This window comes from Akebia trifoliata, chromosome 4 (assembly GCF_017979445.1).
Source record: "Akebia trifoliata isolate Shusen 1 chromosome 4, ASM1797944v1, whole genome shotgun sequence".
In the NCBI taxonomy this organism is placed as follows: Eukaryota; Viridiplantae; Streptophyta; class Magnoliopsida; order Ranunculales; family Lardizabalaceae; genus Akebia; species Akebia trifoliata.
Window position 1 is genome coordinate 6,902,685 of NC_141378.1, and position 69,466 is coordinate 6,972,150.

General features: G+C 34.3%; 7 protein-coding genes across 15 annotated transcripts; 4 read left to right on the forward strand and 3 right to left on the reverse strand.

Annotated features, from left to right (window-relative positions):
- Window positions 1-967: 967 nt before the first annotated feature.
- On the forward strand, window positions 968-9,465 carry LOC147403383 (Protein prenylyltransferase superfamily protein). 3 transcript variants are annotated; one of them, XM_086438952.1, is made up of 11 exons: window positions 968-1,237; window positions 1,362-1,482; window positions 1,819-1,945; window positions 4,282-4,701; window positions 5,508-5,618; window positions 5,976-6,066; window positions 7,259-7,327; window positions 7,619-7,696; window positions 8,002-8,094; window positions 8,633-8,683; window positions 8,885-9,465. In XM_086438952.1, exons 3-11 carry the CDS (start codon window positions 1,863-1,865, stop codon window positions 9,254-9,256), a joined length of 1,368 nt encoding a protein of 455 aa, XP_086295078.1. In that variant the 5' UTR covers window positions 968-1,237; window positions 1,362-1,482; window positions 1,819-1,862; the 3' UTR covers window positions 9,257-9,465. The 3 variants fall into 3 exon arrangements, with proteins under 3 accessions (XP_086295078.1, XP_086295076.1, XP_086295079.1); XM_086438950.1 differs by having other exon boundaries at window positions 968-1,482; XM_086438953.1 differs by lacking the exon at window positions 4,282-4,701 and having other exon boundaries at window positions 990-1,482.
- A 1,738-nt stretch (window positions 9,466-11,203) lies between these two features.
- Window positions 11,204-12,975, forward strand: NOP10 (nucleolar RNA-binding Nop10p family protein). Its single transcript, XM_086438954.1, has 3 exons — window positions 11,204-11,383; window positions 11,481-11,523; window positions 12,642-12,975. The coding sequence occupies exons 1-3, from the start codon at window positions 11,330-11,332 to the stop codon at window positions 12,737-12,739; spliced, it is 195 nt and encodes a 64-aa protein (XP_086295080.1). The 5' UTR covers window positions 11,204-11,329; the 3' UTR covers window positions 12,740-12,975.
- A 2,526-nt stretch (window positions 12,976-15,501) lies between these two features.
- Window positions 15,502-17,963, forward strand: LOC147403385 (Pentatricopeptide repeat (PPR-like) superfamily protein). Its single transcript, XM_086438955.1, has one exon. The coding sequence runs from the start codon at window positions 15,652-15,654 to the stop codon at window positions 17,401-17,403; it is 1,752 nt and encodes a 583-aa protein (XP_086295081.1). The 5' UTR covers window positions 15,502-15,651; the 3' UTR covers window positions 17,404-17,963.
- A 2,082-nt stretch (window positions 17,964-20,045) lies between these two features.
- Window positions 20,046-27,942, reverse strand: LOC147403386 (putative methyltransferase PMT8). 3 transcript variants are annotated; one of them, XM_086438957.1, is made up of 8 exons: window positions 27,787-27,942; window positions 25,956-26,460; window positions 25,686-25,850; window positions 25,407-25,589; window positions 24,173-24,767; window positions 21,451-21,563; window positions 21,155-21,375; window positions 20,046-20,605 (listed from the first exon to the last, which is right to left on the reverse strand). In XM_086438957.1, exons 2-8 carry the CDS (start codon window positions 26,217-26,219, stop codon window positions 20,299-20,301), a joined length of 1,848 nt encoding a protein of 615 aa, XP_086295083.1. In that variant the 5' UTR covers window positions 26,220-26,460; window positions 27,787-27,942; the 3' UTR covers window positions 20,046-20,298. The 3 variants fall into 3 exon arrangements, with proteins under 3 accessions (XP_086295083.1, XP_086295082.1, XP_086295084.1); XM_086438956.1 differs by having other exon boundaries at window positions 27,636-27,881; XM_086438958.1 differs by lacking the exon at window positions 27,787-27,942 and adding an exon at window positions 26,670-26,798.
- Window positions 27,943-29,931: 1,989 nt separating this feature from the next.
- Window positions 29,932-45,058, reverse strand: LOC147403387 (RNA-binding (RRM/RBD/RNP motifs) family protein). Of its 3 annotated transcripts, XM_086438959.1 has the most exons (7): window positions 44,613-45,053; window positions 40,095-40,272; window positions 38,953-39,050; window positions 34,726-34,822; window positions 30,874-30,959; window positions 30,688-30,770; window positions 29,932-30,184 (listed from the first exon to the last, which is right to left on the reverse strand). In XM_086438959.1, the coding sequence occupies exons 1-6, from the start codon at window positions 44,886-44,888 to the stop codon at window positions 30,717-30,719; spliced, it is 789 nt and encodes a 262-aa protein (XP_086295085.1). In that variant the 5' UTR covers window positions 44,889-45,053; the 3' UTR covers window positions 29,932-30,184; window positions 30,688-30,716. The 3 variants fall into 3 exon arrangements, with proteins under 3 accessions (XP_086295085.1, XP_086295087.1, XP_086295086.1); XM_086438961.1 differs by lacking the exons at window positions 29,932-30,184; window positions 30,688-30,770 and adding an exon at window positions 33,130-33,207 and having other exon boundaries at window positions 30,874-33,047; window positions 44,613-45,058; XM_086438960.1 differs by lacking the exons at window positions 29,932-30,184; window positions 30,688-30,770 and having other exon boundaries at window positions 30,874-33,207; window positions 44,613-45,058.
- A 7,510-nt stretch (window positions 45,059-52,568) lies between these two features.
- LOC147403388 (putative lysine-specific demethylase JMJ16) lies at window positions 52,569-60,647 on the forward strand. Of its 3 annotated transcripts, none has more exons than XM_086438964.1 (11): window positions 52,569-52,693; window positions 54,519-54,606; window positions 54,705-55,003; window positions 55,139-55,207; window positions 55,696-55,773; window positions 56,135-56,656; window positions 56,759-56,986; window positions 57,701-57,862; window positions 58,080-58,448; window positions 59,100-59,822; window positions 60,131-60,647. In XM_086438964.1, the coding sequence occupies exons 3-10, from the start codon at window positions 54,710-54,712 to the stop codon at window positions 59,760-59,762; spliced, it is 2,385 nt and encodes a 794-aa protein (XP_086295090.1). In that variant the 5' UTR covers window positions 52,569-52,693; window positions 54,519-54,606; window positions 54,705-54,709; the 3' UTR covers window positions 59,763-59,822; window positions 60,131-60,647. The 3 variants fall into 3 exon arrangements, with proteins under 3 accessions (XP_086295090.1, XP_086295089.1, XP_086295088.1); XM_086438963.1 differs by lacking the exon at window positions 52,569-52,693 and adding an exon at window positions 52,700-53,243 and having other exon boundaries at window positions 54,438-54,606; XM_086438962.1 differs by lacking the exon at window positions 52,569-52,693 and adding an exon at window positions 52,700-53,243.
- Window positions 60,648-61,620: 973 nt separating this feature from the next.
- On the reverse strand, window positions 61,621-64,534 carry LOC147403389 (putative arabinose 5-phosphate isomerase). The gene is made up of 3 exons (XM_086438966.1): window positions 63,775-64,534; window positions 62,577-62,800; window positions 61,621-61,987 (listed from the first exon to the last, which is right to left on the reverse strand). The coding sequence occupies exons 1-3, from the start codon at window positions 64,420-64,422 to the stop codon at window positions 61,831-61,833; spliced, it is 1,029 nt and encodes a 342-aa protein (XP_086295092.1). The 5' UTR covers window positions 64,423-64,534; the 3' UTR covers window positions 61,621-61,830.
- Between the last annotated feature and the right edge of the window lie 4,932 nt (window positions 64,535-69,466).

The following is a 69,466-nucleotide window of genomic DNA, read 5'->3' on the forward strand; positions in this document are numbered from 1 at the left end:
TAGTTTGTATGGGGTGGGGGTAAATGTCTCATTTTGCTACAGTTTTATCGGGGATAAACATCTGACTGGACTACAATTTTGTAGGATCCACCACCCTTCTCACTTTATTAGCTTTCCTATGATTTTTTCATATAATTGGAATTCATACTTAATCAAGAGTGATTCAAAATCATTGCTACACACCACTAAAATGACACATGGTACCCTGACAAACTTAGAATTCCACCGGATTGTAGAATACCATATAGGTTAATTGGGTGCCAATCCAATCAAAAAATCCAAGTTATAAAAGAATCAGAGAAGGAGATTATTTTTAATTGGGTGCCGATCTGATTCAAATGAGTTTTAAAACTCACATCTATTTTCAATACTTAAACATTTAAAAAAATAATAATAATAAATAAAAAAAATCAGCACTTTTATAATTTTAACGTGTTTGTTTGAGCAACTCCAACCCACGACACTATTTTTTGGCTCTATATCAGCATCTTCTCTGAATTTAGAGAAGATGCTCTCCTCCAAACCAAGTTGACCTCCAACCAATTCCCTCTCTAAATCAATATTCATCATCTACTTCACTGTTTATATAATTGTAAAATCAAATAAAAAACAATAGAGTTGCTATTGGCAACCCAGCTTTACTTGTTAAATCCTAATTAATTTTTTTATACTAATCATATAATTAAAAAATAAAACAAATAATAATAGAATTGCTATTTGCAGCCAAACTTTACTTGTTACACCCTATTTTAAATATAAAAAGTAAAAAAAAAAAAGTATTTATATAACTAATTTAAAATATTGAATGAAACTAACTACAAGTAAGCATGGGACAAAACTTATATTTAAAATAAATGATGAAAGTTAAGAATGACTATTATATAAAAAATGAGGATAAAATAAGGTAAGGTCTAACTTGGTACACTATTTGTAAATGATTTGTACCGCTGACAACTGAGAAAATCTTTTTTTTTGTGATTGATTGATCTTTGTAATAAAATATTTCAATGTGATTTTGCAAATGATTTATGGTATTTTTTTGTTCGTAAATTATTTCCTAAAATTTCTTAAGAATTTAAGTGATTCATGCAAATCTTTTGCAATTCAAATCATGATTTGCATTGTATAACAATCACCAGCAAAGTCGATTTCGAAATTGCATTTGCAGCATACAAAGGGGGGCCGAATAGTGAAATACAGGGGCAGTCAGAGATATTATAGTGAAATAGAGGGGCTGGTATACTTATGTTTTTCATAATTTTTGGATTCCAAAATTGCTGTTTTTCATGGTTTTTAGTTCAACTTGATCTATTTTTACTCCATGTTGGCAAGAGGCAACTGTTTTACTCTTTTTGATTCAGATTTAGAAATCAAAAAAGAAAATCTCGACATTTAGGGTTTCAGCTAAAGTCAACGTGAACGAAGCGTTTTCCACCAATCAAAGAGTCAAAATCGAACCAAGCTCGATTATTCTTTGAATCAGTAAGTAAAAATTTGATTTTGGAGGACAATTGTGGCAAAAAAATGTCGACAAATTGAGTTTTTTGGATACAAAAAACACTTGATTTGCGATCTACAATTAAAAACCTTTATTTTATTTTATTTTATTTCCTTTCCAAATTCTCAGGGAACCAATTGTTCGATTGATTTAACAATCGAACTATTGATTTTCAGAAAATTAATGACCTTGAAGTAAACCCGACTGAGAAGTTTGAATGGCTTAATAGGGTTCATGTTGCCAATCCCAAATAATTGAGATTTTAGGGATTTCAAACAACAACGTAGTAATAGTAGATTAGCCTCTATGTATCGTTTCAGGAAGCTATTGCGTCTTCCGTACAGTTGCAGGACAACTATAGAAGATGGCAGAAGAATCTTATTCTGAAGGGAATGCTTTTCATCTATTGAAGCAATTGGAGCTTATATTAGAAAATGATACTCTCATGTAAGTTCAATCTCTTTACGCACATTGTTTATGTTGTGGATTCCAAGTATATAGGCAAAGGTTGTTTAATTTTTAATTGTTTCCAAATTTTTTGTGTTGTGGGTTGTATGAGTTGTTGAATTTCAATTGCAGATTTTCAATTAAAATTAGAACTGAGGACGCATACACTTGAGTATTGGCATGGGTAGGATTTGTAAGCTTTGTGATAAGTTTTGGGATATCATGTAATCATGACATCATTAGAGACGAATACAAATGGGTCGCTGATATCTAGAGTCTTAATTTGCATTCATTCTCTCTTTCTCTCATGTGTATGTTAGATTTGAATTATGTTGATATATCGATTTCTGGATAAGGAGAATTTGGATGAGTATTATGAAAAAAAGTGAGGAGTCCCAAGAGAGTTATTGATGTTGTTAAGAACCTTTATGATGGAGCAGTAACTAATTTGAGGACAATTTAGAGAAGATGGTTTCCAGCTACAATGGTTTTGTGCCATGTGCCACCAAGTCGATATTTCTTTTAACTAATTATAAATGGATTGATTGCTCATAGTCTAGGAGAAGTCCCTTGGTGTAGTTTTTATTTTTATTTTTTATGACGGGTGCCTGGACCCGTAGGCCTGACTAGCAGAGGTGAGGCAACTGGTCTCTTAGAGCACCATATCTCACCCAAATCCCCCGGGTACATGCAATACCATACAAATCACACATATTAGGTAAGCCAGGATAAATCTCTATGGGTGGCCAATGAGGGGGCTTAAACTCAAGACTTCTCCCTTTTTTGGAGGGTGTCCCTGGTCACTACATCCCTTGGTATGGGTTATTTGCGAGTGATGTAGAGTTGGTTAATGAAATTAATGAGAGTGAATGCAAAACTAAAACTTTGGAGAGATACATCGAAACTAAGGGTTTTAAGTTAAATAGGACCAAAATGATGAATTGTGATTGGTGGGGAGTTGTTTATCCATAGACGAACAATTGATGCATTAGTTAATCTATGTCATCGACTATGATACTCAAATACGGCATGAATATGGTAATGATGCATATTCTTAAACCAAATATTAGTTGTTTGACACCGGTAGTATATGTATGTGACACTTATCATTAAGAATATGGGTATATCGATGACTTGGATATGCTTATGTTTCATTTAATACACAAGGTCATTTATTGTTTCTTCAATATTTATAGTGATAATAGATTAATCACGGCACTACTATATTTTTCTTCCTTAAAACCGGTTTCCTTGAGGTTCCGCCCTTCTGTAATTTTCATTTATATGTTGTTCACTGAATATCACCGATGAAGTTGGGTTATTTCTATGGGGGTGCTTAAGCCAGTAATGAATACATTAAGTATGATGCAAGACGATGAGGGAAGAAGATGAAATATGGGAGGCTAAGGAATATGGTTTGAGATTTTGGGTAAGGATTTGGGCTACAATAGGGTTACATCAAATGTTTAGGGTAAACCTCAAGGGTTTGGTTGTCAGGTTTAATTACAACATTTTGAAATTATGATTAGGATTTAGGTTTATATACGGTAAATGAAATTATTAAAGGTTTGTAGGTTAAGGATTAAGGGTTGTGAGAAAAGATTTTAAGAAGTCTAGACTCAAGAATTCAAGAATCAAGAAGTGTTTGGATGGGTTGATTTCTCATAATAAAAAATAAAAAAAAGAGTGAAAAAGATAGAGATAAAAAGAAGATTAAAGAGAAAAAGATGGTAGATTTACCTTGGAATCACCCCAAGGCATCGACCACATTGAATGCACCAGCATTCAAAACAAGAAAACAGAGACTTCTGTAAAAAAAATTCATTTCTCCCGTCAATAAACCCTAACACAATCTATAAATAAAGAAAATCTATAAGAATCCTACCAAAACTAAAATACCAAATAAAGAAACTAATAAAACTCTAATTTTCGTAATTAAATCTCTCCTAAATTTCCGATTCTTATAAACTTAAATAAAAAATATCCTAAAGTTACCATACTATCCCTAAGCATTATACTAAGATCATAGGCTAATAAAACATGAAAATAATCCCAAAAAACATCAAAATAAAGGCCCAAAACAGAAAATTAAAAAAACATAAAAAAAATCCACTCGTTAAGCTTTGATGCCCCCATTAAAGTATAGTATTTACATATAATCATGCATTTAGTCATGTTATTGCCTTGTTAGTGTATTCAAGTTTCCTGTTGTTTGCTCAACTCAGGCAAAAGAAGTTCGTGCATTTTGGGTGTATAAAGCTTGTTTCTGAAATGTAATATTCAAAATTTTCTTCTTTAACCTTCCTAATTATTTTATTTTTGGCTATTCCATCCAGCGATGAAGTAGGGTTTATTCACCCATCTCAGTTTGTGGCGCTAAATGAAGACAAGAGTGGTTCACTCCACCCATCTGTTAATATTGTACCACAATTGGTAGATGAGATCTTCTGCATGAATTTGTTGGATGTTAATGCTTTGCAAAATAACAGTACGATTTTTTGGAATAGGGATCATAAGTTAGCTATCTCTACCATGGCACTTTTTCCCCTATACAAAGCTGCTACACATGCTTTTATGACTGCACTCAAGGAATATAAGATGTTTATCAACTTACCAAAAAAGACAAATGGACTTTTGGATGAAACATCGTCAAATTCCTTTTCAGTTTCTGATGACTTTCTTGAAAGTGAAGTCATGAAGCATAGCAAGGCTCTTTTGTTGCTAAGCAGTGATTTTGGCAGTGCATGGAATTCCAGGTTTTTCCATGTCCCCTGCATTTGCCGCAATTGATTCTATTTCTTTGTTCAACATATTTTTGTACAATTTTTAATATCATTCGTTTAAAGATTGTTTGAATTAGGTAGTTTAGATGCTAGTTAGGTTGTGCTCTTCTCGTAAGGGCCACATTACTGTGTCTATCCCAGATATCCATGAAACTTTAGGTATGATTCGGGGATGCTCATTAATATTTAGTGATTGAGGCAGAACCAAGTAATTTTTTTGGTAAGCGTAGGACCAGGAAAACATATCATTTGTTTGAATAGTACACTTTATATGGCTTGGATCCATGTTTGACAGCCTCATTTGATATAATACCATATTGGTGCATGTTTTTTGTGTGTTAACACACCCAATATGCTCTTTGGACCTATTCCTGATCAATTTGGTCCTGTGAGTTTAAAGTAACCATACAAGGAATCAGGCTGTTTCACCTTATTGTAGATCTCACAAAGCTCAAACAGGACAATAAATTAATTGAAAAATAAGGGGCTTAACATAGTATAATGTGGAATTATTTGTAGATCAGTGAAAGCTTTGCCTTCAACAATATATTCCAGGCACAATTTAATATACACTAGAATATGAAGGTGCCAGCTTGTCAAGTTATTTAAAGTCTGGGTGTTGATACCACAACCAAAAACTTGTTGGAAAAGAGCATTCCTTCTTCTTTCTCATGAACCAAATGCAGCCTTACACATCAACATAGTTCCAGCCTTACTAAACAATTTTTATTTCCAGCATTGGGCATCATATATAATTATATTTTATCTGTGTTATGCAGGAAGCTTGTCATTTCAAACAAGAAAGATATCTCATTATTTATGGATGAACTCCTGCTATCCGCATTGATTCTTTCATATTCACCAAAAAGTGAACATGCTTGGAGCCATAGGTAATATGGTTTTCAAGAGAAAAGTACATATTTTATTTTTATCCGTAATATGTTGATGAATTTATATTTACTATCATTGGCATCACTAACAACCAAACCATATTGATTTCATTTGTATTTAAGATAGAATCCTGCCCTTCTTCTCAGTCCACTTCTTTTTATGGATATTTACTATAATGTATATTTTCCAATTCTTTTTTAATTTTTTAAGAGATTACTTCCATTTATTTTATTAAGTTTCTTTCGTGTGTGGTTTTTTAGTTCTTTGTAGGACCTTTTTAAAATATTTTATTTCTTCCATGGGTATGAATTCTAGTGTTGAAACATGTTTTTTACCCAAATATTAGTTACTGGCAGGCGTTGGGTGATCAAGACGATTACTGGAAAATATCCAAATGTGCAAGAGATAATAGAAAGAGAATCTGAGCTAGTGGAGAAAATGGCCGAGGTTTATTTCCAGTTTAGGATTTCGATACCACTAAATACTGAAGGTTTATTGACTCTTCATTTAATAGCATGTCATGTTACCTGGATAGCTTTCAGCTTTTCAATTTTTCTTCACTGCTGGTACCTAGTTCTTCTTTGTCCTGGAACTGACACTAACCCATTTGCTCAACTGGTTTCAACCTCACTTTGATACAGGTTGTTTCTCTAGTTTCACGTCAAAATTGGGGTTTCAGAATGATATAGATTGTGGACACTTTTAGGATTCTTTCCATGCTGGGCATTTATTGATGATTGTTTCCATGTCAGATGCATATTAGCACATATTGTGATATGTAATGAAGTCTTGCCTTTATTTTAAATATTTTCTCTTAAAAAATTGACATGATTGGTGTGTTCCACACCCAAATGCTAATTTGTTTAGTTTTGATCACAACTATAGTTGTTTGGCATTTATCGACACACGTTTCCATGTTGCTACATATTAGTACATTTTGCAACATGCAATGGAGTTTTGCTCTTTATTTTAAATAAGATGATTTGTAATAGATGCAAACTAAAAATTGTAGAACTCATTGAGGAACGTTTCCTTGAGAACCAATAATATCTTTTTTATGATATTTCTTCTTTGATCAAAATATTTCCACAATTATTTTTCTTCATTTTCAAGCTTACCCAAACATGCACTGAAATTGAAGTTAATAACCTTGGTCCTAATGGGGAACCTGCTTGGGTCGCAAAAGCACTAATAACTGACTCGGGGGAGAATTTCTTTAGTGTTTTTTTGTCTGTTTGTGTAGTGATTTTCTTTTCAGTTGGATATTTAATTTAATCAAAATGATGGAAACATGTAAGCATTCTAGTAAACATAATGGCCATTCTAAGATATGAAAGAAAGATCAAGAGCCTCCAATACCAATGATAGTGCAATGTAAGGAATTTATTCTATATATTGTTCTGTAGAAGAGTTATTGAATTGTATAGTATCATTGAATGCTTCAGATTTTAAAGTGTCCAAACCAGGTTGTAATTGAACTAATAAATTATTGACTTTTTTTGTGTCTTTGATAAGTAGCCCCCCTACAGTTTTTCACTGGCCACAGATAATTATGATAATTTTGAATGTATGATGACTAGGAAAAAAGGAATGGAAACTCCTTTACTAATTACATTCCTTTCTGTCTCTTTCTTTTCAGAAATCAAAAATGAACTACCGTGGATGGAATCATCGTTGTTGGCTCATCACCTACATGACAAGAGGACAGGTTAGACTATGAGAATAGCAAAAGTATATCTTTGGGCTACTGTTCAACTAAAATGTGAGACATACAAGGGAGCATCGATATTTGTAACAATATATTAATATGGTTGTAACATAAGTTAACAATCTACATAGAAATGCATATTTCCTTCAGTTGTTGAACAATTTTGTGGCTCTCTTTTTCTTTATCTCCTTCAATTCCATCAGTTCTCTTTGGTCCTGATGGACTAATCTTGGAAAATATTATAAATGTTTCTTACGCTGTGCATTAAATAGATCCAGTGCATGTCTTCAGGTACTAAATGAGTTGAACAAATCAAGAAGATGGGCTGAGTTGCATGTTGCAGATAACTGTTGCTTCCACTATCGTCGAGTGAGTTTCCCTTTTTTATTATTTTTAACTTAATAATGACAACTTATTGTCCATCATCACATTTTGATTACCTTACCCTTTTATAACACCCTACGCTAACTTGCATGCCTATAAAAAAATTGAATTATTATCTAAGCTTTGTTAGAATATGTTCGAGTTTTGACAAGGAAAACCTGCCACACCCTGATACATGTACCTTCCCTGCAATGACATAGACTGTGAAGTTGTTTAATGTGGGTGTTCCCTCCCTCAAAATAAAACGAGATATTTTGAAGACTTACTGTTTTCATTGCTATTGACTGCAGAGACTAATGCTTAGGATGCTAGAGTACAACTGCTCAAAACCAGGTCCAAGAGTGTGGCCAGATTACAAACCTGATGTCTATCATATGTGGAAGGTATGTTTTGTTGCCTGATGTATCATGTATGTGAGATTATTTCCTGTTATATTCTTTTCCTGCACTTAAAACATCGCTGGATTTAGTTGCATCTGTTGTATATATTTGCTCGAATCAACACTTTGATAGTGTTCAACTTCCAAGTTTGTTGCTCTTGGTTACTATGCTGAAGAATTTGGTTCCCAAGTTTGCACCCCAAAAATGTCCTCAGTATCTGTTCTGTGTTGTTGAAGACTTGATGTGCTTTTAATTTATCTTTCTTCGTTGGCTCCATTCTATTGAGATTTGGGGTGTCTTAGAATAAGCCAAAAAAAAAAAAAAAGGTTACTTCAAATAAATAAAATGATTATATCTTCAAATTGCATGTGGTATCATATTTGTATCCCATTTTCTGGATTTAAGGAAACAAAGAACAATATGCCCCTGCCCTAGACCAGTGTTCATACCCATATTCCTGTATGTTAAAGAGAGGGAAAGTAGAAGAAAGTTTGATTATTTCTTATTTTTATAATTACTTGTTTTGTGCTTTTTGTGGCAGGAGGAGCTTGACTGGAATGAAACCTTGATAAAGCGTTATATTGGACGAGAGGTAAAATATTTGTGATCATCAATTCATTCTCTATTTGAATCTCTAACACTAGGTTTATAAGAGCTCTTAAAACCCCCATCAGGTTTTAGCAAAAATTTCAAACTACATATCTCGGTATCAGCTTATATGGTAAAATACTCATTATTTCAATCTATATGGCAACCGTAGATCTTATTATGCCTTGGGGTTTATCCTTGTCAGGCTCTATGGGTTCATCGTCGGTTCCTCTCTCAATGTTGGATAAAGCATTTTGCCACTCATATTCAAGGTTCTGGAGATCATTCTCCCGTCGACGATGACATGGGTATGTTCATGGACAATGAGTTGCAACTGCTCCACTACTGCTTGACTAATGCAGATGACGACTTTGAGGATGGTCAAGCACAAGCTGTACTTGCTGCTTCATACATTGTGTGGGTGTCAAAGATACATCAGCAAATTTCTGGGTTTCAAGGGATCGAGCTTCACAAGAGACTAAGGGAATTAGGAGACCTCAAAACATTACTGAACAAGTTATGCCCAGAAAAAACTCTTCTTTGGGAAGGTTTAATGGGTGAAGTGGTGCAAACTTAACTACCATTCCTTACATCAAAAATTTGGGGGGGGGGGTTGAACTAATCCTGAAAAATTAGTGATAATGTGATCTTGAAAAAATTATGTACAACGTACATTTATCTGTGTAGTCGCGTTGTGATAGTTATATTAATGTGATTGCTACTGGAATGGTGAAATTATAGTTCAAACATTAAAAGAAAAAGGACCTCTGTATCCTCAAACAACAATTGATGCTCTCCATCGATCAAGGGTGAGTATGTCGGAGATATGGTCCTCAAGTATTTGACAAAACAAAGGGACCGTGAGATGTACTAATCACAATGTACTAATCACAATCCAACCAGCGCAAGCTGTAGTCTGGGTAAATCTACTACTATTTGGTATGAAGCTTCTATGTTTCTGATGGCACATGTATGAATGCAAGTTATGTTAAGGATTCCTCACAGTGTTCTTGAGCATAATTCAAGTGACAGGGGAACTCAAGGGGTGCCACATGACACATATCGAGCACTGGACGAGAAAAATATCATTCCATTTTTTTTCTTTTTTAAGAAAATAATTAAACCAATTAGATGCAAATAGAAAATCTTTGGCTTGCACTTACTCTCTATTTGAACTTTCCAGTTAAGGTGAGGGAAGGGGGCTTCTCATGAATCTAATGTTTAATGATCTAACTGCATGATAAACTACCATTAATAATCGTCACAAAAGATCAATCCATCATGATATTATTGTATAAAAAACTACCATCTAAAGTTATGACTTATTAAGTCATATTTTTCATATTTGAAACAATTTTTGTTTAATTCGGAAGTGATACAAGTGTTGTTTAAGTTGTCAAATTGTGGTAACACTTAAAAGAATGGTTTGTCAACATTATGTGACACCTCAGTCAACATATATAATTGACATTTTAGAGATCAATCAACAATATGTGATAGCTTTATCAACATATGTAACACCTTTGAAATTTTAAAAACTTCAATGACTATTTGCTAAATTTTTCAACAGTCATCCAACAGGATTTTACATAATATCTTTTCTTGTACAACTGGTGAAGTGGACCTAAGAGCAACTCCAACTCCTGTCTCTAAATTTTCCTTCAAATTGACATCTTCTCTAAATTTAGAGAAGATGCAGCCTCCCACAAATTTGAACTCCAACCAGGCCCTTCCCTAAAATACTAATCATTCTTTAAAGCACTACTCATTCTCTTGAAAAAAATTAAAAAGTAAAAGAACAAAAATAATATTTAAAATATATTCCATAAAAAGAGAAGGTCAAAAATGACATTTATGAAAAATAAGAGAGAGAATAAAATAAGTATTGAAAAAAGGGAATAATGATTTAGAGATGTGAATGGTGATCTCTATATTTAGAGAGATGAACAGTGTTTCATAGGGATTTTCTTTAATTTAGAGATCAATTGGAGTTAGGTTCGGATGTCTCTATCTCTAAATTTATAGACTAATTGAAGTTGCTCTAAAGGGGTGGATTTGGCTGTACATTTAACTAAATAATAATTTAAGGTAAGAGATTGTTAGTTGTTCCATTTCTGGCATGTGTGTCTATATATCTTGAGATAGTTTGAGCATATGAAAGCTAGGGCATAAAATGGGTCAGATTATATTTAAAATTAGAGTGACTTGAAATCCTAATTTGGCAGGTTTTGGATCCTTAGAGTATATCCTAATAAAAAAATGGGTCGAATATGGTTTGATGTCCCTTAATCTGAGTCAAATCTGATTCCATCACTATGTCTGCTTAGATTCGAATGATATAATGCTTTGAAAATTATATTTTCAAGTTTTTCAAAATATCATTTTTCTACTAGTTTAATATAATATTAACAAAGAAGTATAGCAGAACTATGTGAAATTATCCGACCCAACCTGATCCAAATCAAGCAATTCGGTCAGGTCAGATCCGGCCCGGCTCTCCATTTTAAAAGCATTTGCTTCGCTTTACAACTTACAAAGAGTCTTTGGGGTTAGGGTTACAGGAAGGTTATTGGCGGACAAGAATTCTGGCCTCGCTTGCTTCTTCTCTGATTTCGTTTGAAAAACCCTAAATCTTCTGGTTTTTGCTGCAATGTACCTTCAGTTCTACATTAACGAAAATGGCGATAAAGTCTACACCACTAAGGTGGTTCTAATTCAGTGCCCATGTTCATTATAAATTATATTTTCTCAAAGTAACTCTCTAGTCTCTATTGGTCTTGATTTTTTTTCTTTGTTCACAGAAAGAATCACCACTTGGGCTGGCAACGCAATCTGCTCATCCAGGTAATATTTTTATTTTTTTAATCCTTTAAATGGAGGATCTTAATTAGCTTTTTTATTTGGTGATTTTCCTTTATAGTTAATCCAGATTAGCACATTTGTGTATTAATTTATTCTTGTAGAGGTTTAGTTAATCAAAATATTTATATTGATTTAGTTGGTTTCTCAAGTTAATTTGAGTTGATAACAGTTGGTTGGTTGGGGGCTTAGAAAGCGTTCTCACTTAAAGATGATTGAGGTTATATGTTCTATTTGGTTCGGGTGTAGCATAGAGAGAGAGAGAGAGACTTTGAAGAAGTTTTCTTTGAGGATTTTGTGTTTTAAGTGGGATTCTTTGTGCAATTTGTAACGGGTTTGGGCATTAGTGGTTAACCTAATGTTTAGATTGCTCAGTTCTATACTTTCTATGAGATTGCTGAAGCCTCTCTGGTATCTGTTACCTCGCTTTCTGGGATATGTGACGTTGACATATTCATTCCCATATATTAGCAGTCACTTTGTAAGTCTCTGCAAGGATTTATGGGTCTTCTTTTTTATCCAGTTTCTTTTCCTGGTAGTTCTATTTGATGATGCAAAAATAGGAGAAAAATGATTATTATTAAGCTCTGGTAGGTATGTATGGAATGGAAGAGTGTTAGCCAGGGGAAACTATTCAAAATTTTCCTTTGTAAAATATGATCTACTACAATTACTATTGGTATCAAAATCGCCCAAGTAGATATTATTATAGATCATGATTCCAATTTGCCTATATTGTGTGTTTGATTGCCGAGAAAATATTCTTTGAAGAAAAAAGTGATTCTAGAGAAAATCAATCCCCCTTGACGGGAAAATTAACTTGTATGGGAAGGAAAATCAATTTTTTTTTCCGGTATCACACAAGCAAAAGTGCTGTATCAGTGATTTCTATGGAATAGATTATTTTTCAGTATGTTTCTAAGTGATATCTTCTGTCAAAATCACCTCAAGTGAATATTGAACCTTTTATCAAAGAAAATGTAGCAGTCAGTTTTGTGGACTGATTGGTTTCTTAGACATTGTCCTTAAATAATATGTATAAATTGTCAAATCATTTTGAAAAATCTTTGTTTTAACGGACATGGCATGTTTTGTGGGTGCAGCTCGCTTCTCCCCTGATGACAAGTACTCAAGGCAAAGAGTTCTTCTGAAGAAACGGTTCGGACTTCTGCCGACCCAAAAGCCACCACCAAAGTACTGATTTCTTCAATCTTGTTATCCTCCTCAGTATGTATGGGGGTAGCTTGAAATTTTTCATTCCGTAAGGTTGGAGTTGTTTGCTCTTTCTATGTCTAGGCAACTTTATAGGTATCTGCCATCAAGTATGTAATATGAAATCTTTTCTCTGCCAGTTGGTTATTGAAATTGAAACTCTATAATTATCAGAGTTGTAATCTTTGAAGGTGAAGAAAGTTGAAAGATAACTTCCAATGGCTATGTATTAGCAACTGTAAGAGAGGATGGTAATGTTTTTACATTGACACTGTTACACTCTGTGTTTGGGAAACATCAAAATTTCCTAACCTACTCCAGTAGAGTTCTGTGTTAGTTCTTCACTAACCCACCCTGATTTTTATTTTTATTTTTTATTCTTATCCTGCTCAAACGGGACCTATTCTAACATGTTTCAGAAAAGCAAGACTTTAACCAATTTTAGACAAAAATTTGGGGTTTAACATATTCGGACTCGAACCAATTCTAGGGCAAAAAATCAAGGAAAGACTTAGCATACTCTTTTAGGGGGGAACTGGTTGCCTAAGGATGGTGGGCACAGCCATGGGCATGTGTGTTTTTGAGAAATTTAATGTGTAGTATTCCTTCATGTATACTTTGTAAAAAAAAATGGGGTTGGAGCCGGCTAGTTCTAGAATGGGACTGACCTGTATTGTTTGCACTCTACTTAAAAACCCCTCTTGCACTTCACTGGTACTATTGCACTCCAAAAAATAAAGTCACTTGTTTTTTCTCATCTTGAAATTCAGATAGGAATCACAACACTAAAGCTTCTTGAAATTCTAGATGCAGTGCTCAAGGCTTCATGATCTGCAAGTAGGGTAAAAGCTGCAAGAGTCCTTGCTAATGATGGGGGTTTAGTTTAAAATTCAGAGTAGATCATGTTTATTGTGCAAATTTTTTATCCTTTTCCTTTAACCTTAAAATTCCATCACCTTAAACCTTCAAATCTCAAACAAGAGAGCTAACATTAATTCATTTACATTGGTTGGCTTTTGGTTTTTGAATCGAGTTTTTGAATCAAAGATAGAATTACCTGGTGCGTGTGATATGTGGGCGTTGCACATATGCTGTTGGACAAGACCATGATCTGTGGATTGGTAGGCAAAGTTCAGATACGGGCTTGGTCCCCTGTCTACAGAGATATCCCTGGTTATAAAAAAAATAAAGAATAAATAAGATGGAAATTTAAAGGGACAAACAAAAAACAAAAAAGAAGTTTTTATTACCATTTGTGTGCAATCGGTATCATGTGATCTACAATTAATCGAACCCATTTATGATTTAGAATTTTGGATCATTATATATGTACTTTTTTATTATTATTTAACTCTTACAATTTTATAACATTATAACCCCTAGAAAATAAGATGTATGTGATATGTGATACATTATAACATTATGTCAGGGTATCTCATCACAAATGGATGGCTGTGTTTGAGGATCTTCTATAATATTTATAATATATCAATTAAGATATTCTAGAATATTATATTAAATTAATTTCCATATATCTTGGTTGGTGTTATCTCTATAAATATCCTTTAGGCTTTATGTAAAAATCATTCAAGAATTCTCAATAAATTTAATTTTTGATAACAAATAACTTCTTTGAGTTGTATAATTGCACATGAATTGAGCTTTTAAATCTAAGGGAACCCAGATATGAATAATTTACCCCTACAAAACAGGTTCATTTTAGAAGGGTGAATCACATATTCGAATTCAAACTCAAAGAGGGTATTTAGCTCATCTTTTATTAATCTTTGAAAAGACGGGTCAAGGGGGGCATCTCATCTATTTGAGAACAAAGGGTTAAAATCGTGGAGGATATATCTTAATCATTCAAAAAATAATAGGCTATTATTAAAATTTATTAACCCCTTTATCAAAACTTAAAGAAAAAATTACTTAATAGATCTTGTAGGAGGTGCATCTTTCTAGGCGATATCTTTACTGCCTAGTTAGTAAAATCTTTCTATTTTAATTTTCCCTCCCTCTAATGGTTTTAATTCTCATCGGAGTATGAGACTTGTTCGATTCATCTCGGTATCGTCTACCGACAAGATAGATTGACAAGTCATCTCAAAGTTGATGTGTTTCTCAAAACTCGGCCCATTGTGTCATTGTTGAACGAGACAACTTGAATAAATCAGATGACTCGATCTTGTTCATGGACGAGATGAAACGTCAAAACTAATTTTAAAACCATGCTCACCCTATAAATCATTTATTTCGATGATTCCTGTTAAAACATTGAAATTGATGATTGTAACAAGTTTGATCTCCATGATTCATGTTCAAATATTGAGATAAATAATTTACGATCTTTTTGGTAAAGATCGATCTCTTTGGAATAAAAGTCGATCTCAATGATTTGAATTCGATCTCACCCCAATTGAAAGAGGGTCTGGGGCAGTAAGAAATAAGAAGTTTACTAATAAATGGGCCAGCAAGTTAACAAAAAATAGGGGAAATTGAAAAAGAAATTTCTCCCACATGGTGGATTAAGTAATTTTCTCAAATGTAAAACCTTTGATGGTTAAGATCATCTAATCAGACTGACCTGATTTCTTCCTCATCATGACGAAGGTCATGGATGGGTTCCAAATTGGTATGGTTGAAAAAAAGTGAGGACCAAATATTTTGTGGGCCATAATATTCAGCCACGTGGCCTTTGAGGGGGAGGATTTTATCTCCTTATCTCTAACTTTTTTTTAAATAAAATAAAATATTAGGAGAATATTTGTATTTCAAACGGCCAAAATCAGCGCACCTCATAGTTTCATGCATAGTTCAGGTACTTCTCCCTCTTTCTTTGATGATTTTTATCCAAAATTAATGAATTAAAATCACAGAAAAGCAAAATACAAGTAACCAATGGCCATATTTTCTTCTGAGTTCTTCCCTAAATGCATCCCCTTCAGTACCCACAAGAAACCCTCTTCACCTTCCCCCCAAAACTGCATCATTAGCTGTAGAAACCCTAATCCTTGTGACCCCCCCAACTCCAGAACCCAACCAATGCTTAGGTTTTCTGCTCAAACAAAATCAACCCATTTGCAATCACTCAATTTCAAAGATACCCATCTCATGAAACTCCTGAATAGATCCTGTAAAGCAGGCAATTACAGTGAATCTCTCTATTTTCTTGAGTGTATGGTGAATAAGGGTTACAAACCAGATGTAATTCTCTGTACAAAACTCGTAAAGGGTTTCTTCAACTCGAGAAATGTTGAAAAAGCACTTAGGGTCATGGAAATTTTGGAGTCTCATGGGGAACCTGATGTGTTCTCTTATAATGCGGTGATTAGTGGGTTTTGCAAGTTGAATCAGATCGATTCTGCGAATAAGGTGGTGAATCGAATGCGGGCCCAAGGCTGTTCGCCCGATGTAGTTACATATAATATATTGATCGGTAGTCTTTGTAGTAGGGGGAGGCTAGGGTTAGCTATGAAGATGTTGGATCAATTATTGGAAGATAATTGTCACCCAACCGTAATTACCTACACGATTTTGATAGAGGCAACGATTACCGAAGGTGGGATTAATGAAGCAATGAAGCTTCTTGATGAGATGTTGTCGAAAGGACTTCGTCCTGATATGTATACTTACAATGCAATCACTAGAGGAATGTGTAAAGAGGGGACAGTGGATCGAGCGTTTGAGTTCGTTAAGAATTTGCCATCAATGGGTTGTGAACCTGATGTGATCTCATACAATGTCTTGTTAAGAGCATTGTTGAATCAAGGGAGATGGAATGATGGAGAGAGACTAGTAACTGAGATGATTTCTAGGGGTTGTGAGCCGAATGTGGTTACTTATAGTATCTTGATAAGCTCGCTCTGTCATGATGGAAAGGTTGAGGATGCCGTCGATGTCTTGAAGGTTATGATAGAAAGAGGATTGACTCCCGACACTTATAGTTACGACCCGTTGATCTCCACATTTTGCAAAGAGGGGAGATTGGATTTGGCTATTTGGTTCTTGGATTATATGAGTGCAAATGGGTGTGCCCCTGATATTATCAACTACAACACGATCTTGGCGGCCCTTTGTAAGAGGGGAAATACCAATCAAGCTATGGAGATGTTCAAGAAGATTGGTCGGACAAATTGTCCTCCGAATGTCAGTTCGTATAACACTATGATTAGTGGGCTTTGGAATAGTGGGGACAGAACAAAGGCCTTGGAAATGGTCTCGGATATGTTAAATAAAGGGATTGACCCTGATGAGATAACTTACAACTCTTTGATATCATGCTTGTGTAGAGATGGGATGGTTGACGAGGCGATCGGGTTGTTGGGAGACATGGAGGGTAATGGGTTCAAGCCAACGGTTATTAGTTACAATATTGTGATCCTTGGGTTGTGCAAGGCACATAGGATTGATATGGGCATTGATCTACTTGCAGAAATGGTTGAGAAGGGCTGTCAGCCAAACGAAACAAGTTACATTCTTTTGATTGATGGTATGGCCTACGCTGGATGGAGAGCTGAGGCTTTGGAAATGGCCAAATCGCTTGTTGCAAGGGATGTCATCTCCAAGGATTCCCTCAAACGGTTCAACAGGATCTTTCCTGTAATACCCAATTTGTACAAGGATCTTAGTCTTTCAGAAAGCAAGAAATAGTGTGTCAAGTGTGCGACCCACATTGAACGTGGTTATGTTTGAGAATGTCGTCACCCAAATTTTCATGAATTCTTAGTCCTCTCCGTGCAAAGAAGATGGCTTTGGTTGTTAGGGAGATTTTGTTCGGCTTTGACGTGGATGAAAAGATCCTACATTCAGGGAGGATACATGTTTAACAGGAAGGGTATATTAAAGAATATCAATTGAAATCGAACTAAAACTGTTTTCAGCTATAACTCACACCTATTGCATTGGCGACAAGCAAGACGTGGAAAGGCCTGTGAAATGGTCCATGAAGCGAGTCCCTTGTCTCACTGTAAGAAAATGAAGTTAAATTTGCTTAAGCAGTCGCAATGGTGAGTGGGAGAAGAAAAGATAATCCACGGGTCAGATTTGTGGTGAATATCTATTTGTCTGTAATATCGATATAACTTGAAGGTTATGTAAGAAGGTGTTGTTTGATTAAGGTATGGGCTCAACCCAATTCATGAATTATTATTGTGTATGAAATTCAATATGTCAAAAGATATTTCAGCTTAATCTTCTTATGGGACCCAAAATTTTTTTTTGGGTTATTATACCATGAGACCCATCAGATTTGTTCTCTTTCATGTGTTATAATGCTCAAAATAAATTTTCTTAGTGAAGTAAAAGAAGTGAAACTCTGTTACTACTTGAAAAAAAGAACTATAATTGTTATATTCACTTATAACCGTTGGACAAAATCAACTATACCATAATCAATATCTGATTCTGATTTGGATCCTTAAATCTAAAATCTCCAAGTTCCTAAATATGAAGAGTAATTGTTTCATAAATGAAATTTGAAAAATACCTTTATAAATAATAATAAAAATATTTGAAAATGGGTTTTCTATTTTCCCTTAGAATTGGAGAGCAGGATTTTATTTTTCTATAAATTATTATTATTTTCTTGTTCAGCTGTTGATAGTACTGATCTTTAGTTGTAATGGAAGAATCTCTATTTCTTTTCCATGAATTATCTTACCTGAAAAGCTTGGAATTTTATATATATAGAAGATAGACCATGTTTCTTTCAAAGCCAAAAAATTGTTGACATAACTTTTAAAATATCAGTTCTATAATTTTAAAAACATCAAAGGGGGTATAAAGAGTAATTTCACTACAAAGTTTTTTAAAATTTCTCCTTAACATTGATGGTAAAATTTTTCAGAGTAAATATTTCAAAATTATATCTGGTTAAGTAATTTGGCCAAAACTTCGTTCTTACGTCTAACTGCATAAAACACCCTAAATAAAATCCAAACAAAGTTTGGTTCATTAAAGAATAAAATTGTACCCCCTAATCTAATAAATAGAAAACCCAATTTCAATTAGGAAACAATTAGGATTATTTTTCTTCAAATTTAGAAATTTATGGATTTACCATAAAATATACAAATTAGAGTTTGATATTGAATTTTTTTTTAATTATATAAAATAGTTTGTCTAACAGTAATGACAAAAGTTAACGCTTTTTGTTCTTTTTTTCTTCGATCGATCATTTAGTTTCACTTCTTCTACGTTTACACTCTCTTTGGATAGAGAGAAATGGAGAAAAGAGAAGAGAAGAGAAAGTAATCATTTTCTCTTGTTTGGAAAGTTAAGTAGGAGAGAGGAGAAAGTAGGAGAGAAAATTACTCAATTTTGTCTCCCCCAAAATTGAAGAGATTTGAAAAGAAAGTAAGAAAATAGAATAAATTACTTCCTATTCTATTATTTTTTCTTCTTTTCTCTCGTATCTATCCAAATTCCGAAAAAGGTGGAGAGAAAGTTGTTTTCTCTTCTCTCCGTTTCTCTCAATCCAAACAGACTGTTAGGAATTTTATTTTAAACTTTAGTATGTGTGAGGTAGAACGAATTTCACGGTATAATAACCAGTTTTTTAGGAATTTCCTACACCATCTACCAAAGAAGCTGAAATATCTTGACATAACATAAGGAAATTGTGTATGTATGGAACATTGTAAACTGATTATCAGTTTACAATATCCAGTAAAATTGATATTAAAATCCTTACCTTTTGTAATTAAAAGAAAAAAAATACAAAACCAAAATATGATTACTTTCTAATGATTTTTTTTTTTTTTTTGGAGGTTACTAGCATCCATTGTGTGAATTTGCTACTGATTCTCCCATATAAATACTTGTCGTTACTCCCATTTGTGGGACAGACAAGAACATCTTGTTTGATGATCCAACCACAAAATGGGCAGTCCTTACTAAGATTATCATCATTGCCGAAATATCCACCGCTTCCAACATTGCTAATCACAGTGCTGCCTGCCTCCTAAAAGTTGGTAGTCCTCTTGGTGAATTTTTACAAGAAGACAAGACATGGTTCATTAAATGTCATTTGCACGTGAATCCCCATCACCTTGTTCAAAAGCAAACTAATGTCATCTCCCCTTCTATTGTCCAAAAACAACTAATCTACTTCACAAAACCTATTCCCTTGTTGCAAATAAGAATTGAAGCAGAAAATTCAAGTTGGGTCTTTGAGTTTGTCAACCATTCGGCTGTGCATGTTTTGGGTTTGATAACACAAACCTTATATTAACAAAAAGTAAACAAGTACAGTTACAACAGGATCCATTTTTTATATAAAGGCAACATCAACATTTCTGGGAACAAAGAACTATCTTAGAAATGTTGAACTTGATGAAGAATGTCAACTATTACAGTAGCAAAAGTCATGGGTTACATAAATAGAAAAACAGTCGAGAAAATTCAAGGTTACAAAAAAGGCTAAAGAGATTACCACCAATACCATTTGGGCTATGCTTCTTGGGTGTAGCCCTGCAAAAGTGAGGTTATAAAGTAAAAGAACGAGGAGAACTCAGAGGCTATCAAAAGAAAACGACATGTGAGGCCTTATTCAGAATCTCTGAGGCTCTCCTTTGTCAGCCAAATCTTCTTTCGGATTACAAACACAACGTCGTCATTGGACTTGCTATCAGTTGTTGCAACAGCCGCCCAGTGTAATGCTGTTAAATATTTCTTTATGAACTCCACCACTGGACGCTTGTCACGAACAATAATGAAGCCAGAAGGCCTTAGTATGCGGTCCATCTCAAGCAAAAGATCCTCGATGCTACATCCTTTCTTCTCAATGTCAGAGAAGACAGTCCAAGCATGAAGGAGATCGTAAGTCCGAGGGTAAGTCGAGAAGGCTTCACACCTGTCAACAAGAATAAAATCCAGCATTTAGTAATTTCCGCATTTCAAATTTTAGAAAATGCTATTGGCACCCCCACTTTTACTTATTACACCCCAATTAAAAAAGGTACATAGTTGAGAATAAGTAAAAGCGTGGGTGCCAATAGAAGCTCTCTCGGTTTTTTGCTAGATTTCTATTTTTTTGGGTTTATGATTTTCTATGAGCCTACTCATAATTGTAACAACTGAAATTGTCTGAACGAGTGTCATAATGTTTTGTAATGTTGAGAGAATAATTTGAGTAAAACCCTTGTAATGTTAGAATGGTTGTTTTAATCTTTAATTAGGGTGTGATACGTAAAAGTTGGGGTGCCAATAGCAGTTCTCCAAATTTATTATTTACTTGTAATTTTTTTTCCTGTTCAGCATTTTCAAGGTAAGGGAGCTGAAAAGGCCGCAATAATAAATCCCACTGATCAAGCAAGAACTCATGATCATCAAAAGCTACTTGATCCCACTGATCAAGCAAGATTCGGTGATCATGATATTTGACTAAAATTGCCATGCATACCAGTTATGTACAGTTCCTATCAAGCCTCTGTCGTATATTAGCTTGAGAGTATTTGGTCCATCTTCTGGCACAACGTTCATCACCCAAACATCTTTGCCCTTCAGAGCAGCCGCAAATGATCCCAAGTTTGCCTTCATGTCCATTAAGTTCCTCAGTGTGTTTGGTTTAATCTTCAGACTCAAAAGATTCCAATAATTCTCGACCCTTCGTTGCCAAACTTCCTGCACCAAATGAATAATATGATACACAAAAGTCATGCACATACACATGTAAATGAAAGTGTTGCTTTAGATTACCGTGTCCTTCTCGAAAATTTCATTGGAATAGCCAAAATCAGCGAGACGCGGAGGAGAAGCAGTTAATCGAGCTGGCCAAGGAACTAATCCACTCCCCTTGGCTTTCTGGTTCTCTGATTAAATCCATAACATATCCATTTAGTACAAATTTCAAACGAACCTCTAAATGCAGGCACAGAAAGTTAAAATGTAAATAGAGCAAAAAAGGTCAAATGTCCATCTTAAAAGATGAGGCTCCTTAGCAGTTATTCCAAAAATAAATCAAGTAATCTACTAAGATTCTCACTGAAGACTACTGTCTAACACACTGCTGTAGAGGATTCGAAAGCCGTGTCTATTATATTTAAAAAGTATCTAGTACAAAGATCATGTACTCAAATTTTTATCGCCAACCTTTCAAGGTCACAATGATATTGCCCCCCATTCTCTAGCCCAAAATATTACATGTAAAAGCAGCACAGCAACCTAAACAAAATGCACAAATAAACTCTTCCGGAAAAAGAAAACGCCCTCATAAAAGATCTGCAAATTGTGGTGCAATTAAGCAGATAACAGATAATGATTCTCGATTACTTCAACAACAGGTTACACTTGTGTGAAACTCTGGAAAGGCCACTTCATAAAATTTGGAACTAACGGGAAAATGTATATGTCATCAAAAGAGAAAAAAAGGAATTGAAAACCTTTCATTTTGAAGGGGGGTTTTTTTTTTTCCTTTAATTTTTTACATAGGGGTGTTAGTAACTGAGGAGAGACCCTAGGACCTAGAACCGCCCGTTAGGGGTGCTGTTACCACTTTGAAATCTCAATTCAGCAATTTTGGATCTGATCCTCCTTGAAACCTCACCGTACCAACCTTATTGAACATGCAATCTTTTGTTTGACAGTTGACAAGAGAAAAATGACCTTGTTTTTATGTTTACCTACTTTTTATGGGATTTTGTGGTGGGGAATAAGGATAGTTGTAAAGGAATATTGGTGTGTAGTGAAACCAAGTAAGTAAATTTCAGTCTTGATGCCAATTCAAACCAGCTTGGAAATGGAAATATTTTGATCAGTGTAAAATTAATACAATTGTCAGGAAAATGATGGAAATGTAGTAAAAATAATGAAAAAAATTGCATTAAAACTATATGAGATGATAAAATAAAAAAAAATTGAAAACACACTCATAAGTCATCAAACTACAATAAAACAATGGTATGGAACATGGAAATGAAGATTAATAGTGTTTTGCAACATACTAGCGTCTGGCAAAGGTATTTGAGAGCTTGACAGCCAAAAACAATAGCATTACACATGAAATAAGAATAATAATGTCACACTAACTCATAGACATTAGCATGTAAAATATTAGGATAAATTACCCATATCTGATTAATTGAAATATGAATGATTGTATGCATCTGATTTGTTAACAATACATCAAAATAAGATGATATATAAACATTTAAACAATAATAATTCATTCCAACAAATAAATGAATATTTTACACGTAACTTACCAAATACATTCTACAGGAAATTTTTAAATAAAAAAAATTGTTTTTGTTTTTATAAATATTAAAAATATTTTTAGAATATATTTTTCAAAAAAGAATCTTCCAGTTCAATTTTACTGTCTATCGAAATAAACCCATCTGTATCTTACATTTTTGCAACGCGTAACCATTAGGAAATGACCTAGAGCAAGAACTAAATGAACGATCAATATTCATGGTCGAAGGTGGCAAAGTTTTTATACTGACTACCAAATTGACATAACCTTCCTTTATCCGACCATTTGGAACAGACAATGTAGTGTAAAGGAACCCACAACACACACACAAATATAAGAGGAGAGTCAACAAATCGTGGGGTGCACCATATTTGGCTGTACCCTTTTAAGAAATAGTTGTATGTGCACCATTTTTACATGCCTTACATCAATTGTTCTCTAAGAGCAATGAATGTTTGTTGCCAAAAAATGACACATCATTGTTTGCATGAGACAGTGAGGATTGCTCACTTGGCAACTTGAGCTTGAATTCTACTAGTCTCTTCATGAATGTTGTTTGTACGGATTAGAATCACCAAGCCTTTTCATTTGCTTCCCGAAAATTTATACTAGTGAGCCTAAAATTCTTCATTCATGATTTCCTGAAAGTTTAGACTCGTGAGTTTGGAGTTCTTTTCTCCTTAAAAAGGAAGGAGCACTTGTAGGCAACGTGATGATGAGGAACTCAGCCTCGAGTGTGGTTTGCATGTAAAGGTAGTGAAGAAGCATATTGACCACTTGCTTATAAATTGTAAGCTCACCACATCCACTTGGAAAGCCTTCTTTCAGCTATTAAGAAATAAATTATAAATTCCCCTAACTTTGAACTAGCTTATTACGTTGAGGAGAGGCACAATTTTTAAGCCGCTTTTTATGGAGAGCTCTTCCTTTAGACATTAGTGTATTTGGAAGGACAAGATCAGTTGGCTATTTGATCTGTCACATAGTTGGAACCTAAAAGTAGATGAATCTTTTGGATTGTTAAGGAGAGTTTCGTACAGCGTATTCCATCAAATCAGTACGAATCTTTCTGAGTAGTGCTCTATATAGTTTTTTTTTCAAATCTCCCTCCAATAAAGTTACAGTTAACCCCAAAAAATTGACATTTAATTCAAAGAAATATCGACTAGATAAGAAAATCACAGAGATAGAAACGAGAATAAAACACAAGATCAGGTTACTCACGGTCATGGTAAGGTGTGATGCAAGCTTCCATCGGCACGTCCCACACTGTATCCGGATCATCATCAGACCTACAAAGAGGAGGTAGAGTACCGGACTCTCTTTCCATGTAACAGTCATTTGTCAAAGGTTTGACCCAAATGACAGTTTGGTTTCTTTTGGCAGCAATTTTCCAACACATACGTTCTACAAGGGCACTCATTTCTTTCCATATTCTGAGATCTTCTTCATCCTGCGCATATGCTTCAGGAGAAGAGTAGGCAAAATAGCCTCCTGGCCTGAGCAACCTATCTAACTCAAGAAGAAGGATTCCATTCCTCTGAAGCCAATCAATCCTACAACGAGAACAGTGAGCAAATTCAAAAGATCTACTGGGATAAGGGAGCCTCTTTGTTCCCAACACACCAAGATATGCGGGAATGCCTCTCTCAAGGGCAAATTGGATCTGGTTTTGATGCACATCATTGGGAGCTAACGACATTGTTATGATATCAGATGAAAGAAGATATGCTCCAAAACTTGCCACTCCACAACCCACATCAAGAACTGTCCGGATCCTTCCCTCATTGTTCAAATTATTGTTTGAAAAGTTGAGCATCTGCCAATCAAAATGAACAAGATTATTTATTCACTTGAGCAGTTCAAGACAAGTTTTCAGAATAAATAAATTTACAGCTGATCAAGGGTCCCAAAAAGCTAAAAATCAAGTAAACATGTTGATTTGTGATTCCAGAAATAATTTATAACCCATAAAACTTATAAAAAAAATTAGGGGTATTTTCTTTGGAATCAGGATCACATACGGTATCCTGTTTCTATAGAATAGGAATGGTGTCTATGTAGCATGTGTTTGGTTGGAGTTTAAAACACATCAGGCTCCTAACCAAGCCGTTTTTCTAGTCACGAGCACCCCAATGTGTTTAATCTCCAATAAAAATGTGCCATGTAGACACCGTAGGTTGCTATACGAACAGGACACTTTTCTTTGAAGATTTTTTTGTGAGATGGGAGAGGTGATGCAATCTTGATGTAGGATAGATCTTTGTTTTGACTTTGTTTTCTTGCTTGTATTTCCCAGGTTGGTCACCTCGATCTCCTTTTTAATAAAATTGATGTCTATCTATAATTTAAAAAAACTCATAAAATTACATATTGTCAAGTGCAACCATACAACTGAACTAGGGAAAGGTAGTGATTTCTTTTCTTTTCCATACTGTGAAAGGAGCAACAATCTTACATTTGCAAGTGAGGCAATATATTTATCAGCTCCATAATGAAAATGAGTGCCTCCCCCCGGAAATACAATCTTTTCACCTTTGACAACCATCCAGTTCTGGTCAGATTTCTCTTGTGCCAGATGAGTATGAGGTATGTTTGCCTTCCATACTTCATCTCTGCTTCTTGGCCACTTGATTGGGACCTGTAATATTCAAGCACAACAGAACACGTTACCAAAAATCAGAAATTGAGGAGACAACCAAAACAAAAGAAATTTCCTCAGCTTCATTTATCTAACCTTGTAGCCTGTAGGTGGAGGGATCAAGCAATTGTAACGCCTTTCAGGCAGAGGGCAGTGTCTCTCGTAGTGCTCCATCAAAGACAAATCCAACTTCAACCTCATCTGGTATATAAGGTGCCTATCTAAGCAGGGAATTAGCTCTGAATGTCGATCATCACAAACCTTCAAAGGCAGAAATAGAAACACAGAATAATGTAACTAATATAACTTGAACAGAAAAGAGAAGCTAAAAAAGGTCAATAAATTTGCTAAATTATAATAACTCACAGGAAAGCTCTTTGGCACAATAACATCTTCTCCATATTCTTGTCCAAACCTGGTGGAAGATTCATCTTGCTTGCTACCAATATCAGTATCTTCATCGCCACCCAGATAAGATGACCCAAGTCTTCTTAAGGTTGATGTACGATGGTGCACTCGAGAGCCGAAAGATCCGTGATATACAAACAGAAAACCAAGAAAGATCCCCACAACACACAGTGCGGTAACTAACCGCTTCTTTTGAACTCCATCGATTCTTCCCCTAGTCATTGTTGGTGTTGAATTATTCTAGAAGGTATTTTATTCTAGTTCTACCTTGGCATTCAAAACATCACAAAGGAGACATCATGTGTTGCACTGAGTTTATGGAAAAAACCCACCACACAACTACAAAATCCTTGCCCCCTAAAACCCAAAATTCTACGATCTTGTCCCCGTTGAACCAAACTTCTGAACAAATCTAATGGAATTCCCTCAAGATCTGTGTAAACATGCAGTTTGACACACAACCCTGTAAAATCCAACCCAAAAACTATCAACAAAATCAACAAAGCCAGCAAGAATCAAACATGTTATTGTCACCAAAAACAGTTAAGCCAAAGATTCCCAAAGAATAAAATTCACAGACCAAAACTTTACAAACAACCCTTTGAATCTTTCTAATCATACTAGTTTATCAAAACAATTGAAGATGGAAACTTATAAGTATGGTAAAATCACCAGTTTTTAACTCCAGAGCATCTTCACTCACTAACCACTAACCCGCTTACCTAACCAAAGATGACACTGAAATCCAAAATCTAGATAAAGAACACTTATACTGGTCAGACAAACAAAGATTAAGTACTATATATATAAGCTACCCATTAGAAAACTCAATCAACCCAAACTAAATCAGACCAGTTCAGAAAGGAAAAAAAAAAAAAAAAACAAGGTATGAAGCAAACCCATGTAGATTCATCTAAAAACTTAACATAATCAATCAAAACCATGGTTTCAAAACTGTCCCGAGACGTATAGCCCAAGACATCTTGGTATCACCCAGCAACAAGATGGACAGACAAGTCAATGTATCAGACGAGATTTAAAACCGACGTTCATTTTTCTCATTGTTGAGCATCGGAAAACTCGTCTGAGACAACTCAGTCTCATTCACGGACGAGACCTCAGAACGAGTTTTAAAACCATGATCAAAACAGCATAAATTTAGCAGTTGTGAAGGAACCCAATGAACTACAGTTGTTTTTTTTGTTTTTTTTTTTCAAATCAACAATCACTAACAGCATCACTGATACTGCAGTGATACAAAGGAGCATTTCTTCCGTCAGATGTTCCCCAAGTGCATGTTAACAAAAACAAAGCAGTGAAAGAGATGGATAATCCATTATACAGGAGCTTTAGAAATCCATGCAAGAAAAAAATCTGAATAAAATCAACAACAAAAAAATTGCTCTTCTTTTGAATAAATTTGACCCTTTTAAAGGGTTAGAATTAAAAAAATAAAACAAAACTCTTAGTTTCCTGAATCACCTAATGAGCCAGAACTCTCAGATCTAGAACATTAATTTCAGCAATTCTCCAAAGCAAAACCGAACTCTTACACAATTTATCAAACCTAAAACAAGCTACCAAATCCACACAAGCACATAAAAACACTAAATCGATCAGTAGGGCTAGAAATCGAACCAGATCTAACAAAAAAACACAGAGGACTCCACCAAATCCACGACAAGACAAGTCCCCATCAAAAACCAACAACTCGACTACAGAGATCGTTCGATTGTTCTTTGCAAGCAAGCATTGAAGATGAGACCTAATGAAGCTGAACTAAAGTTACTGGTGTTCGAGATGTGGTTTAGAGAATCTGAATCGAATTTCAACCTTCGAAAACGATCGTTCAAGAAGAAGATAAAATAAATAAATAAATAAATAAAAATAATCGCCACTCGCCACTTGCCACTTGCCATTGAAAGTTTGAGACTGTTGAGACTTAAGAGAGAGAACGAGAGCAATTTTCGGATGAACGTCTGTCACAAACACGTGCTCCTCATGTTTGCAATCTTGATATTGCCACGTGGCATATTTTAAGACTTGGAGAAAGAGAGAGAGAGAGAGAGAGCGCTTGGATGAAAGGAGTCCACACGAGATTATGGATGCTGCAATAAGTCCCAACTCCAACACCAACAGCTTCCATTAAAAATTAACATTCCATCTCAGCCGTTCGTTGGATATAACTGTCCAACAACGTTGGACTAAAGAATTTTCCTCCTAATTTGACCAACCACACCACTTGTGTTTTACTAATGTCCATTACTGCATAAAATAATACATATTAATTTTTCTAGAAACATGTTACTTACGTTGACTTCCTACAACACTACCCCCGCAGATGTAGTGTGCACAGGATCATATATTATTTCCTCGAGATACGAGTTTATATATTTGAGGAAAATCAATGAATACCCTGCACAAACAGTAGCATAGAAAGTGTCGTGGGATGGGCTTTGCAAATGCAAGGTCAACCAATGTAGATTCATCCGTCAGACTCCACAACTACACTGATGAAAGTGACGTGCAATGCAACAAGTTTGGTCAGCATGCACAAATCCCACCCACCCACCCACCGTCTAATTCTACATGACATTCATTACATACTTAGGTATTTGGAGACGGTCCATCTTGTATCAATCAAGAGGTCTAATTTGCCTCGAATCAAATCAATCTTTCATCTCATTCAACTTTTTTTTTTTTGTTGATTTGATCATCAAACTAAGGTGGTGTTTGTTTGCGTTATTTTTCAGCGTTTATTACTAAAAAAAAATCAAATTCAGTACTTTTGTCAAAATAGCGCGCGTTTGTTTACTCTATATTTTCAACGCTTATTGCTGAAAATAAGTGAAAAAAATTCAACACTATTTTGATGTTGAAAAAAAATGTTAAAGCGGTAAGCACTTCGCTTTTTTCACCACGGACAAGTATGCCCTTTGATTTTTTGAACATGGACAAGTATGCACTTATTCTTAAAAAGATATTACCTCTTATATCCCATGGATAAGTATATAAACACCCCACAAATTAATAAACCCACACCATGGCTAAATTATTTTGTCTTATATGGGTTAAAAGTTTTGGAATGAGTTGATTTTTGGTGAGGATGATCTCTACAATGAGAAGATCATCCTCACCAAAAATCAGCACATCTTGAAACTTCTAATCCTATCAAAACAAGTTCAAGAACCGTAAATCGTTCCTTTTAAAAAAAAAACTATTTTTAACGAGTTAAAAGTTTCAAAATGGACTGATTTTTGGTGAGGATGATCTCTAGATCATCCTCACTAAAAATTTGCTCATTCCAAAAACTTTAACCCATATAAAACAAAAAAAAAAATGACTATAGTGTAGATTACCCCTATTAATGCATAGGATGCTTTTATAATTACACATCTTTTATTTCCATCGAAAATTATTCATCCAAAATTAAGTTCTTTTAAAGTTGATTTCAAATTTTGGTGACTTGAATAACATTATTATTTTTAATTTGAAATTTATGGACTTTTATAAATAAAAATTATTATTTATAAATTGAAGATTTGAATATTATTTATTATTTAAAAATAAATTATATTTTAATTTTATAAAAAATAATATATTTTATTGTGTTTGATAATAAATAAACATTTGAATCATGCAAACAATGTATAATATGATTGTAAGGGTATTCAACACTTATTTTTTTCAGTTTAACAAACAGCACCTTACACGCAATCTACCCAAAATCAGACCAAAAGAGGACAAACCCAAACCCAAATCGAGGCTCACACACCAAGCATGTCGAACCAAATAAATAACAATGCATCCTGTGCCTTGTCTTTGTTACGTGCCAACTGAGAGGACCTTCTGCATTCCAATTGGAGATTTGGTGGTAAGATACCTAGACAATCAAGGAATTAGAAAGGCATAATCTTAGCAGATACGCATGTAGTTGACGGAAATTGCAATATTAGCTTTCAGCCTGATTGTAAATATTTTGCAATTCTCATCCACCTCCTTAACATGTTCAATCTTTTTATAATACTTAGAACCTGAGAATAGATGATTATAACCGTTGAGGAATATTTTACAAATCAAACCCACCAAAACAAGAAAAATAAAAAAGTATGGCGTCTACTAAAAGACACAATCTGCATGGGCGAAAACATGAAGGACATTGCAGCTTCCCCCACCATCACCCCAACCTGGAAATAGTAAAACCAATTCAGTATTCACAACCTAATAATAAGAATAAACAATGGTCTTAAGTCATGCAAGGAGTGAATGGCATCTTTGAAAAGCCCAAAACATCAAGAGATAAAAAATAAAAATAAAAAAATAGTTTGGAAACAATAGGATATTAGGATTATATAAATCAAATAAAAATTAAGAAAATTCTTTAACAAAAACAAGAAACTTTACATAAATTGTATAGAACAGGCATTGTAACCGTTATAGTTGGAAGCTATTCACATTTTTGGAAAATAAGCACATTTACATTATTGGGGTATTTCACTCTTCATAACAGCTGCAAAAACATCACACAACATGATTAAGTATTTCACCTTCCCATCATCATATACCTCCTCAACTGTAAGTATGAATTCAACATTGGGTGGTCTTATTTATTATTTCTATGTGATTAAGCCAAAACATTGAAAACAGCTCTACTGATGAGTTAGTTCAAGGTTTTAATGAAGTTACTTACCTTGATCATGGATCAATCAGTCTGCAGATTCACTTGTGCAAGACACTCTTCTTCGGCAGTTTTGGTTTCCTATGACTTTGGTTCTGCCAAGAGAGTCATGAGACAGAATGCCCTGGTAAGCGGATGAATGGGGGAAAAAAGAAATGAAACAACTAACAACAATACAGGAAATGTAGAAATTTCTACCTTTTGCCTTTCCAATGCATCCAAATCGGTCCTCTCCTTCCAGGAACTCTTACGTAATTTGATTGGACGGTTCCCAACATATTTACCTGTAAGAATGTGTCAAACTCAAGAACAAGGGGATGGGAGGAGATGGTTTGTACTGTTTTGTCTATATTACTTTTAACATTCATACATGATAACTCATATGAGTTGCAAGTCAATCATCAAGTTACGTACTTTCATATAAATATTAGTACATGTACATGTACGTACATGAAAACCAGTTCGATAACCCTGAAGGTATGGATACTTGGAGTGGTTGAACATGACATCATGTATGGCAACGGTACCACGGCCTGATATACATACACATTTGATCATTCTAGTGTGGCCCCTAAGCCAATGGTACCTGTAGTATGTGTTAAAGAATAAGATGCACTATATTAAAATGCATGAGATACATTGTATCATTGTTAGTGTATCTCACACAAATGGAAGGTTATGATGAAGGATATTCTAGAATATATATTGATATTTAGAATATATCAATTAGGATATTCTAGAATATTTATATTAGGTAATTTTCATACATCTTGGTTGATGTAATGTCTATAAATACCCTATTGGGACTTTTGTAATATTCATCCAAGAATTATCAATAAATTCATATTTTCTACATGATATCAGAGCTCAATCTCCATTGAGCACATCGATCTTGGTGCGCCGTTCTTCGGCGATGGCACCACCGCCATCGCCGAACCTTAATCATTTTATTTACCTTATTAGTATTTTTTTTTTCAATAAAAATACCATCTTTCTTTATATTCTGGACCTAGATATCTTATTTTCTTCTTGCTATTATTTTAGTTTTTTTTTTTCCAATAAAAATCACAATTTTTTTTATATCTCTACAAATCTCCCAATTTCACACATTCATGCTACACGATCTCAATTTTTTTTTCTATCTAAAATCTCTCCAACGAGAGTTCTTTCATTTAAATGGCACAATCCTACTTTTTTATGCTTCTGGGAGAGATCATGACAGATCTGGTCTAACAAACCACCGGCTCCGACATACTCAAAAAGAGCAGGATACGACAGTGATGGACTTCATAGACAGACGGTGACCACCAGTAAGCACGATTGGCACTTCGACAATCAATGAACATATCCATTATTGAGATCAAGCAATTATTCAACAAAACCAATTGCATATTCCTTTTTCAAAGGACCATGCAATTACGGGAGGATGTTAAAGAATAAGATGCACTGTATAAAATGCATGAGATACATTGTATCATTGTTAGTGTATCTCACACAAATGGAAGGTTGTGATGAAGGATATTCTAGAATATATATTGATATTTAGAATATATCAATCAGGATATTCTAGAATATTTATATTAGGTAGTTTTCTTATATCTTGGTTGATGTAATGCCTATAAATACCCTATTGGGGCTTTTGTAATATTCATCCAAGAATTATCAATAAAATTCATATTTTCTACAGTATGTTCCCCCTTCCATCATCAATCTCAACTCTCAAGAATATGATTTGTTTCGTGAGAGAATGCAAGTAAAATGTTTATATGTTTACAAAGGGAAGTGTATAAAAACAAAATGATGGGTGGTCAGAAACTCGCAATCATTAAACTGACACAAAATATGGGCTTTATCCCAGTAAAAGGCAGGCTTTTTTTTATCGGTAAAAGTTTTTTATTAAGAACTCAAGAAAGGAGAATAGAAGAACTTTCAAACAAAGAGGATCTACCAAAAGCCTATAAAAGAGCTGAAGACAACCCATAATCACCAAATTTCAATCTACTCCAACATAGCTAAACCTTGACTTGAATCTGAGGAATCCAGGCTGTTCATTTAAACTGTTAATTAAAGGGAGCTTTTTCATGTAGTAAATAAAGTTAGATGGTGCTGATTTTTGGTGACAACCTTAATGTTGAGAATGATTCAACGTATGGTTGGATGGTCTAACATGTTATCTATATGGGCCCCATAGATGAAAGTACATATAGGAGAGACATATATAGTGTTTATCCGATCAGCTGTGTGAGGGATCACTTGGGCTTCCCAGCATCTGATCAACTGACATATACATTCTCTTTGGCAGATCTCCCTCAGTAGAACATCAGGTAGAAGACAGTAAGTTTATAGAAGATAGAGAGACCGATCATGTCCACCTAAGCATTTTGCCATCATTCCCAATCCATAAGTCCAACCTTTGAGAACCCCAATTTGTACACTATTTAGCCAAGGCCATACCTTTCTCTCCTCAACCATTTCAATGGAAATATGAAAAAGAAGAAGAATGGATATAAGGTAACATAGGAGATAATTTACCTATCAAAAAAATAAAAAACATGAGATAATTTCTAACGAAAATATATGAGGACGAAGAATCAACTCAATTAAATACAATCATAAGCCACAAAGCCTCCTCCCTGAACTCATAGGGATTCCCATAACAGTTTCTTTTATATGTAGAAGGCCACACTTAGTACTATCTTCATTCTCTTCCCTCGCATTTATTATAAGATTATATACACGGCAATAGAACATGGTATTTTCATGCTCTAGCCTCCCGACCATCTATACACATGTGTTCTTTTCTTAAGACAACTCATAAGGATGGATCACTCCAAATTGTTGCCCTCTTTGCATGAAAGATGGGGAGTCTGTCGACCATCTTTTAATTCATTGCACATTCTCTTACCAAATTTGGTCAATATTCCTTGGTCTTTTCCGTATTCATTGGGCCCTTCCTTGTAAGTATTCCCTGTTATTAGAAGGGTGGGCCAGTAATGTCTTCTCTTCCAGGAAAAGATTTTTGTGGGCTATTCTTCCCTCGGCTATAGCTTGGGGGTTGTGGAACGAGAGAAATAACAGGGTGTTTAACAATAGAATGAGAAGCTCTCACGGTATATTCTTGGAGATCTTGGGCTTATTATATCTTTGGGCGAAGCAGAATATCGATTTCAAGGGGATCACTTTTGATGATTTCGTTTTTAGATGGAATTCTTTATGTAGTCTTTGATGCTTTGTTCTCTTTTTGGCTTGTTGTTCTCTTAGAGGCTTCCTCGGCCTCTTTGTACTTAATTTTCTTCATTTAATATATTACACTTATAAAAAAAAAAAAGGATCTTTTTCTGATAAGCAATTGAGTGAGTGCCTTAGTGGTTAGAAATTAGATAGTGGAGGCAGTTTTGGACGTAAGTCATGGTATCAACACTCACTCTTTAACCAACTTAGCAAGCTGGCACCATTTGACTCATAAGGAATCTTAGATTTTTGGTTTTAACATTTCCTATTTCAAGAATTTCAAACTGGATATTGTTTTGTTTTGTTTTGTTGTATTTATTGTGAAAGTGAACTTTCTTCCTTGTTTGGATGGGCAAGTTATAATTTTTCAAGCTCTAGAAGTTGAGCACCAATAAAATAATGAGATCACATCATTCAAGTTAATTGGATATAACTGTTTTATTTGATTATCTTAGGAAACGGCTGGATCATGTTAGACTACCGAAGTGGTATCACATACCCCTTCCATGACTTGGCCAAGCCGCATGACAATTTGTTCACTATGCCGACTCAGAAGCTTATGACCATAGAGTTGCACATGTTAATGATTAAACATGAAGTAATAGAAGAAGATCTGTGGCCTGGAAAAATAATACTAGCATACTGCAAAGCAACTCAACCAAGTAACCAAGAGCACTTAATAGAAGAAGATCTGTGCCCTGGAAAAATAATACTAGCATACTGCAAAGCAACTCAACCAAGTAACCAAGAGCACATGAAGATAAATAAAGTGTACATATTCATGTCAAAAAAGTATGTGTGAGTAGATATTAGACTCACCGTTCATTTCCTTTAGGGCTGCTGCAATGTCTGAAGGGTTGGCAAAACTAATAAATCCATAACCCCGGGTTTTGCCCGTTCTCTTATCTCTGACAACCTGGAAATGTCATTTAATGTGTGTAAACATTTTAGACCATGTTCCAAAATATTAAAAACAAAAACTGTCCCCAGAAAAACTTGAATGAGAAATATACTTAAAAATAATAATAAATAAATAAAATAAAATAAAAACTGGAAGTGGAATTGGAAAAACAGCATGCATGAGTGAAGCAAATAATGCAATACATTCGTGAACAAAATAAACTTTACACAAAAGGCATGGGGTATATATGTACAGGGCGAGGATCAAGAACCAATTAAATGGCCAACGTGTTTTGTCCTATATGAGTTAGAAGTTTGGAATGAGCTAATTTTTTGTGAGAATCATCTCTATGGTGAGGTGATCATCCTCATTAAAAAATCAGCCCGTTCCGAAACTTCTACCCCCATCAAAAGTGGTTTACAAAAAAAATGACGGTCCACGATTCTTCAACTTATTTTTTTTTTTAATAGATAAACGAAAACAAATACAAGCGGTAGTTCAAGATTACCTACTAAAGGGTTAAACAGAAACAAAAAGCTAGAAAAAGAAAAAGAAACAAACACAAAGCTACGTCTCTGACAGATTACAAATGCAATCCCAACGGACTAGGCAGTCCTAAAAAATGATCCCTTTAAACTCCTTAAAGATCTTGCACCAGAAATAAAGAAACCTGAGGATCGACAAAAATAAATCGACTTTGAGAGAAACTTCCCTTCAAACGTTTTAGCATTCCTTTCCTTCCAAAGGCCTCATGAAATAGCGAACGGTGTTAAACCCCAAAGCAACCGCTGGGACAGACGAAAGCTCTCCCCCAATTGAGACCACTCCACCAAGAGATCTCTCACCGTACCCAACATACACCTATTCACACCAAACAAGAAGAAGAAATGATCCCAAACCTCCTTTGCCACTAGACAACGCAAAAGAAGATGATTACACGACTCCTCACTACTCCCGCACATACAACAATAGTTTGGGCCACAGAAACCCCTTCTTCGCAACTGATCAAACATTAAAATTCGTTCCTTAACCGCAGTCCACACAAAAAAGGCCACCTAAGATAGCGCTGTAGGCCCCCAAACTGCCTCGTGGGGAAAGGTAACATCCCCACCCCTACTTAACTCATTATAAAACTCTCTCATAGAGAACAATCCACTGTTAATAGTAACCCAAATTCGTGAATCCTCCTCATCCATCCCTCCAGAAACTCTGTCAAGGCACACCAACAACTGAGAAACCTCTTGCAACTCCCAATCATTCAACATCCTCCTAAACCCCAAATGCCAAGTCAAGCCTCCAACATCCACCCCACGAAATCTTTTAATCGGAATATTCTTCTTCATTGAGAAGGCAAACAAAGATGGGAAACTTTCCTTCAAGGGGCCCTCACCACACCAAGAATCCTCCCAAAATCTGAACTTGTAAACTGGGGTTAGATCATTCTCACAAAAAATCAGCCCATTCCGAAACTTCTAACCTATATAGGACGAAACACGTTGACCATTTAGTTGGCTCTTGATCCTGATCCATATATACATCTATATATATAAAGTGAGCAAGCATACTGACATGTGTGGATATTTTTAGAGCGAGAGAAGAAATAAAAACAATACCAGAAAGCAAACTAGAAAAATGATAATAATGATACGAAGGATTGTTCCACCCACACTAGGTGAGGGATCAGGTATTGGCATGCCTTCTCAAAAGCCAGTGGCTTAAACTATGATAAAATCTGAAAATTTTAACTCATGCAGGCAAATTCAAGAACTAGAAGTTAGTATGTATCTGAACCACAGATTCCCAGTCTGAAGAAGGCACCAAGTATCAGAGAGTTAAGTGATGGACTGTTATGAGATGTTGCAAATGCAAGACACGGTAGCAGGGAAGGTAGTTATTGGTAGCAACTAGCGAGTAGCGACACATGTCTAGAGACTGAAGAGAAAACCAATACTAGACATAGTCTGCATATAAAATGCAGACTTCTCTACGAAGATTCAGGATAAGTTCAATTCTTTTTCAAGGTGAGATATTTGTACAGAATAAGTAGAAATTTACCAAAAGCATCAACATTTGAAATAACCTAAGTTGCATATTTAAAAGGGAAGGTTCTTATGGACGACATCTTTTGAGTAAAAAATAGTACCTTGAGGCTTGAATTGTGTGCTTCTCAATTATCAACACATCATGGTACAGTCACATATGCTCACAGTCATAGATAAAGAAGTGCCCCACCCTCTCCCACTACCCCACACACTTTCAGAACTCATGAAATATTTCATATATATGCATATAACCTACCAAGGCTCAACATGACAATATCAAAGACTCCAGGGGAACACAATGGCTGAAGATATTACTCAGACCAAAAGCACATCTGCACTACATTCATGACGATAAAAGAGATCATCTCATGTCCCAAAAATAGAATAATTTTCTCCAATAAGCTAATGAAATTATAATGGAAACTTAGGCTGCGTTTGGTAAGTCTTTTAGAAATTTCTTCTGCAACTTTTTAATATGAAAAAGTAGAAGAAACTGCAAAAATACGTCTGGTTAGGTTACTTTAAAAACTCATGACCATCTGATTGGCCATAATATTGAACCAGACCCTTTCTATCCTGTAGAAAAATACAATCATGCATTTTGGAATGTAACCAAATGGGATTTTCCCAGCATAACCAAATGCAAGGATATAACACAATGAAATACTTTGAAGGGAAGTTCTAGCCTCTTTCTTTATTGAACTTGTATGCAAGTACTTAACAAGTTTCAGTAACATAAGCAACTCTGTAACTTTGAGAGGTATACAATTTGAGACAACAAAGCTAATTATCATGTCTGCTTTGCCTAAGTTCTTACCTATAACCTTGTCTTATAAGTAATTAGGTTGTTGAAATAACTTAAAAATTCAACAACCTAATTACACGTAATATAACACATCAATCAATTTCTTATAAAAACAAATACAGCTTAGTGCTAATAACAGAAATGGTAGTATAGCAGTGGTTAAAAACAAAACTGAACATGGACATATAAATATGTCCAACAACAACAGTAAGGCAAAGGTTATTCAGTGGTCAAAGAGAGGGTCTCCATGTCTAGGATCAATATTTCAAGCCACCTCAATTATTTCCAGTGTAATGTATATTACTTGAAGGGAGGGATGCTAATTGTGGTGAAAGGGCTTTTAGGATTACACCTCAAGATTCAACAAAGGGCGGGGCTTCCTCAAAATGGCCTACACAGTACTCAATAAAATGCAAAGGCTCATGAGTCATCCAGTGAGGCTTTGAAAAAAGATGAATTTCCACGCATTTTATACCTCTTTTAAGCCTTATGTCATAGGGACGTAACTTATGTGCATATGCAGGTGATAACATGTTGCAATAGCTTAAATAGTTCAATTTTATATTTGGTTTATGTTTCCTTCCTAATGCTTATTTAAATAATAATAATAAGCTATTCTAAATTAGATAACATCAACAAAAACATCTCTTTTCTCCCAAAAATGGTGTGTCCCTGACCTATTTAAAAACACATGCTCATGAGGCTAATGCCCTATTCTTTAGGCCATTAAAGCACCTCCCCACACGCCTACACATTCTAAAGTGTTGTACTTTGTATCATGGTTTAAATATCAGAATGTATGAGATGTATTGCTCAATACTTACCAGTATCGGCCAAGATCGATACGAAACATTGAATGTTTCGAGAATGTATCAGCCGATACCGTATCGGTTTTTTCATTAACCGAAACATTCGATTGATATGGTATTTTAAACCATGCTTTGTACTAGTGTACCTAGATGTCTGAAAAACCATGAGCATATCCCAAATGTTCTTTGTGTAAAATACATACACTGAAGTACTTACATGATGTTAGAATGCAACTAGTAATCTTGTTTCCTTCACTACTTCCATGCCTGACATCTCACATGTTGCAGACTACAGACAACAGACATGGTCAAATATCTAATTGGTGTATAGAGAAACTTGCTTAAGCACACCATACACAAAAATATGAGAACTTGGTGAGCTTTTAACAAGTGTCTGAAAAGAATTTGCAACAGATCCACATGTGACTAACAAACAATCCATGCTATAAAAAAGAGAACCATGGGCTTAAAAGTTCAACAGAAACATACTCTTGCCATGTTAAAGGAAGGAAATCTTGAAAATGCTTTTGAAAGGACCTCATCATTCACTTCATTACCAAGATCTCCACAGAATAAGCGATAATCATCTGCGAAGCATTGTCAGCATAAAAAAAATCTTAAGAGATTATACCAGCAAAAAATAAATGTGATCTTCGAAAAAAAATATTTCAGTCTTTTGAATCTCTATTTTTTGCAGAAATAGAATTATTTTTTTAAGGAGTTGTTCTCAAATGAAAAACAATAGGGTATTGATACACTCTTAGCATATTCACAGCATATTAGAGTCTAATAGCACATATCAACATGAAAAAATGTGTTATATAATAAATAATTGTAAGAGTCATTTCAAAACATTTTTTTTTACATTATTTCTTACTAAAATGTTGATTTTTATAAATATTTCAATTTTTACCTCAATTGACACATTCCTCTGAAAGGACATTTTTAAACTTTGCTCTTTACACAAAAGCTCCCACCTAGAAAGAAAATCCTAGATAAAAAGGCCACCTTGGAGTGAATTTTGGGGGCCGCGAGCTAACACTACCTTTATAGTAAGTACTCTTAGATCCGCTTGTTGCTACCACTGGCCTTGCCCATTGTGCATACTAGAGAAGGGAGTAGACTGAATGAGCTAGGGATGATCGAAGCTCGGAGCTCTTTGCGCCGAGCATTTCAGCAAAATAGCTGAAGCTAGTAACTTAGAAGGTGAAAATGAGCAAGGAATGTATAAAATGATTTAATTGAAAATAATATCAAGCCCTCTCCACCAAATTAGGAAATCTTCATCCAAAGTCCCAAGGGGGTGTAAGTTATTTAGCTACTTAGGTTAGTGATAGAATAAAGCTCCCAATAGTTGAAATTCTTCCTAAAATCGAGATACCAAGAAGTCCCTCCCCCAGCCCGGATCATGAAATGCAATTTACAAATATTTATTACATCTCATCTAAGAAGAATTCTGACTAAGAAATTCATCGAGCATGTGAAAAAATAAAAATCGCAACCCATACCTCGGATAACACAAATGCTTCACATGATAGTTAAATATTATCACATTATGCCAATAGCAAAACTGCATGATGTTTTCAAGCTCAATATGCACAACCAAAAAAAAGGGATTAATATAGTCATACTTTCTGGCCACTCTGCAAGGGTTGGATCCTCCCAAGTCTGACCAGCAGCTTTACGAGGTATTGCTTTCTTTTTGGTTTCTGCCTTGTGTTCAATTTCACTGCTAGCAAGTGCAGCTTTTACACTTTCAAGAGCTTCGGGTGTAATTGTCTGTGCATCTCTCTGGAATAACTGTTGAGCCTGTTTTGATCAAGACGTAAATAATTTATAAGCATGTTGAAGGTATGATTACTTACTCGAACAAATAAAATAATTAAAACAAAAGAAAAAAGTTTAATATTAGTACAACCAGTTGGAGACAGGCCTCAAACATCACAATCATAGTGCTTGACATATAAACCTTATAGGAGTGTTTGGAACTTCGGATGCAAGGAAAAAAAAAAAAGGTGTTTCCAATACAAAATCTTTCTCCTTCTTGGGAAGTACTTCTGCACAAACTTGAATGGAGATAAAGCCCCCCAAAGATCAAATTTCAAGGACCCATCTGTTGTCAAAAGCCTAGTCTAGACCATCTATGCACCTAGGCCTTACCCGCTTTAAGCGGGGTTTCAAAAACTGGGGTTAAAATCATACTTTTATGAAATAATTTTGTATAAAGATACTTAATCAATTATAGAACATAAGAGATTTCTCAAATATTTAGCTAAACTTGTGAGGTGTGTCTAAGAATCTAAGATTAAAAAACCTAGTAGGTGGCATGTGCAAACGCACATGTATGGAACAAGTTAGGATTTATGCATGATTAAAATTACTTCAAAAGATTGATTTTTTTTTAATTTTAAATAGATAATCTTATATTTTCATATTTTATCATTTAATAAATTGTAAAGGTCTTTTTGTAATTTAAAATGTTAACTAAGGCTATTTCGAAGATAACATAATAAAAAAAATATTTATGTTATTTTAGAAAACTAAAAACTAACTAACATGGTTATATTTATAGGGTCGTGGGATTGTAATTTTATTCATTTTGACAAGGATGACCATGATAATAATAACTTAGCTGAAAAGGTGGGGGCACTTTTGGTCTTCCAAATTTTGGTGTCAACAACACTTATTCAGCTTCATTTTATTATAATAGCAAAGTTTAGTGAGGGGCACCAACTTTTTTTTTTGATAATTATATATTTCATTAACAAAAAAGAAAGCGAATACAACAGTCAGTTGAAATGACCAACTAATACAAAGCACTTATCTACCGTAGAAAGAGTCCCATCTAAAAATGAACTCCTCAAAGAAAACCTCTTTAAATTTGGGGCATAACTTACACCAAAAAAAAACATCAACCCCAAAACGGAGTATCAAATTCCTTCAGTATTTCCAGTTAAATTGTTTTCATTTATCTTACATATTAGTTGTGTTGACTTACAAGTTTGCTTTGTAGTTGATAACTTATTATTATCTTGGTAATGACATTTATATTATTTTTTTTGCTCTTTTTTGTATGACCTTTACTACATATACAAATTGAAACATTAAATTTTTTGTCTACGCCCTAAGGAGGTCCTCAGCTTAGGCCTAGCGCTTTTAACAAACTATCCATAACAATGCACTGAAGATTTACTCTTCAACGCAGTAACCTAGAATTGCTTAACATATCATTACATCCTACCCTAGATGAGCCAGTATTTTCTCAAATTCTATTTGGTGCACCCGACAAAAGCAATGGAAGCCACCAACTCCAAAAACCAGATTGAAAGGGAAAAGAATTTGTTTTGGTTTGTGTTCTTATTTTTTGGCAATAAAGCTTACTTATCAACAAAAAAGGGAAAAGAATCATAATTGCTTGATGTGATAATAGTACTTCAAGGAGAACGCATTATACACTTTTTAATCGATAAAGTAACTTCCTTGAAAAACCAGAAGATACAAAATTTATAGTTAGAGGTTGAGAGACCTAACCTGAAAAAAGAATCAAGCAAGGAAAAAAAAAAGGAAAAGGAGACTAACAGATGATTTAAGCCTAGATATGGCTCACAATAAACTCCCTTGGTCTTTCTCCTTTGTTGTATTCTAGTTTTGTAGCGGGTTGTCTTTGGTCTTTGTCCTTTGTATGTTCACCGGTCATCTCAACCACTTTTAACATATCTTTTTTACTTATCAAAATATAAAATATAAAATAAAATCCCTGCTGAAGACAAAATCTAGAAAAAAAAATGGCAATTAAAGGACTAGGAAAAACCTATGTATTGGAGATGGAATGTTCCTAATATACTAGTCCACTATCAACTATACCTGATATACCAACTTATTTGCCTAAATGAGAGAAACACAAAGACCAAAAGGGATATGGATTAGGGTGTCTTTTTTGATGATTTTGTGGGGATATGGGATCAGGTCTGTAATCTTCAGATTTTGTAAGGGTTTTGGAGTACTGAGGTTATTGTAGCTTATCATGTTTCAGCTCATCATCCCAATTGCTTTCTTGTATTTCTGTTTTTATGATCAATTCATCAAGAAGAAAAAAAAAAGATACGCAGACACATCAATGAATATAAGATAAAATTAAATGAAGGAAGGGGGCATGATGACCCAAATAGTAGGGATAAATCTTTCATGGTGATGATAAGCTTAATATCTTAAATCTGATGTCCTGTATACCTGAGTTTGAAAATAAAATGATAAATTACCCATAAAAATAAGATAAAATGATAAAGCAGTATTGAAACCTTATATCAATCCTAAAATTAGGGGAAAAACAGACAAGTGCACAATTAGCATATATAGTATGACAAGGTATGACACAAGACCTTTGTTACAACATTATTAACAATTCTAACTGTTGTTTCTAAGCCATGGTTTTTATCCTCTTGTACCACACATAGGCCCAATAATAAACCCTAATTTCCAATTTTTCCTAAGTCATGACAACCAGATAAGAAACTAGGGATTTAATTCATGTTGCCTAGGCATGGACCATTATGAGGTCGGATCTTCTCTTCTCATCCCATCTTCTCTCCTCTACAACTAAACCCGCACTTCCTTTTTTCACAAGGGAAGACCCTTTTTGTGGAATACCAAAGAGAACACCATCCCCTTATGTTCTCAAATCAATTCCAAGCCCTCTCACTGGTTATCTCTATTTTAATTTAATTCCAGGGATCATCATGTTTCTACAACTTTCAGCAAGCAGGCTGGTAAAGGAATCTTGCAAAATTGTTCTTAATCAAACGGGATGACAAATTCTTTTCTTTTTTTTTTATAGATAAATTTTATTAATGATCAAGGAAAAAAAAAAATAGGTGGTCAAGAAAACTGACCAAAAGAGAGAAAGACAAAAACAAAAGCAATGACAAACAGATCTGGGAAAAAAGGAGAAACAACTACTCCCAAAAGAAAAGATTGTTCCTCACCTCAGATATTACAAACAAGCTCCCATGTAACTAAAAGGTCCTCAAAATGGAAGCCCATGAATTCATCAAACAGTTTGCTCTAAATGACCAAAAGACCTAGCATTGCAAAAAATAACATCTGAATCCAGTTATCATGGTAAGTGGTGGAACTTGGAGAGAATTTGGGATTTTTCAATAGGATTTCATTGGAGGAGATTGAATAATCAGGTTTTTCAAGGATTAATATTGGATTCTTGTGAAATTGTAGCTTTATGGAGGAAATCGCCAATTTTGCTATCTGGGTATCGTTGTAGGAGGTGCAATCCAAAGAAAATCAGAAATTGTGTAAAGTAGATTTTGTTAAAAGTCGGGATTTTTCAAGAAGTTTGATATTGGGTTTGCCCGAATCGGCTTCTCTATTCTTTTACATATTATTCCAGATTTCCACGTGAGAAATCTACCAAATGTTGTATTTTCTTAAATTGTTTAGGTAATTAGAGAGTAAAATCAATTGCAAATTACCAATAAAAAATTTTAATCTACCAAATATTGTATTTTTTAAATTGTCTAGGTAATTAGAGAGAAAAATCAATTGCAAATTACCAATAAAAAAAATTAATTGCAAACCAATCACCGAAAAATATTTATACTTTAATTTTTTGAAACCCAAAACGGAGAAGGGGATTTCTTTATGTTTCATCATTTGTTTACCTCAGCATTTGCTCGGAGAGTGACAATAGTTGCAAGCGAGAGAGTTAAGAAAGTGAGTGAGTAATACAGTTATTTAGAGATTAGAAAGAATAAAGGTTGAAAAAAATCATGAAAAATTATGTGTTTTCCGGGAAAAACTAAATTCAACATGTGGGTTTCTTACAAAAATATTAGGGTGCCTGAATCCAACAGTCTACGTCTTAGATTGTAGACCCGAAATCCCGAAATCATAAGCTCAAATCGGGATATTGGGTTTTTTTCCTGAGCAGCTTATCAGAGAAAAGGTGATTCCTTTTACACTAATCAGATTTATCTAAATAACATTATCAACATACAATGCAATTTCCAAAAAAAATTATATATATACAGAAATTCATATAAAACAAAAAATAAAAACAACAACAAAATGAGTAATTCGTCACAAATCCCAAATTTAACAAAAACTAAAATTAAAAATAAAAATAACACCAGACTCACCTGTTGATATTGAGGCAGAGAATAAACACCAGGTGCAGGTTGGGTCGCTGGATACATCGATGGATGAATTGGAGCCGTTGGAACCTTAACAGGTGGCGCAGAGTTAGGGATTTGTACCAGTGGACCAGGCGGGGGCATGTACGGCTTAGGGTATTGTGGTACGGCCATAGAATCAGATTGTTGAAGGTGGAAAGGGAGAGGGAAGTAAGAACTGTTAGAATACGTGAATTGGGATGAAGCAGACATGTTTGAAGTCGACGCAGATTCAGTCGACATGGCGCAAGATATCTTCACGAATTAAAAGGGTTTAAATTTACGAGATCGAAACCTAGGGTTTAATGTGGTTTTGATTGAAATCCTGTTCGAGGGTTTACGCTCAGAGGAGATGGAAGTTAGGGCTTGAATGCGATGGCTATCAAAGGAACATACCGATGATGCCATGATGGTTTTGCAAACCCAGTTTTTTGACTCGTAATCCTGGACGAGTCAACCCTGTCCAATCCGGTTAATTGATTTTGGGGTGATTTAGACATGACCCCCTACATTTTGGTCAATATTAGAGATACACCTATGTTTTCTTGGCCTAGGTTTTGTTTGAGAGATTACTGCAACTGCTCTAAATGCCCTTTTTCGCCAATCACTATCTAATTTTTTAACCTTTTGCCATCTTCAAGCAGCTAACTTGTAGGGTATGTGAAAAAAATATCTTACTTTTATGTAAAAGTCACAATTAATTCACATTTCTTTGTAGTGATGATTTAATTCGGACTTATTTGCAAAATTTTGGAAAATAACTTATTATATTATATCATGTATGATATGAAAATTTGTAATTTTGTTTAATAAATAATATATATAATTTTATATTTTCCATAGACAATAATATATCTTTATTTTTCTTGATATTTTTCTTGTTGAATTTTCCTCAATCCCGACTTTGTCACGTTAAACTTCCACAAATGCCATTTTTACCCCATCACTAACTACATTTCTTTATTTTTTAACTGTTACCATCTCCAAGCAACGATTAATGGACAATTTTTTCAAGCAACGATTTAATTCGGACTTATTTGCAAAACTTTGAAATATGATTTTTTATATTATATTATATATAATATGAAATTTTGAAATCTTGTTTAATCTTGTGTTTAATAAATAAAATATACATTTTTGTATTATCCATGAGCAATAGTATATTTTTGTTTTTCTTGACTTTTTCCTTGTTGAATTTCCCTGAATCCCAACTTTGTCAATGTAAGATATGTTTAGATAATCAACTTCATGTTAAATGTATTGTAGCGAATCCATGATTTTTCGACCCAAGAACCATCTTTCACCTTCTCTGATAATCATATCATGTTCTTGATATCAAAAGGTTGAAGGAGATCAAATAATCTTTTTATCTTCAACTTGTAAATCTCATATACAAAATATTTTTGATGTATTCAAGTCTCATTTTCAATGTCTTGTATTTTTTTATTTTATTTTTTATCTATTCAAAAGATTATTTTGTACTTTTTTTGTGTGGATAAGTGTAGACACCCCATTTTTGCATCTGCCTAATTCAACAATTTGTCACCCGATTGTCGTGAATTCATAATGATGAGCACCAATAATTCAAAGGGCTGTGAGTACTGTCTTTGATTCATTTCGTTTCCTAGTCCTTTCACCCCCCCTCGTTACAACTCAACATAGAAATTTGAGCACGTTTAGAATCATTACACCTTACATCCGATTTAGCAAACACGTATGCTTAGGTTCGCTACACAATTCAATAACTTAAAGGCCTTGCTACGCTAGAAAAATGTAACTTTGAAACTTAGAAATAATCACGTAGGAACTGAAAGAAACCTCACGTTAAAATTCGTAAAAATCACCAAAATAATGAAAATACCCATCTTGAATTTCAGACCTTCGAAAAATCACGAAAGCACTATTATCGCACTCAGAATGTGATTTTGAGTCTAATGAGACCCAAATCAACGAAAATAGAAAAATTTAAGAAAAATCACAAAAATAATCGAAATACCCCTCAATATCCAATTCTAACGTAGAGACCCCGATCCCTAGGAAAATATAATAAAAATCAAATAAAAATCCAATCTAGTGAAACTAAAATTCAAATTAAGAATTAAACAATTAAAATTAAAAATCAAACAATTAAAATTTAATCAAGCAATCAAACTTAATCAAAATTAAACTGAAAATCACTCAACCAATTAAAGTGCAAAATTAAATTAAAAGTTAAAAAATTAACCAACCAACCAATAAACTCGAATTCAAATCGAAACCCGATTAAATTAACAAATTCAAAATCCAAAATCGAACTCGATTAATTAAATCAAGTCGAAATTAAATCTTAATTGAACAATCAAAATTCAAAATCAAATACAAATTTAAATTTAAATTAAAAGAAAAACCTCAAATTAAAAATCAACCATCCAATAAATTCAACTCAAAATTAAAACCCAAAACAATAATTATCAACCAATCACAACTAATTAACAATGGACAACCAATGAGGTAAGTAGTGTGGGATTGCCCCACCATCATTCTCCAAAAGGAAAATTAAAAGCAAAAGAAGAGAAATACGTGTAAAAAGCAAAAATAAATAAATAAATTTTTTTTTTTATAAATAGAAACATATTTTCTATAAAAACAAAGAGACATTTCTCTCTCAAGGGCTCTTCTTCTCTATTGGACTGCTACGTCTCTCACCCCTTTATTGGCTGAGCTCTTCTTCTTCTCCAACGAATTCGAGAGTCACCCCTCTCTGCCTACAACATCTCTTCAAGCCTCATCTTATTCGTTATCAATTGCTGTACCAACACCTCAGCCAATCTCCCTAACAACTTCCCTTTGGCTGCACTTCTAAGGACGTCTCTGCTGGCTGCACCTCTAAGGACGTTTTTCTCGACCATTCATCACCTTCGGCTGAGCCCTTATCATCTTCCTCAACTCTCTCTGCACCTCCCCTAACAACACCCTTGCTGCCCAATGTCTTTCTCAGTCCTCATCTTTCTACAAACCCTTTCTTCCTCTTCATTAAATCTGCAACATACCCCACCTACAGCACACCTTCATCTTCTTCAACCTTTATCATCTCCAACGCCCCAACCTTGCTGCCCAGCCTCTCCATGTCATTGTAACACAGTCCTCTATTGAATCTGCACTCACGTTCTGACCAGCCATTGATTCGGCACTCTATAGCACCCATAACACCCCAGCCCCCTCTCTTTCTCTATTGGTTGTTGTACCAACGTCCCAACCATTAATCCTACACTTTATAGCACCCATAACGCCCAGCAACCTTCTTCATTCTCTCTACTGCATTCACAACACTGTTACTCAACCATCCACAGGATTGTAATCTAGCCCCTTTGCTGCCCGGTCTTTCCACGCGCTACTACACCGCTTCTCTCGTTGCCCTCATCTCTCACGTCCTCACAACATCGAATACTTGCAAGTTTTTTTAATTAAATCTGAATGAATCGATTCAATATTATTTCATTCTATAAGTAAGTCGTTCTTTAATATTTTTATTCATGTCTTTATTTTTTATTTACTTTTGCACGTCGGTAGGATTAGGAGAATTTTTTGCATTTTTTTATGTTTTCATATATTGTTGCATATCGATAGGATTATAAAAAATTTCCTTACGTATTTTTTCTATATTTTTGTTAGTTTTTGGCATATCAATAGGGTGCAAAGAATATTTATTTTATATGTTTTCTTTAGGTTTTTATTTTTATTTTATATATTTTTTTGCATGTCGATAAGATAAGAAGAATTTCGTTTCTTTATACTTTTATGAATTTTCTACATTTTTATTTGTTTTGGCATGTTGATAGGATTAGAGATTTTTTTATTTTTTTTATTTTATAATAATGTGTTTTGTCTATGTTTTAATTTATTCTCTCGATATAGTTAGGAGAAATTTTTGTATGTATCGCTCTCACTTATATCTTTTTCTTATTTTCACGTGTTAATATAATTAGGGACTTTTATGTATCTCTCTCATTCATTTTTTTTTTTTGTTGTTTCTGCATGTGATTAGTGCACTCCTTAACTTGACAAATATGCATATTGTTGAATGATGGTTATTTTGACAAAATTGAAAATCATGTATGCATGTTCGTTTGATTAGTTTAAGGATTCGATGAATATATAATTTTTCTTTCAAAGTTATAAATTTTGCACGCATTTATATTCGTCAATCTTTAATTCGGTGAGCGTAGTAACGTGGTTTTTTTTGTGTTATTTGTAAATTCTCAATTTGATGAATAAATTTACGATTTTCTAAATTGGGATCCTATATTCATAAAATCCTTCTTTTGGGAAGTTTTGTTTGCAAATTATTGAGAAATTCATGTTTGAAACTTTTTAATATGGAAATGGCGTAATTTTCTATTTTGGGAAAGCATATATTTACAAGTTTTTATTTTAGAAATTTCATGTTTTAGCAATTTTTTAATTTAGAAGATTGTGCATTTTCTTATTCGAAAATTTCATGTCCATCAATTTGGGATTTCCTAATTCAAAGATTTGATTTTTTTTTTTTGAAACTTTACATTTTGAAAGTCATTTTAGAAACTTCTAATTTCAGAAATCATCATATATTTTCAAATTCTAATTAAGGAAAATTTAAATTCCTAATTTAGAAGTTTCATAAGTTTCAATTTGGCAATGTTAACTTTTCCTATTTAGAGGATTTTTCATGAGTTTCTATTTTGGACGATTTGACAAATATTTGTGTGTGGATTTTTTGTAATTGATTTTAGATCATGGAGCTAAATTAAGGTTTTTTCAAATCCTTATATTTTTTGCAGAATGTGAGGAATCATGTAATAATTGGAGGATCTTCGCCATAAGATCTGTTTGGCAAATCCGACGTAAGTTGATGATAATGATTGGACCATAGCCTTGACCATAGTCTCTCCCGTTGACCATAATTTAGTTTTGGATCGTAGTAAAGACTAATCATTTTGATCGGGCAAGTTCGGTGCTTAATACCTTCCGAAACCCGTAACTTGACCATTTACTTACTTTTCTAATCCATGGATTGATCTATATCCATTTGGAGTTATTTTCGATTCCTAGACCTAAACTAGGTGGCGACTCCTATTTCTAAAAAAATTCAATTTACCAATCGGACCCCTTTAAATTATTTAGTGAAAATTGGTCGAGGCGATTTCACTAAGTTGGCTTGAACCCTTTATCTCAAAGTTGCTTTCAAAATCCTATACTTCTTTCTTTGAAAATCCTTTGTTATGTACATCTCATTTTCATTGGGAGGGATGCGAATTCAGTATGGATAAAATTAAAAGGATAACTATGACATCCAATGCTATTATATGTAAAGAAGAGTAAAAAAATTGTCTCACTATGAAAATGTACCATTTGTTCATAAAAAATATAAAATCAGGGTCCCTCACCTTTTTTTTTTTTCCCAATAAGATTATTAAGTAATAAATTTTACGAGCATTGGGTGTAATGGCCAAAGCATCCCTCAAAAAAGGAAGAAGTCTTGAGTTCAAGCCCCTTCATGGACCACCATAAGGATGTATCATTACTCACTTGGTATAGGTGGTTTGAGGGGTATTGTATGTACCCAAGGGATTTGAGCGAAATATAGTGCTTTAAGAGGCCAGTTGCCTCACCCCTTCTAGTCAAACCTACGGGTTTGAAACTGTCATTAAAAAAAAAAGGGTTCATAAGCAACAAACACAAATTAATAAAGAAGATTAAAAAAAAATATTTTGATATTTCGTAATTATACATTAATTAAATGAATATTTATGGATAATTTAAAAAGTAAATTAGGCCTAGTCTTCTTAGATATCTTTTACGATGTTTTAAAGCATACTGATAAAAACAAAAAACAAAAAAAGAAAGAAGCAAGGGAACTTACCTCACTTACCTGGTGCTTGTGATGTGTGAGTGTTGCATGTGCCCAGGGGAGGGACTCATATGCTTTGGTTCCGGCCCTGGTTCACCTGGTCCCACTAGTCAATTGTAAGTTCAGATATTCCCCTTAACAAAAACAAAAACAAAAACAAAAACAAAAAACAAAAAGGAGTGCTTGCAAAAAGTTATAGGTTTATAATATAAAAAATAATGAATCTTACTGATTCGATTAAACATAAAATTCATTTTTGTCTTTCTAAATAAGTAATATTTTAATAATGCTGGATATTTTATCTCTCACATCATTGGACAATATAATTATCTATTGATAATTTGTATACAATGGTTGTAATTTGCAAAAAAGAATACGTCATTTTGTTATTAAAATGTAAATATTTGACGAAGGATTTTTTTTTTATAATGACATTGAAAAGGCAAGGGTTGAAAAGAATTGTTTCAAGGGTAATTATAAAAGCACCCACAAATAAATAAGGGCAACCCACACTATAGCCGAGTTTTCAGAATGAGCTGATTTTTGGTGAGAATGATTTTTATGACAAGGAGATCATCCTTACAAAAATTCAGCTCATTCAGACACTTCTAACCCCATCAAAACGAATTCAAAAACTGTAAAATCATCCCTTTTTTTTTTTTGTAAATCAGTTTTGATGAGATTATAAGTTTTGGAATTGGCTGGTTTTTGGTAAGGGTGATCTACTCATCATAAAGATCATCCTCACCAAAAATCAGGTCATTCATAAACTTTTAACTTATATAAAGACGAAAAAGTTGGCTATGGTGTGGGTTGCCCTTATTAATTCGTTAGGTGCTTCTTTAATTTCTTTTGTTTTAACTTGTCTAATTGGATTTTATCTCACATGCCGGATCACGAACTGGTGCAAGACAAAATGGTTCCTTGTCTTGTACCCTTATTTGGGTCAATATTAGATGCTCCCCCCCACACCCACCACATTTTGGTTAATATTTGGAATACTATTATTTCGGGGTTTGAACAACATTAGAGATGCCTTGTGTTTTCAAACTAGTGACATGTTCGCTTGACTTATGTCTTCTTTGAGACTAACATACGCAACATAAATAAAATTACGTTCTAGATTGGTGATTCACAAATTTGAAACCAACAAATCAATGCAACACCAATTTAACCTTTGAAGAAGAACGTCTAAATAGCACCACATGAGTAGCATTCCATAGTCAAAATGGGGGGCAAAGTTTGTCAAATATGGTGAAAAGTTTCGGAATGAGTCGATTTTTGGTGAGGATGGTCTCTATGGCAAGGTAATCATCCTCACAAAAAATCAACCCATTCCGAAACTTCTAACCCCATCAAAAGTGGTTTACAAAAAAAAAAAATGATAAAAATTGATAATTCACAATTCTTTAACTTGTAAATTTGGATTTGAAGTTTTAAAATGGGCTGAATTTTTGTGAGTATGATTTCTTTACAGCAAAGATCATCTTTACAAAAAAAAATTTCATCCCAAAACTTTTAAATCATATATGACAAAATACTTCGGCTATGTTATTAGCTCTTGAACCTGAACCATACCAGATTACTAAAAGACTCATTCACTTATCAAATTTTTGATAAATAAATCTCAAAATAATACAAGCACACTTTTAATCAATCGAACTTTTGAATAATTAACCCCAACAAGTTGCCGAGATGGTCAGAACCATGCATGGTGAAGATCTCAAAATCGAATCTCCTCTTAAGAGCCACTCTCAGGGATTTATCTCAAAAATTACCTGGTGTTAAGGGGGGGGGGGGTATTGCGGTGCCCCAAGATTAGTTTGGTGCTCTAAGATACCCGGATATTTCAATTATAATAAATAATAAAAAAAAACTGAATAATTAACTTACCTTTTTGTGGGCCCACACATAAAAATGACATCTGCCCATTGGAATCAATTTTTTTATTTTTCTTAATTGTTCCAACATGCGATTAGTTTGTTTTTTTGGATAATCAAAACAATATTTGAGTAACTCCACCCAATCTCATTTTCAGTGTACAATTTTCACACCCACAGCATCAATTGGCCCAAAAGTATATAACACTTGGAACTGTCGAATGTCTGTATCAAAATTTTAATAAAGACCTCCAGCTACAATGTAATTGTAACGTGAGGGGAGGGAGAGAACATGTGTACATGTCTGTATCTTACCCTTTTATCATTCAATATGTGTACTCTAGGGTTAGGGTTTCTAAACGTTTTTGGGGCTTTTAATTAATTTATTTTCTATAACTGATAATCTTAAACCTTACCTTGAGTCAATTGGATTTCAATTTTAAAATTGTTGCTTTAAAAATAAAAATTAGGGTTTCTTGTTCGTTTGGTTTGATCAAATTTATTGGTATAATATTAAAAAGTGGTTTTTGGGCAAGAAAAGGGTGGTTTTGTTTCCAACCCATGGTTTCAAGAGTACCCATAAAACCACTTTTGCTGTAACACCAACGGTTTTTGTGGGTACCATTTCCTGGTAGTTGGTTTTAGGGTTAGATCTGTTGAATCAGATAAACTTCTTTGATGTTATATTCTTAACCCTTAGAAAAGCTTTATTCTTTCCTTCTTTTTTGGGTTGTGTTCTATTTAGTTTCTGGGTTCCATTAATTTTGTTTATTTGCTCATCATATGGGGTTTAATCAAAGTAATTGAGCCTCTTTAGGTTAAGAGAGCGTTGGATTCTTCAATAAACATTGAGTAAGTCCAGCATTTTTGGGATTTTTTTTTGCCCTTTTTGTGTATATTTTTTGTGTTGCCAATCTTTGTCGATGAAATTGGAAATTTTAGTATTTATTTTGAGGTATGGTAGTGATGTATTGGTTAATTTGAGTCTTACTGGTGATCTTTTCAAGTTGCTTATGTGTATGATCAAATTCGCCCTTTTCTCGGATTTGTGATGATGAACTATGATATGGGTAGAAAGATTTTTTGGGTGTTGATAAATATACTAATTAATTTAGTTTCCAAGACCTTTAGTAGTTAATATTGTTTTTAAAGAATTTTTTTTTGGTGTCAATGTGTTTAGTGCTTTTAGGGTTTGTGTAAGTAAATTATATGTGGGAATGGTGAACGTTGATGAATCTGTGATTTTCTAGAATCGAGAACTTGATTTGTAAATATTGGGTTCTTGTTTATGAATTGAGGTTTAATGGATCCTAGTGATGGGTATTTTGCAAATAAAATAACTTGAATTTTTTGGTCATTTATTGTTAACTTCTGTTTTTTGTTATTTCCATGGTTAGCATTCTTTGCCAAGTATAATTCAGATTGCATGTATTTTCTCATAATTCCTAATTATTACTATGTGATTGTAGTGTTGTATAGTTGTTTCATTTTTCTTTAATTTTTATAGAATCTGGAGAGGAATTATTGCTCAAAATGGGTCTTAAGTTGACTAATTAAATCTTTCGATTGTCATGATCATCATCGGTGCCTTCTTCCTGAACTTATTTGGGGTCAACTGAGCAAATCCTCATTATAAATTCAGTTCTGCCTCCGAACAAAACGAGGGATGGATTCATGTTTGGAGATGGTAAAGTTTCTTGCATCGATTGTCAACCTTATGCAACCCTTTGTTATCTGGGCTTGGGATTGGCAATTTATGTGAAAGAAACACTACACAGGCAGAAGTTTGAATCTCATTCGAAGGAAATTTTTTACCGCATATATAGAATCTTTATCTTTATTTGTCAATGGGTTCATGTTCTGCTTTTTTATTCATTGTTATTGGATTTTTTTGCAAATAGTCCATGTGATGCATTTTCAGTTATCGGCTTGATGCTTCGATTGAAACTTGGATCCAATACTTCAGTAGCTGATTGTTATGCTTATTTTTTTAAATAAATATTATTGCCGATAAACTTCTATTTCCGTGGCTTTTCACCATGATAGTTTGGATATCTAGCAATCAAAAAATATTTCGGTCATCTAATAAGCCTCTAAAGCGGACTCTGCTCATGATCGTATCTCCAGAAACAACTGTACTGTTCTTCTAGCTCTAAGATGCAATGAAAGGTTGATGGGCGGTGTCACGTACTTGGTGTATCCATTTATTTTTTTGGTAAGGTTAATGTTCCTTTCCAGCATGAATTTCTTGTCAACATGTTGAAACTATATTGTTTTCTTCTACTTTTAATTACATGTTCTTTCTCTTTACAGTATCGATGGGGACAGAATTCATAAAATCTCCCGACGAGAAAGTTGAGATTCCAACAGTTCCACCCGGTTTTGTGTCACTTACATCCTTCACCTTGAAAAGGATGGATAATGACGAAGTCATGACGAGTGGCATGGCCTCTGCGGTTGCTTTGGGAACACAGCCAGTAAACATGGACATCGAGTGCGACATTAGTGATGATGCGAAGCTTACGAGGTCTCTTAGACGTAGACCATGGATAAACTACAGCGAATTTGATTATAGCTTGGGGGAGGAGTCTGATTCTGAGCAGTTTGCTCAGGTCAGTTAATCTTTTCTATCATTAGTCTCATCAATCCTTACTTTCGGGATTTTCATTTCCAGAATGTAATTTACATTCACATTTTGAGACTACTATGATTTCTTTGCTGTTCTCTGATATTAAATTTCTTTGCAGAATATTTCCCCAAAACCCATTCCAAAAGAGGTTGTTCAAGGATGTTTGGAGGGTAGTACCGGCCAAAAGGTTGAGTTTTTAATATCACGAGCTTCAGTCGTGTAATACAGTTTGTTACCACGTGTCGATTCGGGCTCTTTCAACTCTGGTCTTTATGATTTGGATTCTTTGATCCCCGTGGCTTGTTCTTGTTGGTCAATATTTCTATGCACACACAAATTAGATAGTAAAAAATAAAGATTATTTTTGTAATTTTCAAAACTAAGCAATGTGATTCTAGGGTTGTGGATTGCAATTCTCTGAGTTTTTTCCTAAAATAACCCTGATTGTATTAAATTTAAATGTAAAAGTGGGGGCATTTATGGTGTCGAACCACTTCTACTCAGCCTTCTCTAATTATAATAGTAAAAGATGATCTCAGAGTGTCATTAATGTATATGGTATTCCCATCACTGTTGGACCTTACTCTGCTTCATAAAATCCTTGTATAATACTATTCGGCTTATTTCTTTTCTTATGACGATGTTATGTAATTGCTGATTGATGTTTTGAAACAGATCATAGCAAGGTGGCACCCAGAAGAGGCACGCAGACCTATACTTGAGGAGGCTCCTGTATTCTACCCAACTGAAGAGGTCTCGCTTGTTACCCATGTGAACTAATAGGAAAAAACTTTGATAAGCCCATCCCGTTTCAAAATTTCGGTAGAACCCTCTTTTTGGATTACACATGGTGTCTCCAAGGAGGTATGCCAAATATTAAGGAAAGAGTGAGGATGTGAAATAAATTCAAAAAGCCACATTTCATATTATGAGGAGGGCTCCTCCAAAATTTTGAATTGGCCTGGCCGCTTCAAAGTTAGACTCGAACTAATAGATTATCTGTGTTTGCTTGCATTCCTCTCTCTTTTCTTCTTGCTGTAAATCTGTGTCAAAACTGTAGTGCTTTGTCTGGGAGAAATTGAATTTCTGAAAGAACTTTGAACCTTATCTCCAGGAGTTCAAAGATACACTCAAGTATATTGCGAGTATACGTCCAATAGCGGAGCGATATGGGATTTGCCGCATTGTTCCTCCTTGGAAACCTACCTGTCCTCTTAAGGAAAAGGATACATGGGAAAATTCTAAATTTAGTACACGCATCCAACGAGTTGACAAGCTCCAAAATCGGGTCCCAATGACAAAGATGGCCGGAACTTGTAGCAATTCGAAGAAGAAAAGGAGAAGATGCTTGGAAACAGGTGTCCAGTGTGAGATTGATATAGGAGATATCACGGTACCTAAAGAACTTGGATTATATAATGAGAACGAGTGGTTTGGTTTTGAACCCGGTCCGGACTTCACTCTGGAAGCTTTTCAAAAGTATGCGGATGATTTCAAGGGTACATATTTTGGGAAAAACAAGAGTGAAGAGTCGGGAGGTAATGATGATGTGCTTGAAAAGCAGTGGGAACCCTCATTGGAAGATATTGAAGGTGAATATTGGCGGATAGTTGAGAAGCCAACTGAAGAGATTGAGGTATGTGGGAGTGGGAGAGGTTGATAATCTTGTTCAAAGGCGCTTCAAATCCTTCTTCTCTGTTACTTGTTTAGCTTAGTTTATTCTGGCATGTTTTTGTAGGTGCTTTATGGGGCTGATTTGGAAACTAGAGTTTTTGGTAGTGGGTTTCCAAAAAAATCCTCTCCATTGGAGAGTTCTGATTATGACGAAAAATATTTGACATCCGGTTGGAACTTGAATAATCTTCCTAAGCTTCCGGGCTCTGTGCTCGCTTTTGAAAGTGGTGACATTTCAGGCGTTTTAGTGCCATGGTTGTACATAGGAATGTGCTTTTCATCATTTTGTTGGGTAAGATTAAAAATTCTTTTAATTCCCTTGGAACAAAGATTGGTTCTTGATTGTTTAAGCATTAATTGATAAAATATCACATCATTTACGTTTGAGAAGGTTGTTATTGGAATGTTGCTTGTGGTCATGGCAGCATGGTTTTGAATCTCGTCCAATACCAAGATGACTCTCCCGAGTCATCTCGATATCATCCATGAACAAGACGGATAGACAAGGTATGTCACGTGCAAAATCTCGCAAGACAAACGAGATGACGTGGATGATATTTTGAAAATCTTGACCGAGTTAGTAAAACTTGTCCAAGTCAACTGGGATTTTGTATATTTTAATTAAAATAATTATGTTTTTAATTTAATTGTTTATTATTTTAATAAAAAATGATAAAAAATCTTCTAAACTACCTTGTTTTATAAACAGCATATAATTATTTATCTATATATGTGTATATATATATATATATATATATATATATATATATATATATATATATATTTATGAATAAGTAAGAGAGCTTGTATTGCCGCACCAACTTTTGCTAACGCCACCCCAAGATGCGTGCTATTCTTTGGTGTGGCAATAGAATCTCTCAATTAATTGTAAACTGAGTTAAATGGTTTATCTCGTCTATGAACAAGTCGAGACGTCAAGCCGAGTTTTGAAACCATGCGTGGCAGCTGTTCTGAATATTTGTGACTGATTATTTATCTTTTACAGCATGTAGAGGACCACCACTTTTATTCTCTTAATTACATGCATTGGGGTGCTCCAAAAATGTGGTACGGTGTCCCAGGGGAAGACGCCCTCAAGTTGGAGGCAGCTATGAAAAAGCATTTGTGGGATTTATTTGAAGAACAACCCGACTTGCTTCATAAGCTTGTGAGTCACTCTATTTCCTTCCATTACCTCAAAGTATCAATGATGAAATTTGTATTGTTAAATGAAAACTAACGTAGTCTGTTGGTTCAGAAACTAAATTTTAATTTAGGCTTCACTTGTGATTAGGGGGGTTATTTTGGAGGATTTCTATATCCTCTCTTTGTTGCATCTTATTTACCAATTAATAATGTTATTAAGTCTATTATTTGTGGTGCAGGTAACACAAATCTCGCCTTCGATTTTAATTTCTGAAGGGGTTCCGGTTTATCGGTGCGGTCAGAATCCCGGGGAGTTTGTTCTCACCTTCCCTCGAGCATATCATTCAGGATTTAATTGTGGCTTCAATTGTGCGGAGGCTGTAAATATAGCTCCTTTTGATTGGTTGCCTCATGGGCAGAATGCTGTAGAGCTCTATCGTGAACAGGGACGTAAGACGACTGTTTCACACGACAAACTTTTGCTTGGGGCAGCAAGGGAGGCAGTGAGGGCACACTTCGAAAATTTTTTTCTGAGGAAGAACACCCTAGATAACATTAGGTGGAAAGGGGTATGTGGAAAAGATGGGATCCTAACAAAGGCATTCAAGGTAAGATATTTAATTTCATGTGCTGTAAAGACAAAATTTTATGCTGCAATGATAAATAAGTGTTTATGATACATATCCGTAGTCACCAAGTCGGATTATGGGTTTAAAATGGCAAGAGAAAACTTCGGGTAAAAAATGATAAATAAAAAATAAAAAATATATATTAAAATTTACTTATAAAAAAAGTATATTAAAATTATGAATATATATGTGCATGATATCATTTTTCCACACATAACTATACATTTTATGATGTTAAAAAAGTTGAATCATCAATGTATCTTTTGAGCAGAATAAGACTCTTGAAAAAAATTCGAAAACAATAACATCAAGATTTTATCATCAAATCCCACATTAGACAACATTTATAAACCAAATTACAAACAACAATAAGACTAAAAATTAACTGAATGCTTAAAAAAGAGGCTTTCTTTTTTTACTTTTTTCTTTTTTAATTAAAAAAAAACATGTTTAAAATGTAAAAATGGGATTAAAACGTAAAAAACGTGTTTTACACGTGGAAACACTTAAAAAAAAAAAAAAAATTCTTTTAATCATTAGCAGAACGCATTTAAAACGAGACTTTAAAAAAAAAGAAGTCCTTTGTTACTATGTATATATCTGATTTTGTTAAGTTGCTCTCTTTCATAGATACGGGTTGAGATGGAGCGTTTGAGGAGGGAATATCTTTGCACATCTTTCCATTCCACGAAGATGGACAGCAGCTTCGATGTGGCCTGTGAAAGGGAATGCGTCACATGTCTTTATGATTTGCATTTGTCTGCAGTGGGTTGTCAATGTTCTCCGGAAAGATTTGCATGCATGAATCATGCAAAGCAGTTGTGCTCATGTGCTTGGAGTGACAAAACTTTCCTCTTTCGTTATGAAATCAGCGAATTAAATATCCTTGTTGAAGCTTTGGGAGGGAAATTAAGTGCAATCTATAGATGGGCAAAACGAGATCTTGGACTAGCTCTGACTTCCTACGTCTCCAAAGACAACTCACGAGAAATCAAGGCACCTATGGTCCACGAACCCACCTTAAAACAAGAGGTAAAGAAAGAACCCATGACATCAAACATGGGCAATTCAACTGGGATTGTAGCTGATATCTCATCTCCTCATAAAGACAAGCCATCTAAAGCTGTGTTGGGTTCTAAGGATGGGAGTGAGCGGAACTCACTGGGTGGCTCTGCCTTGGGTCCCGAGGACAGTCCTTTGATGAACTTGGTTAAAGTGGAACCTAAAACAAGCAAGTCTTTGGCATTAGGAGATTGTAATGTCATACTTCTTAGTGATGATGAAGACGAGTAACTGGAGATTCTTCTGCAAATTCGGCAAACTTCTACAAGGCTGGCAAATTACGATGATAAGGTGAGTTCATCTAAGGATAAGAAATATCAAATCTTGGGTTCAGACCCATAGCTTAGTTGGTTCAACACATTGCAAAGCAACTTTGAGGCCGTGGGTTCAAGTCTAGCTTACCCATCAAACCGAAGTTCTCTAATTCGCTTATTTATTTATATATATATATATATATCTTTTGGGGGGTGGGGGGGAGGGGGGATTACATGAATTCTTGCCAATCTAATTTCCCCATTCCCCATTCCCCATTTATGACAAGCTTGTCAGATTTTGGATGCTGAAGAATTGACTCTTTCACGTCCCATTTCTCTTGACAGTGTAGCGATGATCAACCAGAATATCATTCATACAAAGTACTGGAAATCCAGGCCATGAATCCAGATCCCACACCATTTCTTACCTGGAAAGTTTGCAGAAGATCTTTATCTGGGAATCAAGGAGCTGCCTAATTATCATATGGCGAACTCTGGCACCAAGAATTGTCCACCCCTATTACTCAAGGGTCTGTTAAAGAAGGCTTATCTGGACCGATTGCACACTATACATCATATATTTAATCAAATTGGCTTTTTTCTCAATGAAGAGATTCTACACCGCTTGGAATAAATGAAATTTCATGGTCTCAGATCCTCATCGGAGGCATGTATAATTTCTTTTGACCCCATTGTTTTCCTTGTGAATGGGTTACCCACCCATAGCTGGAAATTCAATTTGAACCTGTCTTTTGTTGTCAAATTTTTTTATTCGTCAGTCTCTGCTTTTGTAATGTGGATTAAACTTAGTAATATTTTCCATTTTATTCAACAAAATACATTGTATATGCTAGCCTACTCACTTTTACACGGTTGCTTCCCCCTCGCCGTCCTGGAGCTAATCTTAATAGGGTCATCGATTCGAAAAATCAAGTACCTTTATTTTCACCAAAATCAATGGGTTGCCTCAAAATTACCCTAAATATTACTTGGAAAGAAGCAAGTGCAATGCCCTTGATGCGTAAAGTATTGCAATTGTCCTAAAATATTTTAGAAGCTTAGGTCACCCACCCCAAGAAGTGGGTCCAAAATCCAACATGATATTGTTAAGAGATTGGTCCCTTGAATTGAATGACCTCGAGCTGTGCTTGGTTTGTCAATTGGGTTTCGTGTTTTTTATAAAAATAATTAATAATTTAAACGTTTATCATCTACATAGAAATATGATTTTGTGACTAAACACCTCATCCACTTCATAATCATTAAAAATTAACTGGCACTCGAGCTAATACATGGAAATAATGTCAGAATTTGGGGTCTGTTTGGATGAAGACGAGGGATTGAATGAGAAGGGCACTGCCAACTAAGCCATATATATTTTTTTCCAGTGGTGTGTTTGGGCGTCCTTTTGGATTCTGGGCTAATAAGGCACGGATCCTCTGTAGAGCTTTTTTTCCTTGAGCACCCTCTGTTACACTTTCAAACAATTAATAAAACACGTCGACAAGAGGTAAAATCACTCAATTTTAAATTTGTGAGTTTAGAAATATCAATTTTCCAAGCTTTTGATCAAGTAAAAAAAATGTATTTTTATTTTTCTTTAAATCATATATAGACCATGAACACTAACCCAAGGGCTGAAGAGTGTTTCTTTTCCAACTACGACTCTATCATGTGGAAAAAGTGCTATAGGGAGTATCAGGAAAAAGATGCTACATAGAATCTACTCCCCTCCACAATAACAGGGGGCTTACGATTGGCATTACACTTTGTGCAATTTTATTTTTTTTTGCCATTTCAAAATCGTGAGAAATTAATTTCTATAGTCAATGAACTTATGAACAGAACTAAAACAATTTTCATGATTGAAGTAATACAAGACCAAAAGATCCCAATTTTGGTAAAGGATCTCAAGTACAACAGATACAAAGAATTACAACAGGGCTAGAATAAACAATACAAAACGAGTACACAGCTTACAAGCCAGCCGAGACCAAAGAATCATAACCGAGGTAAATTACATAATAGAAAGCTGAGTACACAGTTTACAAGCCAGCTGAGACCAAACCATGCAATGTAATGATACCGATAACAACATTTTGATTACTCACAACCGGTAGGAATTGCACAGGTGATGGTAGTGACTCCATCTTCTGCATGGCCTCCACAGCCATTGCATCTGGATTAATTGTTCTTGGTCTCCTGTAAAACCATAAATTTGTAACTATATATCCAACAAAGGGCCATAATTGTACAATTTCGGCGACGAAAAAAATCAAGGAGTATGGAGTATATCCCTCTCCCTTAGCGTCTTTCCAATTCCATTGTTCAGGAACAAACACTTCGCCATTCTTTTCAGTCCTGGCCCGGTTTTTCGCCACTAACCAATTACGTTACGACCATTGAACAAACTTGGTTGATGTACATGATTTATGCACCACTAATGTAGTGGCTTGTCAAGTATTTGACAAACTGACACCATCCATTTCAAATGGGACAACACTCGATGTTAGAAGTAAGCTATTGAGCGAAGTTTAGCCCTTAAGGATAAGCGGCTTGAGCTAAAACTAGCTCAACCAATTGATCTGAGCTAGCCTTAGCTTAACCCTAATCTTAGTAGTAAGTATGACAATTGAGCAAAATTTAGCGCTTAAGGATAAATGGCTAAAGCTAAAACTAGCTCAACCAGTCGAGCTGAGCTAGCCTTAGCTTAGCCCTAATCTTAGTAGTAAGTAGGATAAAAAACACATGTTATTTGCCTATTCTCATACCCAAAAGTGAGATTTTTTACCTATTGCACATCTCCCCCACTTTGAGCTTGAAAATACCTTCTCCACTCGTCTTCAGGGTGCGCCGTAGATCACCATCTGTGAAAGTTCCAATTAGATGGTAATTGTCATCGATTACAAGAAGGCAACCACAACCTTTAGTTGTCAGCTCCAGGAGCTGATCCATTATCAAATCTCCTTCTTTGCAGACTGGGAGCTCTTCTTGTTTCTTCATAACATCCTTCACCTGCACCACAAAATTCAGTCCCACAAAATCATCTTCTGTAGCTCTTCACACCATTTTCATTGCTGAAGATCATAAGCATTGCAGCTCAACCTCTCTTCACAGAGTTGCTGATATCAAACAAATATGAAGAAAAAACATAATTGCAGGTCTGACATCATCATCGATCAATCAACACGGGAAAACAAAACCCGCCCATCTCGATCTAGATCAGAAATCATACAATGGCAATCAATCAAATGTGAAAATAACTCCTCGGGTCCTAAATGCATGATATCTTACCCCAAAAATCCAATTCATTTGGAGTCTTCCCCCAACTAAGAGAGAGATTTGGGCGAAATTGCCACACGATTTCATAGTAACCCATAGCATCCATATTTTAGTGTTACAATGAGGTAAGAAATAATAGACTATTCTACTAATAAATACGCCACATATCTGATTAAATACCACAAAAAACAGTCCCTTCATCACTTCTTTGAATTTTGATCCTAAATTTGACTAGTAAAACAGGTTCTGAATTTCCAATAAACTACTAGATTTTGTATTTTATAACGGAAAAAAAAAAGAAGAAGAAGATTATAACAGATTTGTGCAACCATTAAATAGTAACAAAGTTTGGATTGGGTAATTATTTGGCGTGGCTTTAATTCGGTTAATTAGAAAAATTCATAAAAAATCAGGAAAATTTGGAAAATATAAAATTATGTTTTTGGATTTCTTATCATTATCCAGCATCTTCAACCTCCTGAAAAAAAAAACCCCCATCTTGTTCTTGAGATTTGAATGTTCAAGAAAATAAAATTTTGAGGTTTAAGGGTGAAAATTTCACCATATTTCTCCATCAATCCTAAGTCATCGATTAATTTGTTGATTAGCTGAATTAATCGGCTAGTCCCCTCTTTGGAGAATTTTGTGACTGACCATTACGGTCGAAACAAACACTCAAATTAGCAGAAAAAAGAACTGAATTTGACCTTAAAAATGAGACTTTTTCCAATCCTCCCAGCTGGATGATTCGTGGCATACTCATTCTTCGTCAAATTTCGAGCACCCATCAAAGCAATCGCCACTGTGTCACCAAAAACCATCTGAATTGAAGTCGATGTCACTGGAGCCAAATCAAAAGGGCACAATTCCCTCTCTAAAGGCAAATGTACATTCATATCGCAAACACTCGACAACGAATTCCCCTCCAACGACGTAACAGAGATCAAGAATGCCCCTTTCGCCTTCGCACAAGGCACCAATTTCAGAAGCTCTTCGGTGTTTCCAGACTTGCTAAAGAAAATGAGGAGATCGGATTTCGATAAAATGCCTATATCGCCATGAAGGGCATCGATTGGAGAAAGGAAACCTGATCGAATGCCGAGAGAAACTAAGGTTTGAGAGATCTTTTGGGCCACAAATCCTGATTTTCCAACACCAGTGAAGAAGATTGTGCCTTTGGTGTTTAATAAGGTTTGAGTGAAGGTTAGGACTTGAGAGAGATCGAGGTTTTGAAAGAAGAAATTTAGGTATTTTTGTTGGCATTTGAAGAGGTTGAGAAGGTTGTTAGGGTTTATTAGGGTTTCGGTTTTGTTGAGAGGTGAAGAAGGGTATGAAGGAGGTGAAAGAGAACCCATTTCCCTCTCTAGTTGTTCTTTTCTTAAGAGAGAGATGGAAAGAGAGCTGTAACGATTCCGTACTTATATAAGTTGTGGGGACGAAGCGTTCCGCACTTTCAGGCTGTAAAAAGAAAAAGAATCTTGATCTGTACCCGCAGAGAGTTAAATAAACAGAAGTTCACATTTTTATTAAAAAAACTCCCTTATAAGTCGGCAAACTTACTTTATCAAGTTTTGCTATTTAAAAAAAAAAAAAAAAACTTACTTTATCGATATTGTCACCCAATAAATCTTAGTTTGGGATCCATATCATTTAAAAAAAATTAAATACTTCTAAATTAGTGACTTACAATCCTAAATTAATAATATTAATTGACAAAATTTATCTTATATAACTTAAAATTTTTAGATTAGACTGATTTTTTATAAGGATGATCTCCTCACCATAAAGATCATCTTCGCAATAACAACAATAAAAATAAAATCCAATCCAAAACTTTTAAGTTATATAGAACAAATTTTATCAATCAATGTTATCGTCTTAAGATTGTCAGTCGAATACCTCTATATTTATAATATCCTTATTTCTTTAAATTAAATACCTAGTGTATCTTATTTCCTTTCAACATCTAGTCTCTCTTGGAATCATGGATCAAGCCTATTTTTTATTTTTAAATCTAAATTTTATGATGAAAACTAAAGGGTTACAACGATGGATTGCCAATGTGACCGTGTGAGCCCAATGATGATTTTGGGAAAGGATATCAAGATTAAGATGAAAGAGGATTCAAAAGGTATTTAATGTAGAGAATTAAATGTATTGTTGGCATTTAATGTTTTAAAATGAAATGGGTCTCACTCCAAGATTTGTACAATAACAAACTTGATAAATTAAGATTCTCTTAGAGTTGGCAAACCTCCAAATGAGTTTTTGTAATAACAATACAACAATCGAGTCTATCCAATAAAACTCTCTTAAATAAAATATATCTTGTTATGTTGGTACTTTCAAAGCTTTACTTATTTTACCACCACTTACCATCTGCTGCAAAATATATATATATATATATATATATATATATATATATATTCCATTTTATAGAACTTAGAAGTTACAATTTTCAAGAAAGTAAATATATGTTATTTAATAAATTATTGCTGTGAAAAACATAATCATGGGCCTCTATTGTGATATGTAGTTTAGTTATATCTTTTACTCATTGTATATTTGTAACTTCATTGCATTTTTTGCACTATTTTATAGCTTGATGGTTATTGTTAGTATTACTATATTGCTCACCACCTCTAATTTGTTATAACGAAATAGTTCTTGATCAATATTATTACTTATCAGTAAATAAATATTCAATATATATTGTAATTGTTAGAGTTCCTTCTACTTTAAATGTTTCAGATTCACTATATAATTGCAACATATATATATTTTTTCCATTAACATATTACTAGAGTTTGCATCTGCCTATGACTAGGGCTAGTAATGAATGAGTTCAGTATCAAATCAATATCATACCACTACCGATCCGAAATATTTGATTTATGATCCAGATCGTATCGGATCAATGAATCTTATAACCAAATCTGATAGGGATTTTCCTTTGTACAAAACTGAATCGATTCGATCTGGTCTAGGCAAAATAATTTATTTTTTTATAAATAAATTGGGATTTGAGGTTGAAGACAATTAGGATTTTCAAAGGGAGGGGAGAGAGAATACCTAGCATCAATGAATCCCAAATCAAGAACAACAACAGATTGAGGGAGAAAGACATTTGGAATTCTCAAACGAAGGATGGTATGATGTGTTCGTATGCATGCGTGAGAGAGAGAGAGAGAGATGTTTGAGTGGTGTACATCCAAACCTCAATGAGAGATGTTACTAAGAACGTCACCCTTTGAAACCAATAAGACAACCTACAAGCATCAACATACTAGACTCAATAAGTCAATAATAAGATAAGAAAGATTTGGGAGAGATTGGATTTTGGAGAAAAAAACCCATAAGATCTTTTGGGGAGGCACCTAGAGAAAGAGAGAGAGAGAGTGGGGACGGTGGGGTTAGGACGAAAAAAAACCTAACGGATATTTTAGGGAGACGCTAAGAGAGGGATATATTGGGGTATTTTTTAAGTTATCTATTGTTTAGATCTGAACCGTATATTGAAAATTGATCTAACGACTGATAAATATCGATTTAGATTTCTATTGGATTGGATTGGATTGGGGTTGATCTAAAAATTCAAATCTTTGTTTTTTTTATGTGAACAAATCAGATATCGGATAATTGTCAATCCTACCTACGAAATAACATCCTATTTGGGGTTAAAGAGTAAAAGAGAAACAAAAAGTAAAGTCAGAGCAGGTATCATTGAAAAAGGGATAAAAGAGAAAAATAAAATAAAATAAAATTAGATGGATACTATTAAAAAGGGAGATGGGAAAAAGAGGAAAGACAAACTTAAATCGGCAAAGAGAAAAGATAATAAAGTGGGGTAGAGTAAGTCCTACTCCATTATAGTTAAAGTGAGACATTTATACCTCACAACTATAGTTGAAGTAGGATCCATCGTTCTGTTTTATTATTTTATTTTTTTTAAATTGTAATACTTACAAATAATTTGTTATAATATTTATTTTTGAGTACATATACGATCCACAACTATTTAACAATATAAGTATTTGAAAAGAGAAAAAAATGATAAAAAATAAAAAATAAAAAATAAAAAATAAAAAAATATATTAAAAATTATATATATATAGGATTCGGTTCTACACCTAACCATTTACCCAATAATTTGCCCAACATGTTTTGTCCTATGTGAGTTAGAAGTTTTGGAATAAGTTGATTTTTGATAAGGATGATCTCTATAGTGAGGAGATCATTCCCACCAAAAATCAGCTCATTCCAAAACTTCTAACCCCATCACAAATGATTTACAAAAAATGGATGGTTCATGATTTTTGAACTTGTAAACATGAGGTTAGAAGTTTTGGAATGGATTTATTTTTGGTGACGATGATCTTCTAACCATACAGATCACTCTCACAAAAAATCAGCTCATTCCAAAACTTCTAACCCATATAAGACAAAACATGTTGGGCAAATTGTTGGGTAAATGGTTGGGTGCTGAACATTTCCCATACATATATATTAGTATATGTGGGCCACATCAAATAATGAAGTATGCCTTAAGACAAGAAGTTGGGTTAACTAACGAACTCACAAGAGTACAGGACCGACCGACACTAATATCAATTGAGAAGGGTAGAAGCTGGGATGACCTGTAACTCGAAAAGATGATAAATTAACATTAAAAAAAAATATTTAAAAAAAAAATCTGATTAAAAATTATTTGATCATGTATAGTAATTATATATATTTATTATAGTCCCAACTTCCAACTAAAATGATTCTAAAACAGAGAGAATATCCCAATGGCATCGATTGAATAACTAAAAAGATTCTAAAATAGAGAGAATATCCCAATGGCATCGATTGAAGTAGACAGGAATGAATCATGGTTTTAAAATTGGTCTGTTTGAAAATTTTGGATGAAATATATACTTCAAGTTACGTAGAACAAATAAACCTACTCGACATTCTATTATCGATTCTTTCTTGTTGGTGAAATATCACCAAATGGAATTGTTAGGTTTTATTTTTTTTATTTTTTAAGTGAGATGTTTTTAGAAAAATTTCTCAAATAATTACACACATTTTGTTTATTTTGAAAGTATACAAGCACAAAATTATCACATAGTATTGACACGTTGAGAAGGACTTGTCAACAACAAGGTTACCTAATTCGTTAGAAAGGAATCAAATCGTGAATTGATTCAAATTGAATCTGTTTGCGATACGGTTCATTGTGGGATCATGAAATGTTGAGAATTTAACGAACTGCATTTTACTTTTAATTTTTTAAAATCCCCAACTACATATTGATAATATTTGAGATATCCCTCTAAAATTTCAAACTAATAAAATACCCCTTTGACCTTGGTCTATACTAATAGACTAATGAAAATGACTAAATAATCTCATGTTCAACATATAAATAAACTTGATTTTTTTTTTCTTTCCAAAATCCATCATCTTCAATATCGTTTTTACCCTACTTATTACTCCAACCTTCAAATGTCCTCACCACTATTTACCATTTATTTTTTATTGAGGAACCATGAATCGAAAACTCAAATTCGAATTAAGAGAACTCACGAATCATATAACATAGGTCAACAGTACGTGGTAGCACTGTCAACACATGTAATACTTTTGATATTTTTAAAACTTCGATAATTATTTGAGAATTTTTCATTTTTTTAAGAATGATGGGAGACAACAAATGCCGATAAAACCATAGAAGTTCAATTTTTGTGAAAATGATTTATTTTTTTATTATCATTATAAAAATAATATAATAAATCAAATTTAATAGTCCAGCTATATAGATTTGATATCTGATTTAAAAAAATCACGAGTAAATATGAACACACTTACAATATCAAGATTCATTCAGCTACTCCCATAAAATTTTATTATAAGACAATCAACTTATAAGATCCTATGATGTTGATGTGCTTCGAATATCCATTGCACCCAATTTTACAGCATTTTTTTATATGTAAGGCATTAGTGGTGGGACAGGTCACAGGTTGTCATTTATTATACATAGGGCCCACAGACATTTAATCAGATCAAGGTGAAACATCTGGATTGATACGTGGCCTGTCCATGTTGAACAACAGAACAAAATGAGGCAAGTGAGATGTGTTGGAATAATAGTGGCCCTGCTTTGTACTGTAGTGTCGGTGATGTGTTTGCTAAAATATATCGGATCATGTAATCTAAATATTACGTGTAATAAAGGCTTAATCACCTTGAAAACATAAACAAACAGCCTTCAAGAACAAGACACAAGAGTGGGTGATGGTGATGGGCCCTATTTAATTTTTTTTTCCTTTCTGGTACCAATTATAAAATATTTAATAAATAACAAATAATAATAAATTTATTTTATAATATTAGTAAAATACACATGCA

What these genes read in the sequence shown, in the direction of transcription:
- LOC147403383 (XM_086438950.1), top strand. Translation starts at nt 1,863, where the DNA reads ATGGCAGAAGAATCTTATTCTGAAGGGAATGCTTTTCATCTATTGAAG. An exon ending in CCTACATGACAAGAGGACAG is followed by an intron (nt 7,328 to 7,618) that starts GTTAGACTATGA and finishes GCATGTCTTCAG; the next exon opens with GTACTAAATGAGTTGAACAA. An exon ending in GTTGCTTCCACTATCGTCGA is followed by an intron (nt 7,697 to 8,001) that starts GTGAGTTTCCCT and finishes TATTGACTGCAG; the next exon opens with AGACTAATGCTTAGGATGCT.
- LOC147403388 (XM_086438964.1), top strand. Translation starts at nt 54,710, where the DNA reads ATGGGGACAGAATTCATAAAATCTCCCGACGAGAAAGTTGAGATTCCA. An exon ending in TATTCTACCCAACTGAAGAG is followed by an intron (nt 55,774 to 56,134) that starts GTCTCGCTTGTT and finishes CCTTATCTCCAG; the next exon opens with GAGTTCAAAGATACACTCAA. An exon ending in GCTTTTCATCATTTTGTTGG is followed by an intron (nt 56,987 to 57,700) that starts GTAAGATTAAAA and finishes TATCTTTTACAG; the next exon opens with CATGTAGAGGACCACCACTT.
- LOC147403386 (XM_086438957.1), bottom strand. Translation starts at nt 26,219, where the DNA reads ATGACTAGGGGAAGAATCGATGGAGTTCAAAAGAAGCGGTTAGTTACC. An exon ending in ATATTGCCTCACTTGCAAAT is followed by an intron (nt 24,768 to 25,406) that starts GTAAGATTGTTG and finishes TTTGATTGGCAG; the next exon opens with ATGCTCAACTTTTCAAACAA. An exon ending in CATCACACCTTACCATGACC is followed by an intron (nt 21,564 to 24,172) that starts GTGAGTAACCTG and finishes GGATTTAATCAG; the next exon opens with AGAACCAGAAAGCCAAGGGG.
- NOP10 (XM_086438954.1), top strand. Translation starts at nt 11,330, where the DNA reads ATGTACCTTCAGTTCTACATTAACGAAAATGGCGATAAAGTCTACACC. An exon ending in ATAAAGTCTACACCACTAAG is followed by an intron (nt 11,384 to 11,480) that starts GTGGTTCTAATT and finishes CTTTGTTCACAG; the next exon opens with AAAGAATCACCACTTGGGCT. An exon ending in AACGCAATCTGCTCATCCAG is followed by an intron (nt 11,524 to 12,641) that starts GTAATATTTTTA and finishes TTGTGGGTGCAG; the next exon opens with CTCGCTTCTCCCCTGATGAC.
- LOC147403389 (XM_086438966.1), bottom strand. Translation starts at nt 64,422, where the DNA reads ATGGGTTCTCTTTCACCTCCTTCATACCCTTCTTCACCTCTCAACAAA. An exon ending in GAAAAAGTCTCATTTTTAAG is followed by an intron (nt 62,801 to 63,774) that starts GTCAAATTCAGT and finishes TTTGTGGTGCAG; the next exon opens with GTGAAGGATGTTATGAAGAA. An exon ending in GTGGGGGAGATGTGCAATAG is followed by an intron (nt 61,988 to 62,576) that starts GTAAAAAATCTC and finishes ATGGTTTTACAG; the next exon opens with GAGACCAAGAACAATTAATC.
- LOC147403387 (XM_086438959.1), bottom strand. Translation starts at nt 44,888, where the DNA reads ATGTCGACTGAATCTGCGTCGACTTCAAACATGTCTGCTTCATCCCAA. An exon ending in CTCTGCCTCAATATCAACAG is followed by an intron (nt 40,273 to 44,612) that starts GTGAGTCTGGTG and finishes TGATCAAAACAG; the next exon opens with GCTCAACAGTTATTCCAGAG. An exon ending in AGCCCTAAAGGAAATGAACG is followed by an intron (nt 30,960 to 34,725) that starts GTGAGTCTAATA and finishes ACATTCTTACAG; the next exon opens with GTAAATATGTTGGGAACCGT.
- LOC147403385 (XM_086438955.1), top strand. Translation starts at nt 15,652, where the DNA reads ATGGCCATATTTTCTTCTGAGTTCTTCCCTAAATGCATCCCCTTCAGT.